The sequence below is a fragment of the Mercenaria mercenaria genome, chromosome 4 (genome assembly GCF_021730395.1).
Source record: "Mercenaria mercenaria strain notata chromosome 4, MADL_Memer_1, whole genome shotgun sequence".
NCBI classification, from domain to species: domain Eukaryota; kingdom Metazoa; phylum Mollusca; class Bivalvia; order Venerida; family Veneridae; genus Mercenaria; species Mercenaria mercenaria.
Window position 1 is genome coordinate 2,732,747 of NC_069364.1, and position 60,948 is coordinate 2,793,694.

At 35.7% G+C, this 60,948-nt stretch overlaps 1 protein-coding gene across 1 annotated transcript; it reads left to right on the plus strand.

The window, feature by feature from the left end:
* Positions 1-34,699: 34,699 nt before the first annotated feature.
* On the plus strand, positions 34,700-48,097 carry LOC123550821 (3-[(3aS,4S,7aS)-7a-methyl-1,5-dioxo-octahydro-1H-inden-4-yl]propanoyl:CoA ligase-like). Its single transcript, XM_045339214.2, has 5 exons — positions 34,700-34,883; positions 40,307-41,160; positions 41,756-41,894; positions 42,866-43,014; positions 44,090-48,097. The coding sequence occupies exons 2-5, from the start codon at positions 40,338-40,340 to the stop codon at positions 44,626-44,628; spliced, it is 1,650 nt and encodes a 549-aa protein (XP_045195149.2). The 5' UTR covers positions 34,700-34,883; positions 40,307-40,337; the 3' UTR covers positions 44,629-48,097.
* The last annotated feature ends 12,851 nt before the right edge of the window (positions 48,098-60,948 follow it).

Consider the following 60,948-nt stretch of genomic DNA (forward strand, 5'->3'; position numbering starts at 1 on the left):
TTCTGAATTTCAGTATTTCTGTTAAGATTTGACGTATTTTCATGACCCACGTTATGCGTCGAGACTATAACATATGAAGTCTATAATCATTTGAAATTCTTTAAATGGATAGCAGATAAACATGATATTACGGTCTATGTATTTTTGATCTGTTTATCTTTTTTTAAACTACAAAATAACAAATGTTTGTAGTTGGGTTGAATTTTACTTACCTAGTTTTTATCTTAAGCCATTATTTTTATTTCCATTCCTAGTAATAGTTAATAATTATGTTGTAATATCAGAGCGAGATTCAGATGAACATGTGACCTACTACTACAAACTACCTAAGTATATTTGCTTATTTTCTATCATTCGTTTATTAAATTTATCTTGCAAAATATGCAAGTTGCCAAATGAAAATTAATAATTTTCACTGCTGGGTTTACGTTAGGGGATGCTGCGTTTTTAAAACGTGGCTTTCCCTGTTGGATTTTCATCCTTGTTTGCATGTCATCCGAACTTGAATAATGCTTTTCATGCGCCTATGATTACTTGTCATTTACATATTTTGCTTATTTCATACTCATTTCCCATCTAAAAAATATTAACTTAATTGATGTTTCGCCAATATTTTGCTTCTAATTTGTATAGCTGAAATTTTATAAAATACCCTATATTTTTTATTCAAATTAAAAGATCATTTGCCGTATTGTTTAGATGAGAATCACACACCATATGATATCTAGTTAGGATGTGAACAGGTCAATCAAACCGAGCTTGCAACATTTTCGTTTTTGTCGTGTTGAGCGACATGTGAAGTGTCCACTTTTTCTATTCTATTTATTCAGTCAATACTGCATATAGTTCGATATGTTGAACGATATTTTTTAAACTTAAAAAAAAAGTCTCACGAATTTTATTAATTTCATTATTAATAATTTATAAATTAATCTTCCATTTGAAACTATCTTTCTGAGCTCTAATAAATTAATTATTACATTCGACTGAGGTTCGGCACTTACTATACTCTTTACTGCGTTCCATGCCTTTAATTGATTGACATGTTCCCTTTCTCCTGCTTTATGTTAAGATTATTTTAAAAGCATTAACATAATTATATAATAATTATCAATACATGTATATTACTACCTAAGTTCTGACTAAACGTCAGTTTGACCTAAAGGCAGTTTTATGTATTACTCAGATAATTTCAAAAATAATTCCAAATATGAAAAACAAAGTTTCATGCAAGGAAAGTACACAGATGTAGTAGTATTTGGCAAGAACAGCATGAATTATCGTATCTTACTTTAACCGGTGTCGGTTATTTTCATCTACAAAATGCTATCTGATATTGAAATATTTTAATTAAAAGGAAATATATTCTTTCTGTCGTATGATGGCCCTGTTAAATTTATCCAACACCCCGTTTAACACGTGAACGTGCATGTTCACAAATAACTCAGAGGACCACTGTTTATATTATTAAATTTAACTGGGCGTTCTTTTTATAAAATGAATTTTTTATCAAACCAGTGCAGCCATATCTGCATGTTTAAATACAAACTGATATGTCAATTTATAATCGAAGTTGAAGAAACATCTACATAAGTTATAATAGCAACAGCAGTTTCCATTTATTTTCTCAATGATCATCCCTATTATTTAAAATAGATATATTATTGATACCGGACCGGTATCAAGACTACAAAAAGTGCACTAGTTTGTAACAGAAAGATACTAAGACGATATAAATTGTTTCAGTAAACCATTTAAAAAAGCGATTGTATCCAAAATTGGCATCTAACGATCTAAATTTATTAAAAGAAAATCCTACGACGGTACCTAAAATGGGCATCTAATGGTCTATATTTTATAAAAAGAAAAGCCTACGACAGTTCCTAAATATCTATGTAAAGTGAAAGAAAATCCCGCGACGGTGTCTATAATGAGAATCTTATGATCTAAGTTTATCAAAAGAAAATCCCACGACGGTATCTAAAATGAGCATCTTATGATCTATGTTTATTAAAAGAAAATCATACGACGGTGTCTAAAATGGGCATCGTATGATCTATGTTTATTAAAAGAAAATCATACGACGGTAATAAAATCGGCATCTTATGATCTATCTTTATTAAAAGAAAATCATACGACGGTGTCTAAAATGGGCATCGTATGATCTATGTTTATTAAAAGAAAATCATACGACAGTGTCTGAAATGGGCATCTTATGATCTATGTTTATTAAAAAAAAATCATACAACAGTGTCTATAAGGGGCATCGTATGATCAATGTTTATTAAATGAAAATCATATGACGGTGACTAAAATGGGCAACGTACGATCTAGGTTTATTAAAAGAAAATGATACGACGGTGTCTAAAATGAGCATCGTATGATCTATGTTTATTAAAAGAAAATCATACGACGGTGTCTAAAATGAGCATCTTATGATCTATGTTTTTTGAAAGAAAATCATACGACGGTGCTAAAATGAGCATCTTATGATCTATATTTATTAAAGGAAAAACCTGCAACGGTGTCTTAAATGGGCATCTTATGATCTATGCTTATTAAAAGAAAATCCCGCGACGGTATCTAAAATGAGCATCGTATGATCTAAGATTATTAAAAGAAAATCCCGCAACGGTGTCAAAAATGAGCATCATATGATCTATATTTATTAAGAGAAAATTATACGACGGTGTCTAAAATAGGCATCGTATGATCTATGTTTATTAAAAGAAAATCATACGACGGTGCTAAAATGAGCATCTTATGATCCTCTGCAGATTTTCTGTCTGACATCATATGCCAAGAGAAGTGCACACACATGTATCTACCTGGTTATCTCGTCTCGGACCTTCTTAGAAGTCGTGGAAATTATGCCAAATTTCAGCTATCAAAGTACTAAGTATAGCTCTGAAAGGGTAGTCTGATGTTTTTTTCCTGTCGCTTTTAACACTGAGGGATTAAAAATTGGGTTTTATGTAGATTGTAATTCGATAAAATGGAATCCGCAAAGGGATTTTTCAGTGCAAGGCCGTTGAGTTAGGAAAATGTATATATTTTTTATCAATTAACGTATTAATCACTAATAGAAATGAATACAAAATGGCATTTGCTTGGTATATTCCTGAAAGTAACAATGTTTTGCACGATTTTGGCAATTTTAAAACAAGTTGTTACCGTGCCGTTTTTATAAATGTTTGTATAACTTAAGGTAAACTCCTCAATCTCAAGTAGAGACAATTTCAAAGTGGATAGCCACTATCCTAAACGTTTGCAGAGAACTCATTTTACCATTAATTTTAATAAAAGACAACATACAAACAAATTGGTATACAATTATAAAACACAAATAAGAATGTCCTATCATTTTTTCTAATGGTGTCTCAGTAAAAACGGTATTTAATGAGCCATAATTCATACTTCAACATTAAATAATAAGGTCGAATGCCGTGTTTCCTGTTTCAAATTGCTTACCTCATTTAAAAAAAAACCTTAGGGCAGACGTATACCTACTAACTATCTTCCACAAGTAAGATACTCTAAGGAGTGAAAACAAAATAGAGACATTTCCCGCGTGTAACTCAATATTTTAAGGATTTTTTATGGTGGGGGGGGGTAACTCTAACCCTTCTTTTAAATAGAATTCCACTTGAAACACCAAGAAATTGCTTATAAGATTAATCTTATTCCATTTTGTACAAGAAACCAATATTAAGTCTTGAAAGAAGTAAAAACTTACTAGAAAAAAATGGAAAATAAGAGGAAAAAATTGGTCCCATAGGGCTTGGACCTACGCCTCCCTAAGAATTGCAGTAAAAGTAGGTTTATTGTAGGAGTTGCATAGCTCTTCAAAAAGAGGTTCTCTATTAGTGATCTAATACCTTAAGGTGTGTTTGCGAATGGTGTCAAAGCGAGTGCATAATCAAAAAAAATATCCTGTGACGAAGGAAATAATCAACAGCAAGAAATGTGGACACTGATTACTCATTTGATTTGTTCTTGACCTTTGACGCTATAGATCAATATGCATCTTAGGTTTTGTCAACATTGCTTTGGGTAATTTGAAGCATTGTTCTAAGTATGGTTCCATTGCACCAGATATATGAGTTACACAATGACTCGAGGAAAATACCCTGAGACATTGCTCTTTGGTAGAATCTACAAATTTTCAAGATGAGATGAAGTTTTGACCCATGTTTGAACATTTCCATTTTAGAAGTTATGAAATGGGTACCGAGTCTAAGGTTCAAACGTTTGGCTTTGAGACACTCATCTTGATTCACAGGGACTAACTTATGTTGTAATGAGAAAACACATTGACTACCGTTTCATGAACACCCTAAAAGACAATCAGGTGTTACAAAAAGGCTTGAAATACCAAATCAATTTTTTTTTTATCATTTACAAGTTTTCGGATATATTGACCAGACATTAAGACCAATGAACTGACAACATAAATACTATATTGCGCTGCCTTATTCTTTCACCAAACCCCTCGATTGTTTTCAGTAAAATGGAATGTCGTTTTCGGACCTAACATCTATTATTCCCATCATGAAGAGAAAATTAGTATTTCCGACGAATATTAGACATGGCAGTTGTCACCCTGACAGTTATAAATTGTAAAGCCAAACTATCACAACTTTTATCAACTTTTGTAGAAACGCTAGTGTGTGATAATTTTGGTCCGTTGGAATACTGAGAATACATTCAAACCTTATTTCACATCGGGCCGGTGCCAGAGGGCACGAAGAGTGTTGCACATTTCATTACATCTCCATGAACGGGCTCGATCAAACTGAGTCCTCTATTATTGTTTTAAGTCGTGGTCTATGCTACTACTAAAGTGATCTTCATTCCATATTTCTGTTGCTTTTTCATTTTATCAATATTAAGCTTTATGAATGATTTCCCCCCAACTACCTAGCTATATCAAAATGCCTGCCACCAACGTAATCATGTTTTTAATTTACAGATTCTTCAAACGATTCACCAGAATTGCTGGCCGTTTTTGTAAAAACTGGTCGTCTGGATTATGGATCCAAGAGCAGCGAATATAGCTTTTAACCAACCAAAATTTAGAGAGTAATGAGGATGGCATTATTGGGAAACCTTACCAGTTATATAGTTTTCACAAAATAAGCATTAGTTTTTTCCGTATATTTTGTGGTTATTTCCCTTTTTATCAAATTTGGTTTTCTTTTATTGCTTGTAGTTTGTTTCTATTGAATTTTTATGTTTAATTCATCATATTGTAAAATGTTGAGTTCGCTGAATTAAATTGCCTTTTTGAGCAGTTAATTTCTTGTGCTTGTACTGAAATTAACTTTATTTGGCAATGTAAATTGAATACCCTGGAGTTCATCTTTTCCCTTTGAAAAGTTTATGTATGGTGAATTCTTGCTTAATTAATTATTTTAACCATATCTGTAAACGTGTTTAAATCAATTAGGATCATTTTGATGGCTGACTGACCGTGCAAGGCGTTGCCCTTATTTTCAATTTGTTTTCAGTCCCTTCCTCATATTTTGTGTTGCGTCTGTTGTCTTATTTGTTGTTGTCGTTTCTTTCCTCTTTCTCCTCACTACCCCTATCACCCCCTCCCATCCTTTCCCCTTGCATTTATGTTCCCTTGCATTTGCACGCCTGCGTGCGTGTGTGTGTGTGTCATGGGCGGTGCCCCATAGTGTTATTTTAACTCACTTGTCTGTTTGATTTTTCTGTTTATGTTAGTTGTGTGTGTGTGTGTGTGTGCGTGCGCGTGTGCGTGTGTTTGTAAACATAGCCAACTGGGTAATTTCGTATGAATACACACCAACAAAGCGGATACGCCACGAACCGGGGAATCCCCGTTCAATCTAACATGCCACTTACTCATGACCTTGAAATTAGTCCAACTCTCGAAATTTGAGTCTATCTGAGCGATTAAAATTTTTCCCCGGGTTGCAGGTTCTAGTCATGACACATATCTCACACTCAATTAGAATTTTACCAGAGTGTTTAACCTTCGCAATTTTCTGCCATTCCCCAGATAACTCCTGTATACAACTCGTAATAACATACACACCAAGGTTTTAAATCATTATCACGATTTAAACACATTTTTTCGTCATTTTAAACTAAGGGTGAAATAATAATTATGATCATTAATTTAATTACCAATTATATATGTTTCACTTACACAAGACGATATCTCTGTTTCCGATACCGTTGTCCGGCTATAGTTTCAACGCATTTTTGCTGTTATTTGCCATGTTAATAAAATTTTTGATATAATAGAAATATTGTATTAAAATATTACAAGGAGCATCACTCAAATTATACAGTTTATTTATGATCTATCCACTATATATTCATTTTACATACTTTCAAGTTTCAAAGCCGTGCTTATAATATGCATTGCTTTTTCCGGAAATATCTGTCATATTAGATCTATAAAAGAATTACAACGGTTAATGCAATATGTAAACATCTGACACCACTACAGCTATATCCAAAGTCTATAGTTGTAAAAAGGTCCGTTTGCACACCGCTAAAAAGAAAAGAAAATATGAACGTATTGAACAAATGGTGTTCGAATTAATATAACTTTTTCCACTTATTTGCATTCGTTTTAACCCTTCTAAATTCTTGGTATCATAATACATTTTTATTTACATTCGTGAATTCTTCTAAATTATCGATATAATTAATATCTTAAAGTAAAATAACTTGTGTAATCATTCGTATACAAACGGCCCTATTAACGTAAACTAAATTTACGACTTGCAACTTCAATCTGCATGAATACTTATTTTTAATGATCTTGCTAAGTATTATTTTTAGGGTGCAGGTATCTTCAACTGAACATACACTGGATTTTCCAGCGGATCACACGATTCTGTGTCCTGTTTGGTGAGTATTGCGATTTTCATAATTTAAGCCAATTCGGTTTAAATTCTTCAACATTTCAAACATTCATCTATATATAAAATAAAGAGTGGTATTTAGCATATAAATAAAAGCTATCGAATAATCTTAATTATTTCTGATAGGTACAGCAGTACATTAAGATTTTTCAATAGAAAAACACTTTACAACTAAATTTCTAGCGAAAAAAAACAAGTTGTCGTCCAAATCATTCTTTTGTAAGGCAAATAACACTACTGATTGTACAATGCTTGTTCATTCACAAAACCAAACCTTAGCTTTTTTGAAATACATATAACTATATTTTTTCAGCTATGTTTTATTCTTGTATTCAGTAAATATGCGCACAAAACTTATATTTGTCTCCGCCAAATAAGCGTTTACATCGAGTGCCAAAGTTGATTTTTACATGTGCAATATGTGGCATTTTTAATAACTTTTTAATTAGGACCTCGGGTTATTTCCATGATCAGCCAGACATAGGTGCTTATTATTGATAAAGGCCAAGTTTTGCATGTCTCTCAAGGCTCCTTTTGTTAAGGCAAAGGAATAAGGTTGCAATACCCCATGAACCTTCACTCCAACAGTTTAGGAATGAAATACAGAGTTTTTGGTCTCCCAAAAGAAAGTAATAACCTCTCAAATTACTGTCCTGCGTTTTTGCAAAACGGCTGGCATTTTTTAGTTCCATTACCTATAATCAGTCAGCTGTCTAATAGTAATGCAATTATTTATGTCAACAGAAATAAATACTGCAAAGCCGAGATATTTTAACACATTTTTATTATGAAAGTATTTGTCAAAATAAGAGACCACATAAATCTAACACTAGTGCATTATCTGATTGATTATTATCTACCACACATCAAAGAAAGGTCACAAGGATCTGACTCCATACGTTGTTAATACAGTTTTAAACACGCCTAGATCATAGCTAACATCGTGCGATTATCTAAACACGGAATTTTTCATGCTATTTTTCGGCTCGTATTTTGTTCAGTGAACGCCATGTATAAAAAATTCATGTTACAAAAATGTTTCACCAAAAGCATAGCAACGAAAATATTTGTTTGTACATTCCGAAATATTTGTAGTTTACCGCGACGGTACCTAATAAAGTTAAGAATGCTGTCTCTGCACGGTTTAATTAACATTTGTCAAAATATGAGGATCGTGATACAATGAACATAAGGAAAACAACAACAAAACAATTTTAAGCTTATAATCTACTGCAAAAAAAAAAAAATAATAAAAATCTTTCAAAAAAAATAGATATTCAAACGTTACGGAACAGATATATCCTGTAAAAAAATTGTCACAATAACCTGCAAACATGAAGCAAAATATTTTAATACTAATAGTTCTACCTACAAAAAGTCGTAAGATTTTGTCTGTGTTTTAATAAGCATCTTACCTTTGTAAACTATCGCTTTTAGAATTATACAAGCAAAAAGTTGTAACACAATAACGAAATTTTTCTGTTTGTCGAGGCTATTGATACATCAGAGTGTTATCGCATTGACGGTCTCGTATATGTGGTAACGTATGAAATCATCAAATCTCAGCGTTCTACACCTACCAAGGGTAATTTATACAATAAATAAAAAAAAAAAAAAATGCTCACTGACCAAAGAGAATCTTTCCTGCCACTGACATTCGTATCTTTCAACTATAAGTATGAATTTGGCATACAATTATCGTCACATGATATTGCTTCAACTTCAGGTCTGTAGAAAAAACGACATTTTTAAAAAATTTGTTAGATGATCAGTTTTGTACATGCACTGATAATCATACCGAATGTTAGATATGCGGTAGCACTTAATGTGTATTTTTGGAAACGAAGAGCGAAAATGAACTGTAATTGAACTGACAGTGCAAATAAAAAAAAAAATAAACAGGAAGAGTCCCCAAGGTACCAGAAAACACAATATGTTTAAGCATTGAATGAATTCCGATATCTTCATAACTTATCACACAATGTTACTTATCGTTAATGGAAACTTGAAAACAGAAATTTTTATTGCCGGTGCTGTGACAAAAAAGGAATTTTATAATTGAATCTAAGGCTATCCAATACCCAACAACATTATTCATTTTTAAATAAGATTAATATCATACTTTATGCATTAACTGTCGCAACAAAAAATAAGACATTCCCAATTCGATGACACACTATTAACGTGCATTATATTATTATGATGCAAATTACATTTATTATGTAGTATTGAACAGTGTCAATACTAAGCTTTACAGTATAAATAGCACTGAAATACTTTCTTTTTTTCTGAAACACAAATATATCAAAATCATGAAAATACTTAGTAAATAAACGTTTATATAAAACAAAAACAATATCAAATGCATTTAATATACCTATGTCTGATTCATTTTACTCTACCTTGATCAAATGATATTACAACAGCATAACTACATGAAAAGTGTTTTATACGTCGCAATTTGATAGAAAATACCGTATATACTTTGTATTATAACGTAAATTCAGCTGTTTCTTCAGTTTTCTTTCTCCTACCTTTGTAATTATACTATATATATCGATTCAGTGATTGAAACTCTGGTAAGTATTGCTTGCATTAAACCCATGTTCAGTTTTCAAAATGAAAATGGCCACAAAATTGGGAAAAAGATTTTTTCTCAGAGTGGGTCCGAAACCTATGAACCCTCACAAATTCGAAGAATAACTGTGTAAATTAATCTTATTTAGTGAAGCCTGGTTTTCTAAAAATAAGAAGAAAACAAAAACTTCTTATAAACAAAATTAAATTGGTAAACCAAAAATGCTTGTTTTGTTTTAATTCTTTGTTAATATTATTTTGCGATTTTGTCAGACAAGAAATAACGACTTTCACGCAAAAATCAGGCACTGCGTATCATTGGCGGAGGTTGAATGAAACGATTCCCCGATATTTTGATTCTTGTTTTCCACATATCAAACCTAAAATTTCACTTTGCAAATATGCACAAAAGTCCTTTTTCTAAGAAAGTCAACCTTTCGTTAATCGAATAAAAATAAATGCCTTTTCACTGTTATTTCTTTCCCTGAATTAAGGATAATGTGCCATCTATTCAAATTAATTACCTCGATAACTCTATTTTTTTCGTCTATTTTAACACAATTTTGCCGTCACTCTCAGCGAGGGTCATGGGTCCTACCCTGGGAACGTCATTTTTTTATACCAATTTTGTAAAACTTTTACTTTTTGAAACTTATCATGATTAAATGGCAAACGCACTAAAGTTTAAAACCATAATACGGTATAACAATGTACATGTATATACAGCTTTATAGTAATACAATATTTCAAAGGTAGGAACACAACAGCCCGGCAAAATATGTTTATATAAGAACCTACATGCCTGACCTGTGTAAGACGAGGGTTTTCCCTACCCGAGGGACAGTGGTGGAATGGAAAACCGATCGTAGCGAGTTTATTATCCATGCTGTCCGAGGTAGGAAAACAGCTGTCTTACACAGGCAGACATGTTAGATCAGTTTTCTTGCCTATCCTGTTCAAAATTAGATCGTTTGAGACAATAGTTTTTGGTATTCCTGACATTATTTATAAAGTTTATGACGTCACAATCGTACCAGTACTATTTAACATTACCTTATGGCAACGCTATTTTAGGAAATATCGTTCCCGTGGTCGCGTGCTCGGATAATATATACTTTCCCCGATCAGGTAGGCAAGAATAATATTACCCCCGATTGTGAGATAATCTCAGTGGTATGTTGCCTGTTATTTTTTGTCGACTCGAATAAACTAAAATGTCCTTATCCGATGATTTTATAAAAAACCCAATAATATATTTTGACTTGTTAATTTACTGTCAGTCGCGTAGCTTAGGGCATTTTTTCATAGTGCGCAAACGTAATGGGGGGTTGGGGCGGGGGGTTGGGGCGTCGGTGGTATCCTCCCCTTGAATATTTATCAATGTTAGAACGGCAAAATGGAGGCATTTTATCGCCTGGGGCCCCCATTTTTTTCCATGACGGAAGCGAGAGATCACAATGGGAAGTGCGGAAAAAAACGAAAATTTCAGCATTAACATTACATTGGGTAGAACATTTTTACCAACATATGGAATCATAGAAAAATATAAAACCCATAGCGTATTTTTGATATAATCTCAACGGACATCTAAAACCAAGTATTAAAACAAAATCTTGATTGGGCAATTAATTTTAGAAATGTTGTTTAAGTGTCTTCTGAATTAATTACCTATAAATTAGTTACCTATAAGGCCATATGAAAAAAATGTAATCAGCAGTTATAAAGAAAGAACAAATTATTCACTGTGAATTGGTTTATCGAAACTGTAATACGTATGAATTTACCGGTGTCAAACCTTGGCATACGCATTATGATTTAGGCTATGTGTATAATTTGATTTCATTATAATATTATTTCTACAACATTGGACCATTGAATAATTGTAAAGGTTTATAGTACAATTATAAGAAATATCTATGATGTCAGAAAATAATTTGCGTGACAAATTACTACTGCAGTATTTTAACAAATTGTCCTATTCAAAAGCTTTTATCATTGAAAATTCTTTGCGATTTTTTTCAAACCAACAGTGGTATCAATTTTTGACATTAATTATAATTTTATTATAGAAATTGGACCTTAAACCGTTAGCGTAGACGGCGTGTGAAGGTACTATTTTCAAAATGGTCATCAGGATTATTACAATAAGCAATTCAAATAGTAGGATAATGAATGTACCTATAAAATAGTTAAAAACTACAAAGACAATTATCCGGGATTTCATGCACGAAAAATCAACCAATTATAAAAAAAAAAAAAAAAAAAAAACCAGTTGCTTTAACTTCAGTTTACTGTACTTTAAACCAATATTATAAGCAAGCAACGTATCGTTGTATGAAGCACTCGTTTGAATGATATGTACTCTTATTGCAATCAAATAAAGTAGCCAGTTTTGGTATGCTTGCCAGATATTGACAAATCAGTTGCGTATCTGCGTAAATAAGCAGCTACTGTGCCTTTCTTTGGAACGAGTAGAATACAACTGCAATGTAACATGTTGGTCTACAATACTGTGTCCCTGTAAATCAGTATTTTTATTTAGACAGAATTGACGGGAAAATTGTCTGCCTAGCACAGTTATTTGTGAATGCCTTATTGGAAAATTTTAGTGAAAACATGAAGAAGGAACTACATACTTAATATCGAAGTTCAACAATTCTTGTAAGCAATGCAAAGTGCTGAAACCATGAAATTGATACAAACAGATACTGTTTTGTAACTATATTATATCTCAGCATCATGCTTCTAGTTCGTTTTGTGATTGTATCTATGTCTTTTCCATAAACCATTTATTTTAATGTAAACATCTGACATTTTTTATTGAATGTCAAAGATGACGTACCTACATGTACTTACAGAAAATAGAATATAGATTTTCCTCAAATGACTGACCGTCCGCTGTGTTCGGGTGTTTAGAGTCGCTGAAATAAAAATCACTATAATCTCTCACTGATTAAGGTGGCATGGGATAGACCCTGCAACCGACCCTATCACATCATGTAAGGAAGCTTACAGTTTTCTTACGGAGGATGGGTACGAGCAGTGAATCTTTCCAGGAACGATTGTTTGGATAAACTGCCCGCTTGACATAACTGGAAATACTGTTTTAAAATGGCGTTAAACCCCATCAAGTCAAACTTAAATCCCCGACTGACTTACCATATATGTTAAGTAACAGGTGCTTCCGCATACACCATTTAATACTAGTTCCCGTTTTCAACTATACACACGCACACGTTTAGTTCTACACTTGTACCTCATTTAGTTTTACACTAAATACGCCGTTTTGTTGAAACAGCACAGGTTCCACATTTCGTCGATACACAAACACCGGTTTTGTTACACGGTTTTACCTCAGGCTGGTTTCTACACAACAATCCCCGTTTGAATGTGAAAAAACTCATTTCTAAACAGTTGGAAATAGCTTTAATCTTAGCCTCGTATAAATTAAAATGATAAGATAAGAGTTGATAGAAATATTGAATGTCTGTAAGCTACAATAATAAAGAATTCCCAGTTTTTTTTTTTGGTAGGTGTATAACTAAATCCCCGATTGGTTGCGTTTACATGTATGCGTGTTTGTGTTTGTGTGCATGTGTGTGCGTGCGTGTGTGCGTGTGTGCGTGCGTGCGTGCATGCGTGTGTGTGTGTGTACGTGGGTGTCTAGTCAACGCTGCTGTGGTTTACATTGTGGGTTACTGCGTTTAGGAAACCTGGCTTTCCTTTTGATATTCATCCTTGCCCACTTCCATACACACGAACACTTTTTCTACTCATGTTGCTACCGTGGAGTTCTACCCTAGCCTTTTTATCTTGTACATAAGTAGTGTCTCATTTTAGTTTATTTACTTCGTTTCCTCCTTGTACCAAAATCCTGTTTTTGTTAACTTTGTCCTCATATTGAATTTTTGTAAACCATTTCTTGTATCAAAACAATGTCAAATAAACAGCGAGTATGAGGTTAGGGTTTAAAGAACGAAGCCTACTAATTCACACCTCACGGATTTACATATTATAACCAAAAGTAAAACTCATTGTCAAACTAGTCAAAGTTCTAATGCGAATTATAATTACGTGGGTTTCAGGAAATGAGATAAAACTCGTTAACGAACGGCAATGCAGGTGCCACGGGAGAGATGGAGTTGAGTTGTGTGTTCGTACGTTTTTATAGAATCCTAGAGTACAAAATAAATGCCTGGCAAATTTCTAGACATACAGTTATTATGGAAGAGGACACTGCTTCACACTGGCGATGTGGCTCTTATACGAGCAGACCGGCAATTTTATATTACATGACGGACAACCGAACCGAAATGTCGTTTGTAACTGTGAAGATCTTCCTCAAGAAGTCGAAAAATCTTAATCGTAGCTCGAAGTAGAGGCCGTGGTAGTAGTACCGTTTCCAGATGAAAGACAGCATCATGCGATATCGCTAGCATCGTTCAGTCAAAGACGAAGAGTGTGTTTGTGAAAGATATGCATATTTATTTCGTTCATGCTGTGGCTGACACCGCTTATAACAAGCCGAAGTACTATATTGCGTTTGAGAAATTTCCGAGATAATGCAAATGGTAAAATTGACAGAACCAAATTGCAATGATAGCTGCTTCGCAACTGAATCTTTGTTGTGAATGACATAACAAGATGCCACACAAGGTCAGATTCACCTGTAAAAGCCGACTATTCTCGCAGCTGTGTCCCTTATTTCATTGCCACAAGCCTACGAGTACACATCAGTTTGTCGTCCTTTTCGTGCCTTACCTTCCCTTTGACAACATGCGTAGAAGAAATAAGCACCTACCATGAGGAGGGGCCCCTCTTATAAAAAGTATCATACAATTGAAAAAAATACTAATGATGCTGTAACAGGATGTAAGTAATTGGCATATGTACAGATGCATTCTTAGCTCGTCAGGCGAGTTTTGTGAAAAAGAACTTCTAGGTATAGTCGTCATTTGATCGTCGGTGGTCAGCGTTGGTTACGGTTTTTGTTAGTCCCCAAGAGTTTCTCAAAACACTTAATGAGACATGGCTTTGAAACTTTGGCATACTTGTAATCATTTTGAGGCAAGAAGTACCGCAGGATCATGCATTTTCATAAAGGACTACAAATTACAAATATTCTTATTGCGATAACACTAATGACATGAAAGAACGTCAAATATCAAAGTTCGCCTTATCGCCTCGTAAATCCATAAATCTCTAAAAAACGTAAATCTACCTGGGTGTTATGAGCGTGTATTAACAGGCACATGCGAAGATATTATATTTGGCTATCTGCTGAACTTCCGTATTTCTGTTTACGATTTTACGTATTTCTTGACCCCACGTTATGCATCGAGACTATAGACATATGAATCTACAATTATTAGATATTCTTTAAATGGAAGGCAGATATATATGATATATACGGTCTATGTATTTTGATCTGTTTCTCTTATATACTATAGGAAATAACAAGTGCTTGTAAGTTGTTGAATTTTACTTACCTAAGTGTTTTGTAGTTGAAAGAAGTTTATATTTTTAAGCTTGTATTTGTATTTTCATTCATATAATAATTAATAATGATGATGTAATATCAGAGCGAGATTCAGATGAACAAGTTACATACTACTACAAACTACCAAGTATAATTTCTTATTCTCTATTATACGTTTATTTAATTTTAGCGTTTGCAAAATATGAGAGTTAAAAATGAAAATTAATATTCAGTCCATTATCTTAATTTTATGGAGTTTGATGTTTACAAATCTTAATCTCACCCCGATATTGTTTTGTGATATGCTAATTCTGCATTTTTTTTCTTGTTGATTCACATTCACTTATAACTTTTTATCTTTTTCCTCGCGTCCTTTTCCGTCTTTGAGATGTTTTCGGGTGGGGGGGGGGGGGGGGGGTGATGGGGGAAGGGGGGAAAATTATAGGGGTAGGGGGAGGTTATATTGTGGGAATACTCTTAGGCTTCCTTGCGTCACATTCCCCGACGATTCTACTCACTTATTTTCGTTATATCCTGAAAAAGTAAGAAATAGGAAGCATGAGAATGGCATTTGGATTGTATCATTTTGCAAGCACAAAACCTACTCGAATCACGCACAATAAAAGTACTTTAATTAACAGACATAGTAATTAACAAGATTCAGGATTTCATCATTCAACGCAAATATTAGTATAAATATATGTATATTTTTAAAGCAGTTCCCCAGACAGAAATAGGCTTTACCGACTAGTGTTTTAACTATCATTATCATGTAAAGAAACACTTACGTGAATAACGCTAATATAGTCAATCGAATTTCTGATGAATGATGCAAGTTATTGTAGTTTCCAAGAAGATATTGAAATTTATTGAAGTGAAATTTATAGAAAAATTATAAGATGAACGCTGACGACTTGAAAACGAAAATCATCACATTGCCTTTTCCGGCGCTGGCATGCACTTCGTATCAATGTCATGTTTAACCAACCTGTGTACACCGAGTCAGACACTGACGCCCGGACGAGTTTGACAGCTCTCCATATACTTTGTATAGTTATTTTTCATTCAGCAGTAGATTACGGTTAACATTAAACGTCACGCATTCCTTGTCGTGTCACGTATCGCCGGTATAAAATGGCGGATAATGAATATTCATATCTCTATGATTGACAGTAAATGAGACCGTTGTGTCCCGATTTCCGTGTGTTTTCACTCGAAGAATCTAACATCCATTATATTATTTAAATGAATGAGAAAAAGACAACATTATGGTCCTTAAACTGATAAATTCTTAAATAATCATTCGCTTGGTATATAACGTAAAGGATATATTTTGTAAAAGTTACCAATTCCATGAAATCGTTCGATCATCGTTTTTGACGCTCATATTTCTATATTGCTGTCAAATAGTTATAAGTAACCTGTTAAGATGTTAAATTACACTATTTTCGCAAAGCAGGCAATATTTTACTTTGCTCAATAAAACAATATGCGTTTCAGTGAAAACCCGTTAAAAACATGACCTTCTTTATTTACACTAAGGTTTTGACGACGAGCAGCAAAACAAAGAATTCGTTACAAGCGCCTTGCCAGTCATAATCACTACTGATTGTTGGAAGTATCATTTAGATGGTAGATTTAGTAATTCTTTTTTGGAAGATTATATTTTTGTTTCTTTATTTTGGTGTATTTGTATTCCTTTTTAATAAAGCAAACATCTCCAGTCCTTTAAAAACGTATTCTTTACAGAAGCAACTGTGAAGAATTCAGATCTTGCAATGTATGTCCTCGTTCCCCAGCCTTTTTCATAGGCTCGAAGATTCTTTTGACAGAATTTTGAATATATTTTAAGATTTTTTTTTACTCTGCTGTAGGACTAAATACATTGTATCATTTAAAAACGTTAATTATTTAATTGCATTTGGTTTTGCTGCTCTTCGTCAAACTTATTGTAAATAAAGAAGTCATGTTTCTAATGGGTGTTCACTGAAAAGTACCGAAGTTAAATTGGCGAGAAATGCTAAATATTTTGTTCCTCACTGTTTTGAGAATGAAATGACTGCGATTAAGAAATGTAAAGTAATAAAACAACACACAAATAAAGAAATAGTAAAAACATAACTGAAAAAGAATAATTGAAATTATAAATCAAAAGATTAACCTTGTTCATTTCCTTTTAAGTCAGGTCTTGACTGCATTCACATAGAAAATATAACAGCCAGATAAGATATTTGGCCATACAGGCTAAAAAAGTGATTTTTTGTTAAGAAAGCCAGTCAATCAAAGGCGTCATTTATTTATTCACCTTTGTCCCAAAAAAAAAAAAAAAAAAAAAAAAAAAAAAAGAAAATAAAAAATAAAAACAGAAATAAATAAAGGGAGACCTTCTACACAGTTAATAACAGTAGTATTTATGTTTTTAATCGATTTATAATTTATTCATCAGATATGTGATCTTTTGATGATAAATATTCAGTAAATGGCATTCTTTTATTGTATATATAACAAATTGCCAAAATGAATCAGTGATAGTCCTATAATAGTCTATAACTATAAACATAACTTGTAAAATCGTCGCCTGAATAAATACATTTCATTCAAAAAAACGAGGTCATATTAAGAAATGACACTGACATGCGAATGCGGTTTTAGGCTAGGGAAAATAGGAACCTGGTGTCATAAATGTCAAATTAAGGTTACATAAACATTGCCGTGCTCTGGCCCCTCTGACACAGGTAGTGCGCCGTACCACCATACGGTACGTGAACGCGTACTCACCTACCTACCTGCACTATGCAACACGTGCCTAGAACACATGAGCAGCGTTTCATATCTCATTCTAGATACCTATAGAGATCAGCGTGGGTGGCTGTACGCATGGGGCTTACTACACAGCTCTCGCCCTCAGCCACACACCGATAACGTTGTACCACTCTGCGATGCCGACAGATGCGCGATCATAACTACCTTGCAATACTTACACTCTTGGAACAATAACGGCCTTCAGTAGCGCGCTCTAACCACGTCTTGGAGATGAGTACTGCTCTTGCTCACTTGCCCAGCGCGTTGCCGTGGGAGTTCTAAGCCCTCTGACACAGGTATGCACCGTTACCGCGCTACGATATGTAACGCGAACCTCACAACCTACCTGCACTACGTGACACGTCCCTAGACACAGAGCAGCGTTTCATATCTCATCTAGTGTACATTCAGAGATCAGCTGGAGCTGTACGCATTGGAGGAGAGTGGTTACTTGCAGTCTGCCCTCCCACACACCGTTAAACGTTGAACCAACCCTGCGATGCGTGACGCCGCGGATCAAAAACCTACCTGCAATACATGACACGTTCTGGACACATAAGGGCCTTCAGTATCGCACATTAAACCACGCCATGAATTATGTAGTTCCCTGCCGCGACTTAGCCAGCGGCGTTCCGTGGTGCTCTGGCCCTCCTGACACACGTAGTTGCGCCGTAACCGTCCCTACAATACGTAGGCGTACTCACCAACCTACCTGCACTACGTGACACGTCCCCAAAAAAGAAAAAAACAAAAAAAAAAACCCCCACAGAGCAGCGTTACAAGTATCGCATTCTAGATTGACCTTCAGATAGCCACAGGTACTCTACACGTAGGAAGAGGGCTGTTTATCGCGGCAATTGCCTTCTTTCACACTCATTACGCGTACCGTCTTTGCGATTCGTGAAGTCGGACAAGATACGTGACACGTTCTGAACACAGACGGAGTTCAGATGCCCTCTAATCACTCATCAAGTGATCAAACAGCTTACCCTTTTCCACTTGCCAGCGGCGTTGCGTTGTGCCCTTGCCGTCTGACACAGATGATGCCGCCGTAATCGCCTAAGAATGCGTGGACACATACTAAACCTACCTACGCTGCACTACATGACAGTCTAGACTTATTGTAGCGTTTCCTAACTCAGTCTATTACCGTCAGGGATCACCGTTGCTTGGCGCATGGGCAGTGGGGGGAACATCTTTGGAAGTCCTTGCCCCTACAGCACTGATTACGCAGTACGAAACGCCCCTCGATTCGTGCACGACCAGAAGACTACCTGCAATGTGTGACACCTCCTAGACACATAACTATCGCGCTCTAATCACTCACGAATAATGGAACTGCCCTGCCCCACTTGACGATGGCGTTCCGTGTAGCTCTAGCCTCTGAAATACGTGACACTTCTTTTACAGTATGGACGGTTTATTTATACAGTCGTAACTATTTTTTTGAAAACACTTGAAGGTAGAAAAACACTAGAAGAACTTGGTTCAAATGACTATTTGCTGGCACATAGTATGCTGAGGCGGACTATTACCGACGAGCGTGTGATTTCATCGCCTACATACTCCACAACTGACACTATTTTTAAAGTTAATGTATGTTTTATTTTACTATTTTAACTATTTTTTTTGAAGACACTGGTATGAAGAACACAGTAGAAATACATGGTCATGACTATTTAGGGCACGCACATAGTACTAGTATGATTACGTTCTTTTAAACCGACAACAGATTTGTGAAATACCTTCGCATACCTACCTCCCACTACTTGACACTTCTTTACAGATATTGACGTTGTCATTGAATCGTCGTCCTCAACCTAAATTCTGATGTCACTTTGATGAAGAACACAGTTGGAAACATGGGCTCATATTACTGTTTTGCACGCACATAGTCTGCATTATATCCATTCCTGACAATATAACCTGAATTTCTTCGCTAACCAACCTTCCAAAAAAAATTACGTGACACCTCTTTTTGCATATATTGACATCTATTTTATAGTCCTTACAATTTTCTGAAGATACTGAGATAAAGAACACCAATTTGGTAACGTGTTTTCAAATGACTATAATTGCACGCTCAATCAGATATGAGTAAAGATAGTGTGATTTCATCGCACCCCTACATCCTATACGTGACACGTCTATTGACAGTTATGACATTTTTTAGAAGTCTTACTATTTTAAGAGGCCATTTGATATATAACACAACTGTTGAAAACGTATGTGATATGATTGTTTTGCAACACACCTACTCGGGTATATTACGCCTTAACCGACAACAGATGCGTGAGACATGCTTCGCCTACTCACATACAATACGTGTCCGGTGTCGTCTGTGACAGATATTCACGTTTATTTATTGAAATCTAACAAATTTGAGGAGTGTCCCACTAGGATGCATAACACACTTTAAAACTTGGTATCATAAGACTGTTTTTACGCACATAGTATAGATTACGCGCATTACCGACGACAGATGCTTGGATTTCATCGCCTACCTACATAAAATACAGCCTCTTTTTTACAGATAAATTACTATTAGCTTTATAGTCTCTATTTTTCTGAAGCCCGTCAGATGAAGAACAAAGTTAAACGAAGTTCAATTACTAATTTGCACGCACATAATATGATTACGCGCCATACCGACAAACAGATGCGTGCGATTTTTTCGCCTACCTACATCAATACGTGACAATGTACTTTTTACAGATTGTTGACGTATATTTTTAAGTACTATCCTATTTTCCTGAAGCAGTCAGATGAAGAACAAAGTTGAAAAAAAGCGTAGTTTTACAATGACTATTTTGCAGCGCACATAATATGATCACGCCATACCGACAACATACGCGTGCGATTTCTTCGCCGACCTACCTCAAGAACGTGACACGCTTTTACAGATGTGTTACGTTATTTTCATATATTCTTATTATTCTCTGAAGACACTTGGAATTGAACACACTGACAACTTTGTTCCATTAAGACTGTTTTGCATGCACGCTAGTAGATACGCCATAAACCGACAACAGATCGTGCGATTCATCGCCTACCTACAGTCAATACTTGGACAACGTCCTTTTACAGATGTTGCGTTTATTTTTATAGTCTTCAATTTTCTGAAGCCAGCAGATGAAGAACAAAGCTAAAAACGTAGTTCAAATGACTATTTTGGCACGCACAATAAGTATGATTACGCCATAACCGACAACAGATTCGTGCGATTTCTCGCCCACCTACATCCAATACTGACACGTCATTTACATAGTTGACGTTTATTTTTAATAGTCTTATATTTCTCTGAAGACACTTGGAAGTAAACACACTGAAAACTTGGTTATATGACTATTTTGCACTCACCAATATGATTAAACGCCATACCTACATCAGATGCGTGCGATTTCTTCGCCTACCTACATCCAATAACGTGACAACGTCTTTACAAATGTTGAACGTTTATTTTATTAGTCTTTAAATTATTCCCTCTGAAGACAGCTTGAAGTAGAACACACTAGAAAAACTTGGTTCATATGACTGTTTTGTTGCATGCACATAGTATGATTACCGCCATACCGACAACAGATGCGTGAGATTTCTTCGCCAACCTACATGCCAATAAGTGACACTTCTTTTACGAGATATGACGTTTATTTTTATACTCTTATTTTCTTGAAGCCACAGTGATGGAAAACACAGCTGGACACCTGGTTCATATGACTGTTTTGCACGTACATAATATGATTACGGCCATACGACAACACATGCGTGCAACATTTTCCGCCTACGCTACATCAAATTGGGGACACGTCTTTTAAGATATTGACATTTTTTTTGAAGTCTAATTTTCAGCTGGGTGGTAGAACAAACTTGAAAAGTTGGCTCATATGACTGTTTTGCACGCACAAGTAATATTCCGGCCATACCGACAACAGATCGCGAGATTCTTCGCCTACCTACAACCATTAAGTACACGTCTTTGACAACTATGGACGTTTTTTTTTAGTCTAACTAATTTGAGAGGCCACTTAGATGAAGAACAAGTTGAATACAATGTTCATATGACATTTTGCATGCTCATAGTATGATTACGCCATACCCGACAACAGATGCATGAGTTTCTTTAGTTGACCAATATTATATGAGCCACTTCGATGAAGAATACAGTTAACAACGGGTTCATTACAGTTTTTGCATCCTTATATTTATATGGATTCCACCATCCCGAGTTGAGACCCAGCGCGCTTTGGCCTTCCTCTAATACTTGACCGAAATTGACGTTTAATTATGTATGTCTATTGTTGTATAGGCAATAACTGGAATGGCAAAAAATCAAACCTGGTGAATATTTCCCTTTTCCAAAATTAAAAAAAAAACACAAAAAAAAACAAAACGGTTGCTCTCAGTGCTCTCGAATGAATCGCTTATTTTCAAATCTATGACATAAGAGATATATTCGAATCTTGCAAATGACAGGTTCCTCCCCTCGGAGATATAATAACGTGTTTCTACTGTTTTGTCCAGTAACCTTCGAACTATCATTATTTTAATTTTAATTTTTTTGAAACCAGATTCAAACTCATCTTTTGATACACAATAAGAAACTGTTAAAAGCTGCAAAGTCCATTGGCACGTCTGAACTATATCTTCCTACCAAATGGCTCGTACCATATCATCGTTTTTTGGGCCATCGAGGGCGGTACAGCGTAATCAGTGTGTAGGAGGCAAGACAGCGACAGTATGCCCACTCCAAATGCGGCCAAGTACCACTGCTGATCTTTTACGGTAACTAGAATGAGAATATTAAACGCTAACTCAGTCTAGAACTTGTCACGTAGTGCCGGTAGGTAGTTTAATATGGTACGCATCATAGGGCGATACTGCGCATCCATCTTGTCAGACGCCAGGGCACAAACACGGCAATGCCGCTTGCAATGAAAAGGGAAGCGCTTGATCATTGAGACTGATTACAAGGCGATAATGAACTCCACATGTTTCCAGAACGTGTCCACGTCTCACAGTAGGGTTTTTCTTGTCCGCTTCCCGAATTCGCAAGCGTACAGCGTAATGAGTGTGAAAGGAGCAATGCCGCGATAACCAGCCCTCTAACCAAGTGGTAGAGTACCCAGCGTGCTCTCTGAAAGTCACTAAAGAATTGCGATATGAAACTCTCTCTGTGTCTAGGACGTGGTCACATAGTGCAGGCAGATAGATGAGTACGCTCTCACGTATCGTAGGGCCGTACGGCGCCACTAACCTTTGTCAGAGGGCCAGGGTCAACCACGGCAACGCCCCGCTGCCAAGGAGGTAGGAGCAGGCTACTTTCGTCCTCCAAGCGTGTTTAGAGCGCGATAAGCTGAAGGCCGTTATGAGTCCAAGACTTCACTGACATGCATGTAGGTTTTGGATCCGCGCGTCACGCATCACAGAGTGGTACAACGTAATCGGGGGGGTGGGGAGGGGGAGAACTGAGGAAGTAATTCCTCTCTCCAATGCGTACAGCTCCCACTTATTCCTCTGAATGTAACAAGATTGAGATATGAAAACGCTGCTCTGTGCCTAGGACGTTTTCACTGTCACGTAGTACAGGTAGGTACGCGTGTACGCGTCACGTATACTAGGGCGGTACGGCGCACAACCTGTATCAGAGGGCCAGAGCACCACGCCAACGCCGCTGGCAAGCGGACAGAGCAGCTACTTCATCTCCAAGTGTGGTTAGAGGGCGATACTGAAGGCCGTTATGTGTCCAGGACGTGTCACGTACTGCAGGTAGGTTTTGGATCCGCGCGTCACGCATCGCAGAGTGGTACAACATAATCGGTGCGTGGAAGGGCGAGACTGTGGAAGTAAGTCCTCTCTCCAATGCGTACAGCACCCACCTAATCTCTGAAAGTAACTAGAATGAGATATGAAACGCTGTTCTGTGTCTAGGACGTGTCACATAGTGCAGGCAGATAGATGAGTACGCCTCACGTATCGTAGGGCCGTACGGCGCACTACCTTTGTCAGAGGGCCAGGGCACCACGGCAACGCCGCTGCCAAAGTGAGCTAGATCTGCAACATCGTCCTCCAAGCGTGGTTAGAGCCCGCGATACTGAGGCCGTTATGTGGTCCAAGACGTAGACACGTATTCCAGGTGGGTTTTGGGATCCGCGCCGTCACGCATCACAGAGTGGTACAACGTAATTCGGTGTTTGGGAGGGGGAGACTAGAGGAAGTAATTCTGCTCTCCAATGCGTACAGCACCGCAGCTATTCACTGAAGTAACGCTGAGATGGAGATATGAAACGGCTGCTCTGTGCCTAGGACGTTTCACTGACACGTATTGCAGTAAGGTACGGCGAGTACGCGACACGTTATCGTAGGACGGTACTTGTCACAAAACCTGTGTCAAGGGCCAAAGCACCACGGCAAACGCCGACGCAAGTGACAGAGCAGCTACTTCATTCTCCAAGCTGGTTAGAGGGGCGATACTGAAAGGCCGTTATGTGTCGAAGACGTGTCAAGTATTGCACTAGGTTTTGATCCCGCGTGTCACGCATCGCAGGTGGTACAACGTAATCAGTGTTTGGGAGGGCGAACTGTGTAGTAAAACCCTCTCCAATGCCGACAGCACCCAGCTGAATCTTCAGAACGTAATTGGAATGAGAATGAAACGCTGCTCTGTATCTAGGACGTGTCACGTATGGCATAATAGGTGAGTATGCGTCACATGTCGTATAGGGCGGTACGGCGCACTACCTGTGTCAGAGGGCCAAGCACCACCGGCAACGCCGCTGGCAAGTGGACATAGCACTACTTCATCTCCAAGCGGGTTAGAGGGCGATACGAAGGCCGTTATGTGTCCGGACGTATCACGTAATGCAGGTGTTTTTTGGTCTTTGCGTCACGCACGCAGGCTGTACAACGTAATCATGTGTGGATGGGCGAGACGTACTGGAGAGTTAAGCCCTTACTCCAATGCGTACAGGCACCCCGCTGATCTCAGAAGGTAAGCTAGAATGAGAAATGAAACCGCTGCTCTGTGTCTAGACGATCACGTATTGCATGTAGATAGGTGATACGCCTGTGGCCCACGAATTCGTATGGCGTTACGGCGCACTACCGTGTCAAGGGCCAGAGCTACACGGCAAAGCCGCTGGCAAGAAGCAGAGCAGCTACTTTTCTCCAAGCGTGGTTAGAGCGCGATACTGAAAGGTCGCTATGTGTCCAGGTCGTGTTCCAAGTATTGCAGGTAGTTTTTGAACTTCGCAACACGCATCCAGGTGTGGTAACAAACGTAATTCATTGTGTGGGAGGGCGAGACCTGGAAAAAAAATCCTCCTCTCCAATGCTACAGCAGACCCAGCTGAAATCAGACGGTAACTGGAAAAGATATGAAACGCTGCTGCTGTGTCCTAGGACGTGTCAGCGCAGTGCAGTTAGGTAGGAGTACGCGTCACAATCGTAGGGCGGTAACGGCGCCTACCTGTGGCAAAGGGCCAAATAGAAAGAAAGGGATAAGGGTAGCACCACGGCACGACTGCCGCTGGCAAGTAAGCAGAGTAGCTACTTTAGTCTCCATGCCGTGGTTAGAGCGCGATACTGAAGGTCGCTATGTGCCAAGACGTGTCACGTATTGCAGTGTAGGTTTTTGATCCGTGCGTCACGCATCGCAGGGTGGTACAACGTAATCAGTGTTGGATGGAGGGCGCAACTGTAAAATAAGTCCTCTCTCCAATGCGTACTAGCACCCAGCTGAACTCAGAAGGTAAATGGCAATGAGATATGAAAAACGCTGCTTTGTGTCTAGGACGTGTCACATAGTGCATGTAGATAGGTGAGTAAGCATCACATATCGTAGGGCGGTACTGCGCACTACCTGTGTTCAGAGGGCCAGAGCACCACGGCAACGCCGCTTTGGCAAGTGACAGAGCAGCTACTACTTCAACTCCAAGCGTGGTTAAGGGCATAAGAAGGCCGTCATTGTCCAAGACGCGGTCACTGTATTGCAGATAGGGTTTTTGATCCGCGCGTCACGCATCGCAGGGTGGAACAACGTAATTGGTGTGTGGGAGGGCGAGACTTGAAGTAAGCCTCTCTTCCAATGTGAACAGCTCCCAGCTGACCTCTGCAGTAACTAGAATGTGATATGAAAAACACAAAAAAAAAAACGCTGCACTGTTTATAGGACTAGTTACGTAGCTCAGGTAGGTAGATGAGTACGCGTCACGTACGTACGCGGCACGGCGCACTACCTGTGACAGAAGGGCTAGAACACCACGGCACGCCGCTGGCAAGTGAGCAGGAGGCAGCTACTTCATCTCCAACGGGTCATCGTGTAATTATTAATCATAAATACAATGTATTTTCATCATTGTTTACTACCTCATCGGCTAATTATTACCATAAATACTATTATGTTATCATTGTGTACTACGATTGAACGATTTCAAATGATATTTCCCCTTCTTCTTCTTCTTCTTTTATTTTTTTTTCTTCACCTTCATCTTTGATCTTTGTAATTATTAAACACTACAAATATCTTTGTAGACGAATGCATAATTAAACTAATACAATCGTACATTTTTCATTTGCTATAAGTTACTCACTTGGGAAGGGCTTGACTTCTATGTGTGCAATAACATGTTAGCCCAACCCATTTGCATTTGTTACTTAAAATTTATATGTGCTATGTAGTATGTGTTCAGAAGCAATATAAATATGATTAAATCAAACTGAGAGCTAACTGAAACCAGCGAAAATTGCAAACTTCGCTATGAAAATTCAGTTCATGGGCAATAGTAGAAAAAGCAACACTGTCCCACGCCCCTTAGCACCGGCTTAAGAGGATTCAGTTTCAAAGCTAAATGTCATGAAATCAAAGATCCTGGTGAGGTATCAGAAAGTATGGGCAACACTGAAATATACATACGATGCACGTATTTAAACGGCCACCAAAAAGCACCTAAGCCATCTGCTGTTGAGAAGTAATAAGTTCTGAAATGAAATAAGGGAATCTTTCGAGAGCGAAAAACAAAGCAAACAGCGAAAATATCAACCACGGTTTAATTGAGCCTGTTAAGGCTATATACACAATGTAATCAATCTGAGTCTGAAGAAAAACAATGACTGTGATTAGAAATGAAAAAGGTTTTAAAAGACATACAGCGTATCGTGCACTCCAGGCATCTGAAGAAGCGTGATACGCTCATTACCTTCCTGAAGGGGCATTTATGGCAATAGTCTTTGACCCTATAGTGTAAAGTCGGCGGTTTCATGACGGCAACATTAACCGCGGCATTCTCGACTGTGTTATTTCTTCCAAATGGCTTCTTAAACTTGATGAACTTAAAAACATATTCAGTATGTGTGTTTGACATGTCGCATATTGAATGTAAAGTCCGGGCGCGTCGTGTCCACGCATCTAATTACGGTATATCAAAATAATATTTAGAAGCATGGGAAGGTAAATTCAACACAGTTCCTGGTGTGTTTTTCTATCAAGTGAATTCCAAAGCATATTACAAAGGATACATCATGTATTAAATCCGTGTCACATCTACAACACATTCAGACCCGTGTAAGCTAAATGTATTTTAAAACTGAGTAAAAATAACTTAAGATATTATTAAATAGAATATCGACCTTTAACATGTTTATTTATTTGTAAACAAATAAGTCACACACTGCATCAGCATATTATTCTGTATAAAGTATTTATAACAAGTAAGTTCCGAAATTCCAATTAATGTTCTGACTGAGATGTTCGTTAAAGGATTTGTTTTAAGAAATAATTATAGCAAAAGGTTATAACACTATTTATGCACTATGGGGCTGTTATACGTTGGGACGTAATAATTTCACGTTTCACAGACCTGCACTGAAAACAAACAAATTTCTTATCTATCTTATGCGAGTTGCTGAAGATAAACGAATTTCTGTTATTACCTGCATACATGTTCAAGAAAAAACCAATACAACATAATTTATCGGATTTATTTGAGGCTGTCCGTGTTACATAAATGATGCTTCCCTTAAATTACTATGGACAACTCGGCACAGTGATTAGGTCTGTGAAATCAACACTTACCGCATTTAAAATATCTTGTTTAAAAAAGTGCACAAACATATTTATAAATTTTTCCGTCCATGCTGTCAGTTCGTTGAAAAACGCGGAAGCCTTGCTTTGTTCGCACTCATTGGTTTTAATGGGCGTTTCCAGCACGTGTAGCCGGAGCTCTGGAAACCTACAGCAGATTACGTGCCACGACATGGAATGCGTGAGATTTGATGCTAACCAGTAATGGAACACACAGATCGTGATATATTCAATTAGAGCGGATGAAAATGTACAGTGGATAATACAAAGAATGTTGTCTGATCTACCCTAACATAACAAGACCATCCTTGAAATTCTCTTTATGAATTTCAGGACAAAGATTAAGTTATACACCGTTGTGCAGGTCCCTTCATGCCATTGTTAATTATAGTGGCAAAATAATATAGGACATTCATTGGTGCGTTTGTGCCTGTGTTTAAACAATGTTTATAAGTGGCATTTCTTTACGACTGACACATATAGAGAACTCTTTAGCTCATCTCACACCATAAAATTGCAACGATAAAGCCTGTACTAAAATGATAAGGTAATACATGTAATACTGCTGTAGTAACAGTTCTTAGAGATGATAAGTGGACACTAATGAACACCAATATAGCTGATATTGCCTTGACAGGTAACAATAGTAAAGTGGCTCAGTTGCTCAAAACATTAACAGGCGTTTAAGCTAATAGTTGATTAACTTTTACAGTTATTTTTCGACATTTTAGAAAACTTGGAAAACCAAATGTATGAGCTAATGATTATCAACACCAAAATGTCTTTACAGTAAAACTATAACATCGTACTAGATGTAGTGTTTCCCACCAAGACTAGTATTTTAAATCAAACTTTAACAGGCGGTAAGTTTAACAGCCCGTTAAAGTTTCGAACAACTGGGCCAGTGATGTTAATTTGCCAGTAACAAGGGATATCTTAACTATCGATAATAGTTAATATTGTTGATTGTTCTTGCTTACATTTATGGATATTATACAATTTTTCTTATAAACAGATAGTAGAATTCATCCATCTGTTAGTAATAATGATACTATTGCACAAAATCGTGCTAATGGTGAGATAATTTTAATTATCTGGCTAGATTTCTGTTGCCATCCAGGAATATATTATCAAAAACAAGAACATCTGCTTGTCTGCATCTTGCTATATAAGCAGAATCCAAGAATTGAAAGACAAGTCACATTTATGCAGTTACATGAACGACTTGTTCCTTGGATGGATTCTGCAGGTAAGGTTTTATGTTATATATTTGAGAAAATTACTATCATTTTATACACTTTAATATTTTGTATATTGCAGTTAAGTAGTATTTGTTATTTGAATAACGTATTGTAATGTAATGATAATTCATAGTCATAATTCAGTAAATGAAAAGTTTGTTATAAAGAAATGTATTACGTGTATTTTATTACTATAAATTCTTATTCACATACATTCAGTCACTTCTTTCCAAACAATGTACTTTGAATATTCATTTATTCATAATTGAAATTAGATCAGGATAATCTGAGCGGAAAACGTATTTAAGTATAATGAATTTCTTACTAATCATTTTGAAAGAATATTGTAATGATAGATTAGTTGCTTATTATTAGACGGAATATATAACTAGATTCTGTATAGTTGCATAATGATTTCAGTTATGGTTTCATGAAAATATGGTACGAATCGCTGTTGCCAATATCTAGATATTATAAGCGTCATACTTGTTGTTTGTTCGTTATATATCCAGTATTGTTCATGTTTGCCTCATGTTTATAGGTAATTTATGATAAATGAATACATTTCATTTAACATTTATATTTTACATATACTTGTTCACTTTTTACTATTATAGTTTGTGTTAGGGTTGTTTTGTTAAAATAAAGTCACATTTATGCCGTTACATGGCTGACTTGATCCTTGGACTCTGCAGGTTGTATCCCGGTGGCTTCCGTAACCACGATACGAACGGTTACACGGTTTGATCCACCTAGTTTGTAACAGGGGTTTTTGAAATATCCTCTTTCGCGATTCAAGACCCAGATTAAAGCTATACATCATTCTGCAGGTGCCTAGGGGTCACATTAAATTTTTGGGCAAAAATACATGACAGCTCCTGTGCGTTTTTGGCATTTTCTTTGCAAAATCACAAAAACATTTTCTTGTAAATTTCTGCCTTATTTAAAGGCTGAAATCTACAATATGAGAAAACATTTTAAATTAGTGTTTTGATGATAAGTTCTTGAAATACTTAAATAGTGCTTTCTATTACGCCTGGAATTCTTTAATTCTTTATGTAAATAAGTTGTAGGTAACTGTGTTACGGAATCAAACTAAAGCTACAAATTACTTCAAGTTAAACGTTTTACGAAAACGTAACAACTGAGGATTTTATTACTTTATTTATAACATCTATAAACACATACATATATCAAGCAAAGTAGGAAATAGTTGCAAATGAGCTGTTAACAAGTATATTCACAAAATGCAAAGTAGAGGTTTGGTGCATTAAGGTAATTTTGTCAATGCATCAGCCACATTATTTAAATTCATGCATAGGATAAAATTACATATTCGTTTTAACCTACTTTAAAGTATTTAAATTAAACATTACTTGGGTGAACAGAAGAAGACATGATTCATCTGTTTGTTATGTTGAGGTCTAAGTCACAAAGAACAAAGTTTTAGTCACGTATCAAGTCCCGTTGACAGAGTTTTAATCACGTCGACACGAATCAAGTCATGTCGACACAGTTTCAGTCACGTCGATAATTATCAAGTCACTTTGACACAGTTTTAATTACGTCGGCACCTATCAGGTCACGTCAACACAGTTTTAGTCACGTCCACGTTGATAGTTAAAATTACGTCGACATAAAATAAGTCACATTGAAGTCACGTATCAAGTCCCGTTGATAGAGTTTTAATCACGTCGACACGTATCAAGTCACGTCGACACATTTTTAGTCACGTCGACACGAATCAAGTCATGTCGACACAGTTTCAGTCACGTCGACAATTATCAAGTCACTTTGACACAGTTTTAATCACGTCGGCACCTATCAGGTCACGTCAACACAGTTTTAGTCACGTCTACGTTGATAGTTAAAATTACGTCGACATAAAATAAGTCACGTCGACAGTTGTAGTCATGTCGCTAGTTTAAGTCATCTTGACACAAATTTAATCAGATCGATCCAGTTTAATTCATATGACAACTATCCAAAATTTAATGATGGATGTTGACCCAATGTTTCCCTCGCGCCATTATCAAAGACACCTGGGAAGAACCACCGGCCCCCAGTGGGCAAAGTTGATGACTTTTTTCTCATCAATATATGTGTAGGTGGCTCGGTAGTCTAGTAGTAACACGCTGTCAATCCAGATGTCCGGGGTTCGAATCCCGGTCCAGGCACTGGAAATTTTAGATGCTCTTCAATGACTCCTACTTAACTAAGAGGCCAGTACTGGTTATTCCTAGGATATATGGCTTCACCTGTATCAGTGCTATATAAACCGGGTACGTTAAAGAACCAGTCTATTCGCAAAGAGTTAGGGTAGGTTAGCCAGACATGCCTTACTAAAATGATTTCTCTCTCTCTCTCTCTCTCTCTCTCTCTCTCTCTCTGTTCCGTGGGCTTTGTCTCACTCTGTCCCTCTGGTCAGATTGCACTGTGTCTGTAGTAGGAGAGGATGAATTTGGCGTCCTAAGTGTGGCTGCCTTTGCGCTATGTAAAGCGCATTTGAACGTGATTATCATGATTATGGCGCTATATAAGTTTGGTATAATATATAAATAAAATTGAAAGGTTTCTAAACGTCTTCCGTTCAAACAATCCAATAACAAAGTATCTTGTGTTTTTGTTTGATACGGTAACGACAAAGTATATCAAACCCTTTTTAATAGATAAATATATTCAATAAAGTTATGAGAAGGAGTGGATTAAACTGTCTTCCAGACATGTACATATATCTATAAAGATAAACTAAGACCATTTTTACAATAAAACAAAAACAAACAATAAAATACCGCATCATCCAAACTTCTTTAAAGTTTTCACGTGATTATTGTCATTAACAGATTTTTGCTCATTTTGTATTTATTTTCAGTCTAACATAAACTAACGTAGTTGATGCTTTGCCATATTTTTGTTACTAATTTGTATAGTTGCAAACTGAATACCCTTGAAATTTTAAAAGATACCCTATACTTCTTATTCAAATTGAAACATCGTTTGCCGTCTCTTTAGATGAGAAACACACATCACAAGGGATCTATATCCATGGTTTTCGGTGTTTTACTTTTCTCAGGCAAGTCCTATTTATTCAGTGAAAACTGGTTTGGTATGTGAAAAATTAAGAAATATACTTTATTTTGAAATGTCAAGATTTTTTAATATTTATCATTTTATTAATATGAAATAAGACTATGCCTAAAAACGAGCTCAAAGAAACCAGGTTTAACTTTTTAATGATTTACATATAACCAAATGTAAATCTAATTGATAACAAGGATTAAACGAACAGATAAAAGGAACTGAGTGGGTTACAGTTTTGTATTCCTATACAATGTATTATATTAGATGGTTTCAGGAATTAAGATAAAACTTGTGAACGAACATGGCAATGTTGTGCCACGGGGAGAGAGAGGCGAGTTGTGTGTTCGTAGCGTTTATAGATTCATAGAGTACAAAAATATGCGGGGCAAATTTCTAGACACAGTTGACAGAAGAACTGGGTTCACACTGGCGATGTGGCGCATATCCGAGCAGACGGCAACTTAATATTACAAGGACGGACAAGTGACCAAATGTTTGTTGGTACTGATAAGATATTTCCTCAAGAAGTCGAGAGAATCTTGATCAGTTGCTCGGAAGTAGAGTTTTTGTGTGAAGAATATGCAAATATATTTCGACCACCTCTTATAACAAGCCCAAGTACTATACCGTATTGCATTTGAGAAATTTCCGGGAAATGCTAAAAATGACAAAAAACGAATTGCAATGATAGCTGCTTCGCAATTAAATCCTTGTTGAAAATGACATATAAAGATACACACAAATCAGATCACATGTGAAAAGCAATTATTCTCGACAGTTTGCCGTCCTTTTGTGTCCTTATTTCATTGCCAAAAACGAGTACACATCAGTTTGTCGTCATCTCTTGTTTCCACCCTCCGCTACACATGCACAGAGAAATTACACCTAACAAGCTCTATATGTAAATTATTCTTACAATAATTATTGAAAAAAATATACTAATTTTACTGAAACAGGATGTAGTAATCGGCATATGTACCGATGCATTTTAGTTCGTCTGCATTTTGAAAAGTCGTCATTTGATCGTCGGTGTCAGCGTTGTCAGCGTCGGCTAAGGTTTTTATTTAGGTCCAATTTTTTCTCAAACACTATATATATATGGCTTTGAAACTTTGCATACTTGTTATCATTTTTAGGTAAGTAAGTATGCCAAAAATCATAACTCTCACTTCAGAAAAGGACGACAAATTACTAGTATGTTTTATGGCGATGACACGGTGACACGAAAGAACGACAAATTGTCAACTTTCGCTTTATTGCCTTGCAGACCATCAATCTCTAAAACAAATACTGCAAATCTACCTTCAAATTTGGTGTTACTCCTTCTTCCCCCTTTTAGTATATTTGCATAAAATTAAAATGTAATTGTTGGATTTTTGAAGCCACCCGTCTATAATATTTTTCCGTTACAGCTTATTTTTGTTGTGGGCCTACTTTTGCAAATGCGTGGTTCTGTGGTTATGTTTGTGGTGCTCTGTGCTTCCGAGAAATCTACCCTTACCTTTTCTCTTATGAACATGTAACGTTCACATGCGAAGATATTATATCTGCTATCTTCTGAATTTCAGTATTTCTGTTAAGATTTGACGTATTTTCATGACCCACGTTATGCGTCGATACTGTAACATATGAAGTCTATAATCATTTGATGTTCTTTAAATGGTTAGCAGATAAACATGATATTACGGTCTATGTATTTTTGATCTGTTTATCTTTTTTTAACTCTCTGGGGCCGAAATGCGACTATAGGCGTTATATTTTCTACCCTCGTAGCGTCGATATCCGACTATACGCGCGTTATCAGGACTCCCCAGGCCGGCGATTGACGGGTATAGTCGCGGCACCGAGATCATGCTGATTGTGACATGTACCTGTTAATTTTTGATAATCTTGGCAAAAGCAAAATTCATTTGCATACTGAGTATTATTTCTCAGATGTTATAATTAGTGGTAATTAGTTCCCTTGTTAAAATAAGTGTTTGCAATTATGCGGCCATGTAAAGACGAAATCCACTGGGTTTCGTTCATACTGTATTTCAGAGGAGTAAAATATTGTGGTCTGCTAAAACTCTTTCTTACAATAAAGAAAATATTCATTAACATGCAGCTTCTGACATATCAGTTCCGTCCGATGATTATTCAGACGATGAAATTCCATTATCAGTTAAATAAATGGTCGGAAAATGTTAAGTTTTAGAAGGCTGAAATATTCATACACTTACATCGAATACGATACAAACTGAAAAACAACTGAAATACTGTTGAAAAACGGCGTTAAACCCAAAACAAACAAACTGAAAAACATGAACACAACAAAACATATTTTATAAAATACAAAAACAACGTGACTACATAAACATATGATTGTAAATTTAATAATTTTTGAAAGGTAAATGTATATATTACAAGTTAACTTCCATCCCGTGTCACAAAACGTTTGTGTACAGGTATACATCAAAATTAACTAAGATCGATATTCACTCTAAAACGGGTGTCAATTGTAAGTATGCTTTTGTAAATAGTCTTTAATGTTTTTCTCTTTAATGGAGTTCAATGTCTTTACATGTGAAAAAGTAAGCGAACCAGAAAAGTTCAAATATTTTCAACGCAAGTAGGTTCTTTAAAATTGTGAATACTTCGAAGTGAAAATATTTTTCTATTTGGATATAGGTTACGGATGAAATAGGATATAAAATATTTTTCGAAACTTCGAAGATTTTGTAAGTTTATTTTAATTTATTTTAATCACCAATGATTCCCTGCATGACTTCAATTGACTGTATGCGCGTGAGACTGTGATAAGATCAGAAAATGTTCTTCGACGTTAGGTGGTAATTATTATCTCGCTGCAGCAGATATATTACGATATCGGCCTCAGGGAGTTAAACTACAAAATAACAAATGCTTGCAGTTGGGTTGAATTTTACTTACCTAGTTTTGTAATTGAAAGAAGATTATTATCTTAAGCCATTATTTTTATTTCCATTCCTAGTAATAGTTAATAATTATGTTGTAATATCAGAGCGAGATTCAGATGAACATGTGACCTACTACTACAAACTACCAAAGTATATTTGCTTATTTTCTATCATTCGTTTATTAAAGGGGCAGTCTCCATAAGGCTGTTTTCCTGGTACAAACAGATTTTGATATAGTTTTGCTAACAGTTAGCCTTATGAATGGGCCTTGCATCCCGGAAATAGTTTGCCAATCGGAGCTTTAGTTTTGAGAGAATTATGTCTTAAGTGTGGGTGGGGTAATTCCATACTTGTCCTGCCTTACGTAACAAATAGGTGGATTTCAATGTGTTTATATCAGCTGAACTAAAAGTAATGGGGTATAATGTGTACACTTTAAACACATACTGACATCATGTAGGACATTTGATTCTGCAGCATACCTTTACAAAAATATGCCACTTCATATGCACTTTGTAGAATCTTACACATTTTGCATCTACCATCTTTGCGGAAAACCACAACATTTCTTGACACAAGAAGAGAGACATATCCCATTTATTGAGAATACTTGTTAATGACTAGACATTGCATAATTATGGGGATTTTTCTGTGCTTTGCCTATGAAGTGACTTATTTGCCCTTGACCATGTTGACTGCAGAAAAAAGACATGAGAAAAATGCAGAAAATACCAAATTTTCTTATTTCAGAATTTCAATCCATTCATGTGTAAAAATAATTCTGACTGAACGAATCATACCGTATTTAACTAAATATCATTTTTAGCTCCACTATACGAAGTGTAAGGATAGCTATCTTATTCGACCTGGTGTCAGCGTCGGCGTCTTTCCGCGTCCTCACCTTGGTTAAAGTTATTTTTAAACTCTCTCTTTTTTCTACTTACCTCTGTAATTACTTGATGGATTTGATTCAAACTTAAAATAGTTATTCCTCATCATCACCCGCATCATCTGACCTAATGGCCATAACTCTGGTACAAATTTTTACAGATTATTTATCCCCCCCCCCCCCCCCCCCCTTTTCATTTAGATTTCACGTTAAAGTTTTGATGCACTTCCACTCTATCTCTGTAATTATTGAATCGATTCGATTCAAACTTTAAACAGTTGTTCAACATCATCACACTCATCATATGAAGCAAGATGCATAACTCTGGCACAATTTTTTTTTCATGAATTATTCCCCATTTATACTTAGAATGTCAGGTTAAAGTATTGATGAATTTTCACTCTAACTCTATTATTACTGGATTGATTTGATTCAAACTTAAAGTAGTTGTTCAACATCATCATCCACATCATATGACACAAGGTGCATAACTCTGGCACACATTTTTCATAAATTGTTCCCCCTTTTTACTTAGAATTTCTGGTTAAAGTTTTGATGCACTTTCACTCTATCTCTGTTATTACTGCATGGATCTGATTTAAACTTAAAATAATTGTTCCACATCATTACCCACATCATATGACACAAGGTGCATAACTCTGGCACAATATTTTCATGAATTAAGCCCCTTGTTACTTAGAATTTAAGGTTAATTTTGATGCATTTTCACTATAGCTGAGTTATTATGAAATGCATATTTAATTCAAACTTTAAGTAGTTGTTCCACATCGTCAACCACATCATATGACAAAAGGTGCATAACTTTTGCACCAATATTTAATGAATTATGCAAGATTTTTTTTTTATTTTGCATAACACATGCTAGGTAAATCATTACCGTATATGTTCTGGTAGATTATATATTGTAGTTATGCACTGTTAATACTTTAATTCAAAGAATTGAATATAAAACCTAGGAGGTTATTGTTCTGCATATATAAAAACAAGTTTATATTTGTATACATTTTGTTTTCAATATGATGTGGCAAAGTCAAGAGGCAAAATCTGCAGAGGCTGTAAAGTCAGATATAGGCGTTTGTCCCGACTAAGAAGATTGAATGCACATGATATTTGTGTTTTACCTTCAATATCAAAATCAAAAGTTAGTGAGAGTAATTTCCTTTGTGATAAATGTTACGGGATTCAAGCTTCCTCCTTGCCTAACTCCATCTTAATGGAACGGCAATCAAATAATAATGTCAGCACTTCAGAACTAGATCCACCATCATCCCCTTCTTCTGTAAAGTGCCTTGTGTGTCAAAAAGACAGACATAGATATAAATCTGCCAATATGACAAAGCTTTCGCCAAAACAGAGAACTAACATATTTATAAAAACAGGCATTATTATTACTTATTATTTAAGTGTTAAATGCCACCAGTAAAATTAAAGCCATCCCAATACACATGAGAAACTCATGATAGCTTTGACAGATGCTGCATCTGAGGTATGAGGCACCGAAAGTGCATAACTCCTCACGTGATGGTTATGCAGAATAACATAAAGACGATGAAATATCAGAAAGTTGAAACAGAAAACATAACACAAGGAGTAAATATACACCAGGCTCTTATATTTAATTGCAAAGTATGTATCTTTTCCCCATTGCTTTCACCAGTACAGCAACGCTAAGAGAGTGTAAAGGCTGTATGACAATATCAAATTAATAGCAACTGAGAATTAAAAGAATTAAAATATGATTTTAAGAGTCAAGTACAGTACATTTCATTAAGCAGTGGTTACTTTTACACATACAAATAATTAAAATTGTGAAATAAGAAAGTTTGGCATTTTCTGCATTTTTCTCATGTCTTTTTCTGCAGTCAAGGGCAAATAAGTCACTTCACAGGCAAAGCACAGAAAAATCCCTATAATTCTGCAATGTCTAGTCATTAACAAGTATTCTCAATAAATGGGATTTGTCTCTCTTCTTGTATCAAGAAATGTTGTGGTTTTCCGCAAAGATGGTAGATGCAAAATGTATAAGATTCTACAAAGTGCGTATGAAGTGGCATATTTTTGTAAAGGTATGCTGCAGAATCAAATGTCCTACATCATGTCAGTATGTGTTTATAATGTACACATTATACCCCTTTACGTTTAGTTCAGCTGATATAAAAACATTGAAATTCACCTATTTGTTATGTAAGGCAGGACAAGTATGGAATTACCCCACCTACACTTAAGACATAATTCTCTCAAAACTAAAGCTCCGATTGGCTAACTTCTTATGGGTTGTAAGGCCCATTCTTAAGGCTAACTGTTAGCAAAAATATATCAAAATCTGTTTGTACCAGGAAAACAGCCTTATGGAGACTGCCCCTTTATCTTGCAAAATATGCAAGTTGTCAAATGAAAATTAATAGTTTTTACTGCTGGGTTTACGTTTGGGGATGCTGCGTTTTTAAAACGTGGCTTTCCCTGTTTGATTTTCATCCTTATTTGCATGTCATCCAAACTTGAATAATGCTTATCATGCGCCTATGATTATTTGTCATTGACATATTTTGCTCATTATATACACATTTCCTATCGAAAGAACATTAACTTAATTGATCTTTCGCTAATATTTCCTTCTAATTTGTATAGCTGAAATACCGGTGAAGTTTTATAAAATACCCTATATTTTTTATTCAAATTGAAAGATCATTTGCCGTATTCTTTAGATGAGAATCACACACCATAAGATATCTAGTCAGGATGTAAGTCATATTTATTCAGTCAATACTGCATAGAGTTCGATATGTAGAAAGATATTTTTAAACTTATTTTGAAAAAAGTCTCACGAATTGTATTAATCAATCTTCCATTTAAAACTTGTAATCTTTAAAACTATCTTTCTGAGCTCTAATAAATTAATTATTACATTCGATTATGGTTCGGCACTTTCTATACTCTTTACTGCGTTCAATACCTTTAATTTATTGACATGTTCCCTTTCTCCTACTTTATGTTAAGATTATTTTAAAAGCATTAATATAATTATATAATAATTATCAATACATGTATATCACTACCTAAGTTCTGACTAAACGTCAGTTTGACTAAAAGGCAGTTTTATGTAATACTCAGATAATTTCAAAAATAATTCCAAATATGAAAAAGAAAAGTTTCATGGAAGGATAGTACATAATCACAGATGTAGTAGTATTGTACAAGAACAGCATGGATTAACGTATCTTACCCTGGTTTTATCAAACACCTCGTTAAACACGTAAACGTGCATGTTCACAAATAACTCAGAGGACCACTGTTTATGTTACTAAATTTAACTGGGCGTTCTTTTTATAAAATGATTTTTTTATCAAACCAGTGCAGCCATATCTGCATGTTTGAATACAAACTGATATGTCAATTTATAATCGAAGTTGAAGAAACATCTACATAAGTTATAATAGCAACAGCAGCTTCCATTTATTTTCTCAATGATCATCCCTGTTACTTTAAATAGATACATTACTGATACCGGACCGGTATCAAGACTACAAAAATGCACTAGTTTGTAACAAAAAGATACTAAGACAATATAAATTGTTTCAGTAAACCTTTTAAAAAAGCGATTGTATCCAAAATTGGCATCTAATGATCTAAATTTATTTAAAGACAAACCTACGACGGTACCTACAATGGGCATCTAATGCTCTACATTTATAAAAAGAAAACCCTACGACAGTACCTAAATATCTATGTAAAGTGAAAGAATATCCCGCGACGGTGTCTATAATGAGCATCTTATGATCTATGTTTATCAAAAGAAAATCCCGCGATCCCGCGACGGTGTCTAAAATGAGCATTTTATGACGTATGTTTATTAAAGGAAAATCCTACGACGGTATCTGAAATGGGCATCATATGATCACTGTTTATTGAAAGAAACTCCTTCGACGGCATCTGTAGTGGGCATCATGTGATCTGTGATTATTGAAAGAAAAATCCGCGACGGTATCTAAAATGGGCATCATATGATCTATGTTTATTAAAACAAAATCATTCGACGGCATCTGTAGTGGACATCATGTGATCTATGTTTACTGAAAGAAAATCCCGCGACGGTATCTAAAATTGGCAAATTGAAAATCAAGTAACAGGAAACCTCTCAAGCGTATCAAACTTCACTCACTATTATACACAAGAGGTAGAAGATTAAAATCAACCTTTATACCGCATCTATTGAGTAGCACATGTGAAGTCCAATATAATATCAGTTAAATGTTGATATATCGGCAGATTTAACGCTTAAAACTGGTCACATGATTTTCTTTTTTTTTTTTTACAGGCTAGATAATTGCGACGGAAACCTCTTCAGAATGGACAACACTCTTAGTTACGAAAATACTCCGACTTCAAGTGAGTACAAGTATAAAACCTACATGCAGATGATCGCACATTGGGCACAGTTGTATCCAAACAAAGAAGCGTTTGTAGAATACAACGCAAAAGCAGAGAGACATTCTATAACCTGCCAAGAGTTGTTGGAAAAAAGTAAATCTTTTGGGTGGTATGTGGCCAGTATTGGAATCCAAAAAGGTGATATGGTTGCGTTCTGTATGGACAACTCCTTGAACATGCTTATTGCAATGTTTGGTGTACAGTTTGCTGGAGGAATACCTTTTTCAACTTTGCAAAGTAGAGCGGACGGGTATGACGTCGTGAAGACTATTCGTGGCCAAAATTCCAAACTGCTTATAATGGACGCTAAGCAAGGGGAACACAGCTGGCATCTGTTAGAGAACATTCAGTCATCTCAAGATGTTTTCTGTCTTCTTGACGTCGTCTACAATAACAAATCCTCTGAACTGATTCATTTCCACTTTAAAGAAAAAGACAGTCATGTTATCAGTTTAACAAATACGCCAGAAGTACAACTTCCAGATGCGTATCCTGAAGACTTGGCTATGTATTTCGAAACATCCGGCAGCACCGGTGAACCAAAATTGGTAGGGCATGCTCATTTTGGATTTCCCGGTAGTACGTATCTACTCAAAGACTGCCTTGAAATAGACAGCCAGTCCAGATATTTCTGCGACAGGCCGCTTGGATGGAGTGGAGGCGCTCCCAGTATGTTCTTCAACTTTGGAGCAACTCGAGTGATACTGAACAGTTCTTTATCGATTCATACAAACAATATAGGTAACAAATTATTGTAAGTTATTGTAAGGTATTGTTTGGCACAATTTACGTATTTATTTTTAAAGAAACGTTTAAAGAGGCACCACAAAATAACTGTGTTCTTTTGCATTTCATGATGGTAATTATACATGATTGGCATAAAAAATTGAGTTATACAAGAATTTAGTTTCACATTGACAATGTGTTTAATGTCTTAGCATTCATTGAATTCATGTAGTAATATGTACATAAATCATTGTATTTAGTTAAATTTCAATCACATTTGTTTCTACAGTGTAAGACAGTTATTCATCTATATTCTTAAAACTATGCTAAAAAGAGATTGACTGAATAAGTTTGCAGATAAAGTTGTGTAAACATATTTATTCAGGAATGGCCTAAATTGTCCATATGAAAACTTGTAGTATAGCTGTATATTACCTGTATTATAACAAAGATTTTCATGAAGTTTTTACGGGCGAAAAAAGTAGGTCACTAGGTCGTGATGGGCCTTTAAAAGTTATACTTCGATATTAAAAATAACTAAAGTTAAACTCTTTACACTGGTAATGACATTGGCCTTCACATTATTTAATAATAGGTTGATCCTTTGCAGATTTCCTGTCCGATGTCATATACAAAGAAAAGTGCACACACGTGTATCTACCTGGATATCTTGTCTCGGATCTTCTTAGAAGTCGTGGAAATAAGCCCAAATTTTCTTCTGTCAAAGTTATCAGTTATTTCTCAGAAAGGTTTGTCTGTTGTTTTTCTTGCTGATTATGTAACATAAATGAAATTACAAAAATGATATGTTATGCTAAATATATACACAAGTAAATTTTATAAAACTGAGCTCCCTAATGAATATTCTTTGTTAATGCGGCAACGTTTATTATTCGATTAATGAACAGCTATTAAGATGTGTTCGAGAACGTATGTTTAAGGCAAAATGGCGTATGTTTTAAAAGCATCTTCGCGTGGCTAAAATAATATCAAACATATAAGGAATATGGATGGTTGATAATTTTGAGTTGTGACCTTGAGCCTACATAATTGAACCGTAAATATGGCATATTGCTTAAACAGTTCAATCATTCGTTTGAAATTTATTTAAAAAACTCACTGCCAGAACTTGCTCTATGACTGATTTTGCACATGTCCTAGATGAGTTAAACATTTGGCTTAGGCTACGTAAAATATTTTTGAAATGAATAATGAGTTGTAAGCCGAACATGAACGTAAAGACTTGATATATGGCACTCAACTAGGTTGAACGCGACTGAAACAGGGATTTATCATATTCGACAAACGTATCTTGAACATCATTCAAGACGACCTGGAGATATTTTTTAAAAAAAGACTAAAAATAAATGGTCTAACCTTTGACCCTTATTCTGCTACACCTTCGATTGTTCTAAGAAATTCGTCGTTATAAAATAAGCATTGTATAGAATGACATTGTCTTACCCACAGACCAAACATCTTTTATTAGCTTCATGAAGAGTAAAGATGAGTTTTACGAATAATATTAGAATTGGCAAGTGTCTGCTTAAAGAAACCTTTTTCTCTACTAACGGTCACTAAATTTCAAATGAAACTTTATCAGTCTAAAAAGAAAACATACCTTTTTCTTTCTCTATTATTGATCAATTATTTGTTTAATAACTGCTGTATCAAAGTTCCCGTCACTTACTTATAATATTCTATTATACTTTTATGTTAGATTCTCAAAGCATTATTCAGCAATTCTAAACCGTTTTTGTGAGAAACTGGTCATCTGTTATGGATCCACAGAGACAGGCGATGTATCAACTTTTTCCTCTTATAGTTCTGAAGAGTATGAGGATGGACTTATCGGGAAACCGTTACCAGGTATGACTTTTTATAGTATATTAAAATGACATTCATTGCCTAGTTAAATGTATGGTCAGGATAAGTGCAGTGATATTCAAATATGAGAGCTTTTTTCTGTTGGACTTTGTCCTTGTTTATTTTATGGGGTTTCCACAGACGGCAGGTGAATTAACTTCCTATTTCTTATTCAAGTTGCTTGATAGGATCGTTTAAATTACGGTCATTGGAATTTTAAAGACATCCCGGCATCTCATAATGTGAAAATGTGGACGGGGTGCCAATAACTCACAAATAAAATCAACTAAAAAACCATTGCTCAGTACTATAGAACACTGAATTTTCAAATAAACATTCACAACGGAAAGGCATGAAACATATTATACGATGTTAATATAGCGCCCATTTTATGATAAACACCTTTAGATGCGCTTTACAATCAAAGGCAGCCAATGAGAGTGCCAGTACATTCTCCACTAGCGTAGGCACAGAGCGAACAGCGGTACAGAGCGAGAGAAAACTTTTAGAACAGACCGAAAGAAATCCATTATGTACAGGCCTGTCCGGCAAACTTAGCCTAAATCTTTGAAAAAAGACAGTCCAGTTTTTACCGTGCCCGATGGATAGCACAGATTTACACGAAACTGTATTTCCAGTACTGGCTTATTAATTAGATGGGAGGCAAGCAGGAGTATATCTCAGAAATATCCAGTTTTTCGACCGGGATTCGAACACTGGACCAAAATTGAATATATTTATTATTTAAAGTTATCAAAATTAATCATTTTTTAATAGCTTTAGTGTAATTTTAATGGTAATTAAGTATATTATTAGAAAAATATGGTCAATACTGTTGACGTCTCAATTTTGTGGCAATAATTCATTTCTATAATTTACATTTTCTGATTGTGAAGCTACCGCTCTTAGCAAATGGCCGTGGTGGGAATGTATTTCGAAATACTACAGGGGTATGCTACATGTATATGTAATAAGTTAATGCAATATTTATGTGCATGAGAACATGATTTACAAGTACACAAAAGTAAAACAAATATACTACGAGGACCAAACGAACATATAAATTCACTTGTTTCAGGAATTGAGATGAAACTTGTTGACAGACATGGCAATATTGTGCCACGGGGACAGGAAGGAGAGTTGCTTGTCAGGAGCGTTTATAGATTTCTAGAGTACAAAGATATGCAGGAAAAATTTCTAGATACAGTTGACAAACGAAACTGGCTTCACACTGGTGATGTGGCGCATATACGAGAAGACGGCAACTTTATATTACATGGACGGACAAGCGAACTAATGTCTGTTGGTACTGTAAAGATCTTTCCTCAAGAAGTTGAAAAAATCTTAATCAGTTGCTCAGAAGTAGAGGCCGTGGTAGTCGTACCGGTTCCTGACGAAAGATTACACCATGCCATTTGCGCATGCATCTTGCTATCGAAGACAAAGAGTGTGGGCGTAAAGGATATGCACACATATTTCGACCATCTGTGGACTGACGCCGCTTATAACAAGCCGAAGTATTATTTTGCATTTGAGACATTTCCGAGAAATTCAAATGGTAAAATTGACAGGAAACGAATTGCAATGATAGCTTCTTCACAACTGAATCTTTGTTGAAAAGGACGTAAAAAAATACACACAAATCAGATCACCTGTGAAAAGCAATTTTCCTGACATTTGCCGTCCTTTTGTGTCCTTATTTCATTGCCACAAACCTACGAGAACACATCAGTGTGTTGTCCTTTCGTGTCTTTACCTTCCGTAACATATGCATAGAGAAATAACATCTAACATGACGAGCTCTTTATGTTAAGTAATTTTACAAGTGAAAAAAATATAATAATACTGCAGAAAAAGGATCAGCATATGTACGGATGCGTTGTTAGCTCGTCTGAGTTCTGAAAACTAGGTAAAGTTGTCATTTGATCGTCGGTGTCAGCGTTAGTTTTTGTTTAGGTCTAACTTTTCTCATACACTATAAGAGATATATCTTTAAAACTTTGCATACTTGTTATGATTTTGTAGGTTAGGAAGTATATCAAGAACCATAACTCTCGCTTGCATTTTTCAAAAAGGACGACATATTACTAAATTAAATATGTTTTATGGCGATGACACTATGACACGAAAGAACGACAAATTGTCGACTTTCACTTTATCGCCTTGTAAAAAATAAAACTATCGTTAATTATTAAAACTTAGCTTGCAAAATATGCAAGTTCTCAAATGAAAATTAATAATCAGTCCATTATCTTTACTTTCTTTTTTTAGTGGTGAAATTTAACAACTCTTATTTCACGCTTAGTATTGTTTTGATTGTTATATCATGGGCTATTGTTTCTCGCCGATTCTCATTCACTTCTACTGTTTTTGTTTATCCTCACGTCCTGTTCCATCTAGAGTGCTTTCTGCCAAACATCTTATGCTTCCTTTCGTCATTCCACGACTATTCTATCTCACTTATTTGTCGTTATGTCCTTAGGAGTAAAGAAATAGGAGCATTGAGAATGGCGCTTGGACTGCATCATTTTCGGGTGTACGTTAATGTTCATATTTAACGTTTTTGCTACAATTTTTGTTCGACTCTGTCTACATACGTTAATGTTTTATGGCGTAACTTTATTTTAAGTTACACCTTAATATCTTAGCCATTTGTAGGTCGGCTTCAGATTCACATATATTGTAAGTCGCGCTCATTTTAGGTATCTCGAAGATACCTTGATGATTAAATGTAGACTAGTTAATTGTTTTAATACATGTAATATGACAGAATGCAATCACGAAACCTACTCGAATCTCACACAATTAAAGTACTCTAATTAACAAATACTGTAGTACAGTAATATAGTGAGATTCAGGAGTTAATCATTCACCACCAGATATTAGTGATTACACTAATTATATTAAGAATCACTGAGGTATTTTTTATAATACTCTTGAATTTCCAATGAATGGTTTAAGTTATATAGTTCCCAGAAAATATTGGAGAATTATGAGGTGCAGATGGAAAAATTCTAACGCTGAAGGCTTGAAAACGAAAATCATCACATTGTTGTTCCCGGCGCTGACAACACTTCGTATCTATATCATGTTAACCAACCTGTGGACACCGAGTCAGACACTGACGCCAGGATGAGTTTGACAGCTCTCCATATACTTTGTATAGTCGAGCTGAAAATGGTTATTTTTCATTCAGCAGTAGATTACACACATATCGTGATATATGCATGTAGAGCGGATGAAGTGGTACAGTTGTAATACAAAGAATGCTGTCTGATCCACCATAACTGTAACATTTTTTGAATATGATTTCAGATAAAGATTTAAGTTATACATACGCGTTTGTGCATGTGTTTAAACAATGTTTATAAGTGGAATTTCTTTACGATTGACACATATATAGAACTTTTTAGCTCATCTCACACCGTATTATTGCAAAGATAAAGCCTGTACTAAAATGACAAGGTAGTGCTGCTGTAGTAACAGTACTTGTAGATGACAATATAGCTGAGCTTGCCTAGACCCAGTTGTTCAAAACTTTAACAGGCGATTAAGCTAACAGTCGATTAACTTTTACAGTTATATTTCGACATTTTAGAACACTTTGAAAACCAAATGTATGAGTTAATGATTATGAACACCAAAATGTCTTTACAGTAAAACTATTACATCGTACTAGTGTTTCCCATCAAGACTACTATTTTGAGTCAAAATTTAACAGGCGGTTAGTTTAACAGTCTGTCAAAGTTTCGAACAGCTGGTTAATTTGCCAATAACAAGATATATCCTAACTATCGATAATAGTTAATATTGTTGATTTTCCTTGCTGACATTTATGAATGTTATACAATTTCTCTTATAAACAGATAGTAGAATTCATCCAACTTTTGGTAATAACGATACTATTGCACAAAGTCGTACTAATGGTGAGATAATTTTCATTATCTGGTTACATCTGTATTGCCATCCAGGAATACATAATAAAAACAAGAAACGCGGCAATGCCACGAAACCAGGTTTTTCAACACTTTTCATAAGAATAAACAAGAGTGCCAGAATGTCACAATATACGCCCGTGACAGCAAATTTCTTTACTCTAGCACCTGTATCTGCAGATGTAATTTTAATTTTGTGGTTGTTTAGTAATCATTGTAATTCTTTTGTTTTTCTAAGTCCACAAGAAAACTCCTTACCAGGTAGAGATACCTTAAAATACATCTAAAATTAGAAAGTAACAACTATGTTGTACCACAGAAAAGTGGTCTTGGTTTTTCCCTACGGTCAATTATAAAAAAGTTACAATATAAGTTATTCATAGTAACAACTAAGGGAAGTTAATCTTAAAAAAAAAAAAAAAAAAAAAAAAAAAAAAAAAAAAAATTGTAAGTCCACACAGAAATCCTTACCAGGTAGAGATTGGTCAAAATACACCTCAAAATTGGATGTAACATGCATGTTGTACTATAGAAAAGTGGTCTCGATTTTTCCCTACGTCTAGTAATGAAAAAGTTACAATATAAGCTATTTATAGTAACAACAAAGGGAAGTAATTCTAAAGAAGGGAACTGCGCAAGTCACTTCGTCTCATGATGGTGTATAATTGTGCCAAGTTACATCAAAATCCCTCTATGCATGAAGAAGATATGCTCCGGACAAAGTTTCCATTCTCGTATCCTTTGACCTCTAAGTGTGACCTTGACCTTAGACCTAGGGACCTGGTTCTTGCGCATGACACTCCGTCTCATGATGGTGAACAATTGTGCCAACTTTCATCAAAATCCCTCCATGCATGTAGAAGATATGCTAACCCTAACCCTAACCTAACCCTAACCCTATTTTTAGTAACAATGACCTTGACCTTGATCCCAGAAACCCCAAAATCAATCCCAAGCTACAACTTTATATAAGTTTTCTATACACCAAGATTCATCATGATAGCTCATTCCTAAGTTAAGTTATTGACCGGAAAGCCTTTTTCTATTTTAAGTAACAGTGACCTTGACCTTGACCTTGACCCCAGAAACCCCAAAATCAATCCCAGCCTTTGTCTTGATATAAGCTACATACATACCAAGTTCTATTCAAATATCTTTACCGAAACAAAAGTTATTGACCGGAAACACCAGTTTGACGCCGCCACCGCCGCCGCCGCCGCCGCCGCCCGCCCGCCCGACCGACATCTACCCCAGTCTAATAACTCAGGTTTTCGTTGAAACCCTGGTTAATCAACAACATCTGCATGTTTGTCTGCATCTTGCTATATAAGCAGAATCCAAGAATTGAAGGGCAAGTCACATTTATGCAGTTACATGGCTGACTTGTTCCTTGGACTCTGCAGGTTTTATCCCGGTGGCTTCCGTAACCACGATACGAACGGTTACACGGTTTGATCCACCTAGTTTGTAACAGGGTCTTTTGAATATCCTCTTTCGTGATTCAAGACCCAGATTAAAGCTGTACATCATTATGCAGGTGCTTAGGGGGTCACATTAAATTTGTGGGCAAAAATACATGACAGCTCCTGTGCGTTTTTGGCATTTTCTTTGCAAAATTACAAAAGCATTTTCTTGAAAATTTCTGCCTTATTTAAAGGCTGAAATCTACAATATGAGAAAATATTTTAAATTTGTGTTTTGATGATAAGTTCTTGAAAAACTTAAACTGTGCTTTCTATTACGCCTGGAATTCTTTAATTCTTTATGTAAATAAATTGTAGGTAACTTTGTTACGGAATCAAACTAAAGCTACAAATTACTTCAAGTTAAACGTTTTACGAAAACGTATCAACTGAGGATTTTATTACTTTATTTATAACATCTATAAACACATACATATATCAAGCGAAGTATGAAACAGTTGCAAATGAGCTGTTAACAAGTATATTCACAAATGCAAAGTAGAGGTTTGGTGCATTAAGGTAATTTTGTCAATGCATCAGCCACATTATTTAAATTCATGCATAGGATAAAATTACATATTCGTTTTAACCTACTTTAAAGTATTTAAATTAAACATTACATGGGTGAACAGAAGAAGACATGATTCATCTGTTTGTTATGTTGGGGTCTAAGTCACAAAGAACAAAGTTTTAGTCACGTATCAAGTCCCGTTGATAGAGTTTTAATCACGTCGACACGTATCAAGTCACGTCGACACATTTTTAGTCACGTCAACACGAATCAAGTTTCAGTCACGTCGACAATTATCAAGTCACTTTGACACAGTTTTAATCACGTCGGCACCTATAAGGTTACGTTAACACAGTTTTAGTCACGTCCACGTTGATAGTTAAAACTACGTCGACATAAAATAAGTCACGTCGACAGTTTTAGTCACGTCGCTAGTTTAAGTCACCTTGACACAAATTCAATCAGATCGACCCAGTTTAAGTCATATAGCAACTATCCAAAATTTAATGATGGATGTTGACCCAATGTTTCCCTCGAGCCATTATCAAAGACACCTGGGAAGAACCACTGGCCATCAGTACGCCAAGTTGATGACCTTTTTCTTATCAATATATTTGTAAGTGGCCCGGTAGTCTAGTAGTAACACGCTGTCAATCCAGAGGTCCGGGGTTCGAATCACGGTCCAGGCACTGGAAATTTTAGATGCTCTTGAATGTCTCCCACTTAACTAAGAGGCCAGTACTGTTTCTTCCTAGGAAATATGGCTTAAAGACACTTCTGCGAGAAGGTATTTCTAAACCCGTTTTTTATTGGGGATGTGGATTACAAACTTCGTACGATCTTGGGTCATGGTAATTTTCCAAATGTATTTGGTAAAATTATAAAACGTTTTATTAAAAGAGGTTACGACCCAACTGTTTTGAGACATACCGCATGTTTAGTGTTCAACCCGTTTACAGTTGGACACTACGCTTCCCTCTTTGATTGTGTCTGACGGAAGAGGGGGAGGACTCTATGATAAGCAGTTTTTAAATCCTAGCAGGACTGAACTGTTTTGATATCTGTCTTCTGGCCTGTTTCGTCGGGCCCTTAAGGGTGTTTCTCTTGTTGCTCTGTTTTCTGAAAAGACATTGAGTACATATGTTTTGGGTTCTAAAGGTTTGCTTTATATATATATACACGAGCATTTTTGTGTTTTATATGCCATGCCTTTTTGTTTCCATTACGTGTGTTAGAGATTCACCTGGAGGGGATTACTTTTATTTACACTGTCCCGTGTCTTTGGAACATGGTGGGGATAAGAGTGAGGTTGGGTGCGCACCATAAACCGGTTTAAGCTCCCCAGTGGTGTTTTTGCCTTTGACCGTTCCAAGGCGGTGCCCCACTGTGTTCCTTTGTTTGTTCGTTCGTTTTGTCCTCATGTGTTGGCTTTGTGTGTGTGCGCGTGTATGTGTGTGTGCGTGTGTGTGTGTGTGTGTGTGTGTGTGTGTGTGTGTGTGTGTGCGTGTGTGTGTGTGTGGTGTGCACGTCTGCGTGCTGTAGGTTTCGTTTTGGGGAGGCTGCGATTTTGGTACGTGGCGTTCCCTGTTTGATATTTGTTTTTGTTTTTTTGCGTGTATCAGTGCTATATAAACCGGGCACGTTAAAGAACTAGACTGTCTATTCGCAAAGAGTTAGGGTAGGTTAGCCGGACATGCCTTACTAAAATGATTTCTCTCTCTCTCTCTGTTCCGGGGGCTTTGTCTCGCTCTGTCCCTTTCGTCAGATTACACTGTGTCTGTACTAGTAGAGGATGAATTTGGCGTCCTAAGTGTGGCTGCCTTTGCGCTATGTAAAGCGCATTTGAACGTGATTATCATGAAAATGGCGCTATGTAAGTCTGGTATAATATATAAATACTCTCGAAAGGTTTCTAAACGTCTTCCGTTCAAACATAATCCAATAACAAAGTATCTTGTGTTTTTGTTGGATACGGTAACGACAAAGTATATCAAACCCTTTTTAATAGATAAATATATTCAATAAAGCTATGAGGAGTGGATTAAACTGTCTTCCAGACATGTACATATATCGATAAAGATAAACTAAAATAGAAAAAGTGGAAACTTCACAGGTCGCTCAACACGACAAATACGAAAATGTTGCAGGCTCAGTTTGATTGAGCCTGTTCATAGACGGTAGTGGAAATGAATGCTACCGTCCACGCCCTCTAGCCCCGGGTTGAGCAGAACTCAACATTTACACATGCTAAAAGTACAAAAAGCAATTTAGCCATTTTAACAAAAAACAAAAACAAACAATCAAATACCGCATCATCCAAACTTCTTTAATGGTTTTCACGTGGTTATTTTCATTAACAGATGTTTGCTAATTTTGCACTAATTTTCAATCTAAAATAAACTAACGTAGTTAATGCTTTGTCGTATTTTTGCTACTAATTTGTTTAGTTGCAAACTCAATATCCGTGAAATTTAAAAAGATACCCTATATTTCTTATTCAAATTGAAAGGTCGTTTGCCGTCTCTTTAGATGAGAAACACACATCACAAGGGATCTATTTCCATGGTTGTCGGTGTTTTACTTTTCTGAGGTAAGTCCCATTTATTCAGTCAAAACTAGTTTGGTATGTGAAAAGTTAAGTAATATACTTTATTTTGAAATGTCAAGATGTTTTAATATTTATCAATATATTAATATGAAATAAGACTATGCCTAAAAAGGACCTCAAAGAAACCAGGTTTAGATATTTTTTAATAATTATTTTATTAATAATTTAATAAAAAAAATATTAAAAAGAAATTATTCACTCCTCAAAAGAAAGTAACCATTCACTTAAGAATTGTAATCGTACCCGTTACAACGAATATCAAACTTTGCAAATCAAAGTTGGTGTCACGGTGACGTAATGTCCTTTTCGCCTAGGAATATTGATGACAATATTTTCCTATTTCTTTCCAATATTTTATCTTTTAAAAGGAAATTATAATTTTTCCAACTAAATTGAAACCTCCCTTGCATGATTTTTGGGATGAATTCTTTTCAGCAACTGAATGACGTACTTTATTTGCTACAGAGAAAACTACTTCCTCACCGCAAGGTGCGTTTTGTGATACGCAGGCTCCATAACCTCAGATCCCCTTCCTAAATTCCAGTTTGTTTAGTTCAGCCCATTGTTTTCTCGTTTGGGGCAAACCCTTTACTTTATCTGGGGACCAAACGCCGCTCTTCATGGAATTACACGCCTCAACACGTGTATCATTGAAGGTTCCATGTTCAGCCCCGTTTGAATACATCTGCGGATGTCTCTAAATTGTTTTTGTACTTTTGGCATGTGTAAATGTTGAGTTCTGCTCAACCCGGGGCTAGAGGGCGTGGACCGTAGCATGCATTTCCACTACCGTCCATGAACAGGCTCAATCAAACCCAGTCTGCAACATTTTCGTTTTGTCGTGTTGAGCGACCTGTGAAGTTTCCACTTTTCTCTATTTTATTATCACAGCAGCGTAGTTTGTGCCGTGTGGCGGCCGTAACAAGTCTCCCCGTACATTCAGTCAGAGCTGTTATATTTCGATCTTCTCAGATCGTTCAGCACGACTTTTATGTCGTGTTATTGGTACTGTTTAGTTTTTCAACATAACCATTTCGGCCTGGGTGGTTCCAATACTCCCGCTTTCATAGCCTTGGGTATTGTTTAATCACCCCTTCGATATGGTGCCTGCTTTTTAATTTTGTCTTTTGACAGTTCCTGTGATACGCAGGCTCCATAACCTCAGATCCCCTTCCTAAATTCCAGTTTGTTTAGTTCTGCCCATTGTTTTCTCGTTTGGGGCAAACACTTTACTTTATCTGGTGACCAATCGCCGCTCTTCATGGAATTACACGCTTCAACACGTGTATCATTGAAGGTTCCATGTTCAACCCCGTTTGAATACATCTGCGGATGTCTCTAAATTGCTTTTTGTACTTTTAGCATGTGTAAATGTTGAGTTCTGCTCAACCCGGGGCTAGAGGGCGTGGACCGTAGCATGCATTTCCATTACCGTCCATGAACAGGCTCAATCAAACCGAGTCTGCAACATTTTCGTTTTTGTCGTGTTGAGCGACCTGTGAAGTTTCCACTTTTCTCTATTTTATTATCACATCAGTGTTGTTTGTGCCGTGTGGCGGCCGTAAAATGTCTCCTCGTACATTCAGTCAGGGTTGTTATATTTCGATCTTCTCAGATCGTTCAGCACGACTTTTATGTCGTGTTATTGGTAATGTTTAGTTTCTTAACATGGCCATTTCGGCCTGGGTGGTTCCAATACTCCCGCTTTCATAGCCTTGGGTATTGTTTAAGGTACATTCTATTGCCAAAAAAATCGACATTTTAGTGCTTGTCTTTACAACCATTTTGCGAATTTTTACTGAAGAATTACATAATTTGATGAATGAAATGCCTATTGAAAATGCTTTAGCTGTCCTTTGAAGTATATCTTGAAAAACAAATGCCAATTTCTACCCGAAAATCTGGACAGAAGACAAGAAAAATATTTTTAGGTGGTCATATTTTTTCAAAATCGCCAGCTGCTACATTCAAGCATTATTCTGCTTAAAATTGTGACCAAATATATCTACTTCCTGCGAGCAATCAATTTTTAAATAAATTTGATGAAAGTGCCTTTTAGAGTCGATAATTTCAGATAATTTTTATTTTCTCTTTTTTTCATGCAGACATCATCATTTCACAACTAATTTGAGATAAACATGCGTATCTATGACAAAAATCCATAATATCATTACAAGTGCAATACACATAAAAGTCAGACGTGTCAATTTTATTTTTAGAAACGGTTGCAGTCACAAAGTAATTGACAGAAAAAAATGTAAATTTCAGCATACTTTTTTCACACAAGAATGTGTTAGTGCGTAGAAATGTGATCAGGCTGAGCACATGGTCTTATGGATTTCATAATTTTCGGCGCTTAACGTGAAAACAGTTAAAGCACAGGATTCACAAACATTAAATTTATGCTTAAATCTATATGCGATACATTATGCATATAATTAAAATTCACGATAATATCACATATGGAAGTAACTGGCATAAATTTGAACTATTTCCTTCGGACGTTTACATGACTGTCCTGTCAAAAGGCCTCCATCGTGTTTACATATTTTGACAGGTCGAGTTGTTCTGGGATTAGGAACAATGGTAAGTGCAAAGTTATATAGATTTATATAAATTAATTATTTTTGCAACGAGTTCAAAGTAAGGTTGATAATCAGTCGACTCTATTTCAAGATCTGAGAATGATTTGCCTATTTTGGGGCGGAGAACATAGCATATGCATGCTTGTATCACTGCCACCATAGATTATCATTAGATCCACTGGTTGATCTACAACAAACCATTCTCAGATCTTGAAATAGAGTCGATGCAGAATTAACGCATTGTTTCATAGATAGTGAATCAATCAGAATAGACAGAATAGATCATTGTCATAGAAAAAAACGTTGATGTACTTACTGTATGCATTCAAATTGACATAATTTGAACATAGACTCTGCATTCATGCGTTAAAACATGTCTGATTGGACGTGCTGAATCATCCGGCAAAAACCATCAATATTTCTAAAGTAACATTAACTAGAATCAAGGTCTACTGTGCATTTAATCCGTGATGTGTTTGTTTCAGATGAATGAATACCTGCACCATGGAAACAATGTCATTTGCAAACTTTTTAAACCTGTGCTGGGCGTTCACATTGACATTTCTTGTTCAACAGGAATACATGGTGTCGACCAACAGTACAGCTAGGTAAATGTCAATGTTCTATATATATTCTACAATCATAATTTCGTAAAAAAATAAACAATGTCTGCAAGTAAGCCAAAGAAAGGACACCTCTGCATAGCTGACAAGGTCAAGGGTCTGAATGAAGCATGATCATGTACCTAAATATCAACAAATTTATGCATTTATACAATGGAATGAAATAACATACAGTAGGCCTATATTACAGCAAGATGTGATTAATAAATAGTATCATAATTATTTATTTTACATGGCATGCATGAATTGTTCAACTTCATAAATCAACTAGGCTGTAGACCTACAGAATCAGCATAAAGAAATGAAGCTACATGAGTAGTTTTAAGATGCATAAATCCACACTTGTCAAGATTCCATATATAATGCTGATTTCCTTATATGGGTGGTTTTCAAAATAATGAAGCTTTTTCTTCTTTTTCACCTTACTTTAATTCAGTTCAGTTTTAGAATGTGTTTTAGGGCAAATCATATCCAGATCAATGTATTAAAAAATGTGTGCAATTTCAGATGAACGGCTCAAGCATTTTTAAAGTTATGTTAAATTATATAGCTAATTTTGTCCCCACTGCACCAAAAGTGTGACATTTTGCATGAAAGATAGTTTTCAACTGTGTTTTACTTTTTCAAACCAAACTTAATTGTCACAGCTTTGGCTTTTCTTATGTAATCTAAACTCTGCACATTTAAAACAAAATACTTCTTTTCATTAACTACATCTTATTCTTACCAATAGTTCATGTCTTGTGATGGAAGCCCCTTCGTAAAAAAATAGTGATAAATTTAAAAGTTTCATAACCCCATTACTTTTTTTAAGTCCTAATATTTTTCTAAGATCTTTATCCTTACAGCTTTGAAGACACCTTATGATTTAATTGTTTTATAAATCAACTTTCTCAGAATCTTCATATATGTCTATACACCCAAAAATGCCCCTTGTAAGTATTCTTTAAATAAAATGGGTTTTATTTTATTTCCCTCTAAATGGAAGTTACAGTGGTTACAAAAGCAGCTTTCAACTTCACATATTAAGCCAAAATGATGTCCCCTGTGCACCCTTTTTTGACATTCATCAATTATCATAGCATTTATACTGTAATATGTTGTGGCAGTTTTGTATTATTAGCAGTGTGTAAGTTAAATGCAGGCATTACTTGATAATTAAGCATTATATAAGAATCCCAGGACAATTCAAATTTTATTTTTTGCATTTTTCTCAAGTTGGCAATTTTCAGGTTTTTTTCAGGGGAAACATCAATTTTAATTAAAGTTTACCTACATTATGAAAATATTCAGTAGCAAGTATTGTGTAGTTGAAAGAATTTTACTTATTATGAATACATTCCATGAATATGTATTTTGCTGCCATTTGTCCCCTGTGCATCTTCTTAAAATTAGTAGCATTATAAAGTATGTATGAATTTTACCATTCCATTTTACCATGCATGGCACTTTGTCATTTTTTCTGCTCTGAATAAGCAGTGCATGTAAACTAAATGATTTCAATGTGTTGATTGTGTTTAAAGTCACTTTTTTTTTCATTTAAAGCATTACATGCTGCTGAATTTTCATGTTTGTGTTGTGAAAATTTTCAGTTTTGTAGTTATTTTGTTGAATGAACTAATTGTTCAATAGACTTTTGTCTTAAGATGATCACCATTAATCTTGTTTTGAACAGAAAAACTAATACCTAATGAATATTACACTGATTTTTAGTATGTGTCCCCTGTGCATCTCTTAAATAACTCAGTTTTGAGTTGACAATTTTAGAAATAAAAATCACCAGACATTTTTGAAATTTGGAATGTGGTTTATAAACCTGCAAGATGTGAGAAAAAAAAGGTTTTATAATAATATGTTAATTGTTTTTCATTCAGCAACAACTTTTCTAGGTAAAATTTTATTTTTATGTCAGATTTGTGCAGAAAGGGTGATTTTAAAAACCGAAGTCCACAAACATTTATTAAATAAGTTTCTAACTATACACAAACACCTATTCATATATCGTCGCCTGATTCTTATAGTGCTCTATCTCCATTTTTTGAAAAAATGAGATTTTTACATCATTTTGTTTGTCTCGCCGAGCTCTATCGTTCTGGAGCAAGAAAACGTAACTTTTGACGTCATAGAGGAAGATCCTGGGCATTACATTGCTCTATGTCCTCTGTTCGAATGTAACAGTTACGATTAAAGTACTCTATCTCCAGGACTTAAAGCACTGTAATGTTTAAAATTATTCTGACCAATCATACACATAAACTAACATCATGTGATCATCATTAGACTTTGTAAAGGAGTGTTCTATCTCCAGGTAACTTAATCCAGAATTGCTCTAACTCCATTTTAACCAATAGAATGCACAGTTACATAGTGATCACAACAAAATATGGCGGATAGGCATAGTTGTAGCATGTTTAAAATATACTGAGAATGCCTATCTACACGACATGCATAGGCGAGATTGCTTACATAGCTTAATTATTTTATCATTTTAATACTTATACAAACACATAGCTTTGTCAAGCTATAGGCAAGAAAATACATGCAAGATTTTTCAACAAACCTGTAGTGATAGATTTCGGATAGAAGCTGAAGCTGTATCTTGAGAAATACCACTGAATATTATAGATACGCAGCTGCGTAGTGAAAATCTGGCAAGCATACACAATTAAATTGGCTAATCTCTTTCGTTGCAATAAGAAGTCTATATCATGCAACGGAAGTTGCTTCATACGCAATCATTGCTTACTTCATATTCTGTTTAACAATTTAGGTACAGTTTTGCAATTTATTTCGTTATCTAGAGCGCTCTATCCTACTATTTGATTACTTTTTTTGTAATAATCCTAAACATGTGAAATATTATAATCGTACGCCGTCTATGCTAACGGTTTAAAAAGGCAAACTTCTATAATAGAACTATAACACAATATCAAAAATTGAAAAGAAATTGGTGGCTTTCAAGCCTAAAAGAAATTTTGAATAGGATATATTGTCAGGATACTGGTTATATGACCCAGGGAAGTGCCTACGCCTTTAGTATCTTGAACAATGGTTTGGGTCCAATCGCTAAGGTGACTATGTCTTAGACTAGCTGACAAACGATGTAGAATGTCCTTTGTTAAAACGTAAAGCTGGTGAGACCAAATATTTCATATATAGAATTTTCCTCTGGCTACCTTGCCTAAATGATTCGTGTACCAATGATTCGTAAATGATTTCTTATTATGAGCTAGACAATTTCAGGGATCAGGCAAATCACTAAATGTTTCAAACTAACAATCTTCAATTAAAAATGATTAGTTCAAACTCCTATAGGCTGGAGACTCTATACTTGACTGGTCTTTTTGTTGAAGTTCCCGTCAGACAATGTCTTTGAATCAACAACATACGAGTCCTATCGCATAGATGCTCGGCCTCTGTCCTCTCAAACTCTATAAGATTGCCCTGACTCCTGGATGCTCAGCGCCTATATGCTATCATATATAGCATTCAACTACCATATAGGTATTATCCCCGATGCCTTGGCTGTACTTCGCCAATAATGCTGAACCGTCTATAAGCTGGAACTCTCCTACTATCTCAGTAGATTACCAAACTCTGGGTCTCTGTCTCAGCTTCCCGATGCTCAGCCTATATATGCTATCGTCTATAGCATTCAACTACCCTTAAGGTAAAACTCCTATGCGCTGGCCCTATAGCTCGAAACCTTATCGAAATTCTGCTACTCTTCTTTAGTCTAAGAACTTCCAAAGTCTTCTTTTTAATAATTTATCCGCCCTGACAGGGTTACTGCAATAGTCTCCTTATCAAGGTACTGGGATAAATTATTAGTTGAATCCTCGATGTGTCTTCTTCAACCGCTGGATACCGAATGAGCTCTCTATCATTCATCTACCTATTTATACCCCAGCAGACGTGCTATTTTTAGAACTTGTTTCTGATTGGTCCAAATTTATACATAGTGTCTTACAACGAGTACCTGCTCTATCAAATATCTGGTTCCCTTTAATTTTTGTATATGGCATAATGTGCGAAGCTGGGACCCAGCCATCCACATAATGAACCCAAATAAGCCAAAAATGACCCAAATTCTATTAATAACAGCAATTCAACAATAATTATAGCAATGATAGCATGGAAAGGGAGTCAGGCACTATCTGTGCTTAATGTGTTACGTTATCAATATATTAAAAATACAAATTATTCTGACATATATATAATACTGCAGACGTAATTTTCATGCATAATGGTTATTAAGTTATTTTCAGACGCCATAGAATATCTGATATAGGCCACTATCTTATAATTGTACTTAAGTGTATACAATTATCAATTATTCCATGGTCACATTATTGAAGAAAATAAAATCAAATAGAAATCAAATAGTTATACCCTATTATTGCCCGGGAAAGACACCGGTACAAGACATCCGAGGTTAGAGACTAATTCAGATAGTTCGTGACATCCAGTTCACAGTAAGATAAATATCTTCTTTCTTTATTATTGGTAATTACATAATTTTCAGTGGCCTAATAGGTAACTAAATTATATGTATTATATTTCAGAAGACCTTAAACAAGATTCTTAAAATTTATCAGATCAAGATTTCAGTGTAATACAATGTACTTGGTTTTAGATGTCGTTGAGATATATCAGCCATCACGCTATGTTTTTAACATTTGTTTTATGAATCAGTATGTTAGTACAATGTCTGCCCAGTGCTAATGTTCAACCCTTGTATAAAACTTCTTAAAAGGACTATTAGGCTATAGCCTAATATATCGAGGGCTGACCGGGAAACTATTGTATCTGACATTTTGACCAAAAATGGTTTTATTACATTTTCTTAAGCCTTTTATTGTCATACATCTACTGCAAAAATATTATAAAAACTTTCCAATAATTTCTTGTTCTTTTTTTAATAATGTGAAAATATTGTATCTGCAACCATCAACTTCTTAAAAGTTCTTTGACCGGGAAACTATTGTATCTGCCTCCTAAGCACATACAATAGTTTCCCGGTAACTTTTCCTGTTACAGTCTCAATTTGAAAAAACATTATTTGTGACATTATGGTCTGTAATTTAAACACCAAACAAGGAGAAAACTTGTTACTGTTGTTCAGGTTTTATGTGAATATTAAAGAACTAAAATAAATAATAGTTTACATTAACATTTTCACATAATGTGATACAGATACAATAGTTTCTCGGTAACTGCAAACACACTGGTTATGAAATAAAATGTTGTATGTGCAAACTTGTATGGGGGTGTCAGGTCTTGATTTACTTAGAACAAGTGAATCCTTCATGCAAACAGTGAAGTCCCTAATCATACATCACATTCTGTTGCGTCTGAGGTTGGTCTTCAGCGTTTGCCAAAGTCCTCATTCGCAGATTGCTAGGCATGAATTGTTTAAACAAAACCTGTCCAGAAATGTTTGTGAGGTGACCCTCAACCAAAATGTTTCCACCAAGATATTTCAAGCTGTTCTTAAAATCACTTCTTTTACATACACTTATGTAGGAAAAGATTTGAAAATATTATCTAGTCTAAAACCAAGAAGCCAAGAGCTTTAATATACATTTGGTAAATTGGTATCACTGAGGTGAGCGTTTCACGACTCTGTGGATCCTCGTGTTATTTTTATTGTTGGAAAATTGTTACTATTTTTTCAGAAAGAACTCGGCTTGTAAGCTTCAAAGCCAATTTCCCCAAAAAATTAATGCTGAATACTATTACATAATTGAGCCATGTCATGCAAAAAAGTGTCTTCATGACTGAGTAAATTTCTGTCAAGACTTACTGTAGATCCAGGCTTTTCTGTGCTTTGAGGTTGTTGAAATAGGATCAGAAAATTGCTTCTTGAAAAAGTTTAATAGGTCTTTTGTTACTTAGCAAACACTGTGGGCCCTGATCAGACTGATCTGGGCCCACACTGTTTGCGAAGTCCTGAAGATTACCAAAGGCAGTTGTTAGTGTGACGTGGCTCTGTTATAACCATGTTAATTCATACAGCCATGGCTTACACTTTAATGGCTATGGACTTAATTTTGTACATACTTCTATGAAAATATAGAAGACGGAGTTAGCCAAGTGTCATTCTTTTTTGTGACATAATGACTTATCTTGTTGCTTTTTCTTGTCCTTTACTTTTGAAAATGGCAGCATGACCAAATTAGGTCAATGATGCATTACCTTAGTTTCCTTTG

Excerpts from the sequence above, each read along its gene's own strand:
- LOC123550821 (XM_045339214.2), top strand. The coding sequence starts at position 40,338 with ATGGACAACACTCTTAGTTACGAAAATACTCCGACTTCAAGTGAGTAC. Across the intron at positions 41,161-41,755 it reads GATTCATACAAACAATATAG|ATTTCCTGTCCGATGTCATA; the intron begins GTAACAAATTAT and ends GATCCTTTGCAG. Across the intron at positions 43,015-44,089 it reads TATCGGGAAACCGTTACCAG|GAATTGAGATGAAACTTGTT; the intron begins GTATGACTTTTT and ends CACTTGTTTCAG.